This window comes from Castor canadensis, chromosome 5 (genome assembly GCF_047511655.1).
Source record: "Castor canadensis chromosome 5, mCasCan1.hap1v2, whole genome shotgun sequence".
In the NCBI taxonomy this organism is placed as follows: Eukaryota; Metazoa; Chordata; class Mammalia; order Rodentia; family Castoridae; genus Castor; species Castor canadensis.
In genome coordinates, this window is record NC_133390.1 from 93,127,605 (window position 1) to 93,188,552 (window position 60,948).

General features: G+C 33.8%; 1 long non-coding RNA gene across 1 annotated transcript; it reads left to right on the forward strand.

The window, feature by feature from the left end:
- Positions 1-28,734: 28,734 nt before the first annotated feature.
- LOC141423088 (uncharacterized) lies at positions 28,735-47,196 on the forward strand. Its single transcript, XR_012447743.1, has 3 exons — positions 28,735-28,930; positions 32,786-32,894; positions 47,111-47,196. It is a non-coding gene; the product is annotated as an uncharacterized lncRNA (long non-coding RNA).
- The last annotated feature ends 13,752 nt before the right edge of the window (positions 47,197-60,948 follow it).

Sequence of the window (60,948 nt, forward strand, 5' to 3'; positions counted from 1 at the left end):
CAATCCCTCTTCATTCTTTTGGTGCACCTCAAAGGAGGATACCTCCTGTCTACTACACTACTCCGCTAATGTGACTATTGCCTCTAAGGAGTCCCTTGCCACTCTATCTAGCACTGTGTTTTGGTATCAGTCCATGTTATATAGTTGCATCAGTGCTAGTACCCAAGGTCCTTGAGTCCTAGTCTTTGCAGTGCCACAACTAACTCTTTACACTCATGCAGAATTTGCCATTCTGCTCCAACTCTCTCTCTTTCAACCTCCCCACCATTTATGGAGAGTAGCGTTTATCCCTGTTTTCATTGGGATCAGCCTTACTTCCTCGATTACAGCCTTGGGATTTTCTAGGGGTGCTCTGGGCCACAGCATCTCTCTCTCTCTCTCAATGACTGGGTGACCAACCTGCAGCCTCAATCGAAGCACCTTCAGCAGCCTTACATCTTCTCCAAGCCCAACTTCCCTCCCTTGCAGATGTCACTCTCCAAAATAGATGAACACTAGACCTGGTCACCTCAGAAAAGGGAGGTACATGTATGTTCCTCAGAGAGGAATGCTGCTACTATGTAAATCAGTCTAGACAGGTAGAAGAAAACATCAAAACTTTCCAAAAAATCACTTCCAACATTAGGCAACAATACCCCACCCAACACATGCTCACCCCTTTGGGTTTTGGTCCCCAGTGCTAACATGGATAATACCTCTACTGGGACCTCTAGCAGTCATCTTCTCTCTGGTCCTTATTATCCCTTGCCTTTTCAGATGCCTCCAGGATCACTTGGGAGAGCTCAGCAGACAGACTTTTTACTAGATGCTACTACAACCCTCTCCAGCCTACCAACAATTGGTCTTATCTTCAAATGAGGCCTAAGAGAAGCCACCTGCCTCCAGTCCTGGGAAATCTCATACATTCCAGCTGGACCCTCCCCAATGCCCACACTCAGCATGAAGTAGCCAGATTGATTGGGGCCCATATTAACAACAAAAGCCTGGAATGTTAGGTCCTTGGCCTCCCTGGGGTGGGTGGAAAGTCCCGAGACTATCATTGAAACCAGGTCCCCTGGTCCATAACTACTTGCAAAATCCCCCTGCTTGCAAAATCACAGAAAACTTCCTGTTTTTCAACTAGCTGTACATACTGAGCCATTTAACCTGGTGATCACTGACAAACAGGGCCTAATGATCCAGCTGTTCTCTGAAACAGAAACCCTCCCTTCTTTGATGGATGGTCCCACCTATAAAGCCCACAACCCAATCTACCCGGGCTACTGCACTCTGAACCCAACAGGGTCAGCCTGGCAGTCTGTGTCCTAATAAACTCTTCTTTTCTACATGTGGTATGGTCTCTGTTCAGCAGTTCCTTACATTCTCCAAGTATATAAGCCTTCTAAAATGTAACAATTGAAAAAAATGCTATATCAAGCTTATGTCCTCCAATTTAACACTTAATGATGGTAGGCTTTTACAGGTTTGTGAATATGTTTTCCCAATTGTGACAAAGAGAGCTTAATGGTGCTAATGTAATTCTGTCAATGATAATTATTATCCTAAAATGCTATATGAAATGGAAAAATGAAATTGTTGTCAATTGCCAATGACTAAAAAAATCCTAACAATGATTGTTCTAAGTGTTCTTGTCATCTGCAGCTTGGATCTTTCTCTAAGGCATTTCCATTCAAACTTGTGGAAAACATCTCTAGCAAGTACTTATTTTTCAAATGTTTGTTTCTTTAAATATTTGCTGTCATTGGTTTTGTTTTATGTTTTCCTTACAAAACTTTGTAACTCTTTTCTATTGACATTCTAGAGAAGTAAAACTTCTATCTGACAAAATAAACTAAGGGTGATTTTTTAAGATGGTCTGCACATTACCTACAAAGCAGACAAAATTAAATTTAATGTGTTTCAGGTAAGCCAATCCTAGGAGCAATTTTTCTAAACCTTTTGTTACTTAAATTTGACCTAAAGGGTCTTGTTGGCACTGACTTCCACTGACCTGCCTATAACTCTACACTAATATGGGACAAATAAAACCAACCAGGAAGTCTTACTCTAGCGAGGAGGAAAAACTTACTGGGACAAAGGTATCCCACCATTGAGGGACCATTCAAAAAGTTTAAAAGAAAACTGTTCAAACAGGAGGGAAAATTGTCAGATTCCAAATGGCGTCACTTATACCCTACCCATCCAAAAGCAAATAAAGCTTAAAGGTTGAAAAGGAGTTGTTCATAAGCATGATTACCTTATGTCCAGACCTGTCTACCTTCTTATGGACAGGAACTCCCCTTACTTTTTTATCACTCACATTTCTTAGCTTCAGGAGAAATCTAGAAACTCCTTATTAAATCTTATATAAATGCTTTAACCAAGTTTGTTCCCTCTTGTCTCCAAGCTATAAAAGTAAAAATCAAAAAAAACTCAATGGTCAATTCCACTAAACTCCGACCATGGCTCCTCCTCCTTCAAGTATCACTGGTTATGACCTCTAAAGGATATATCCCCATCTTCAGGATTATCCATGACCTGGGATTCCAGCTGTATCCATTGACAGAAAGTAAGTACAAGAGAATCGTGATGTAGGCCTATGCCCCACACTAGCAAGAAGTAGTCAAAGACTGACTATGACTTCTCATTCTCTGAAAGATTTCAGGGAGTGGGGAATGTTAGGTAACAGTTAGCCATGAGTGACAGAAGAAACAGGGAAAGTATGTTATTTTAACATATATATATGTATATATACACACAGATACATATAAGCCAGACTCAGACACTGAAACTAGCAAGTAAAAACTAAAAAGCCAGAGCAGCTAACCTCCTCCCACCTCCTTTTAGATGTTAAGTTGCAAACACAGGGAGACATAAAGGGGCTGACTGCATCTGCCTTCCTCTTTGAAATGTTAACAAGCTTGCAAGGCTCCTTGGGTGGGTGAAAAGACAGAAAGAATGAAAGCACAGAGAAGTTCTAAAGCACACATATTGTCCTGTGTTTTGGGTAGGCCTAGATGACATCTTGTTTAATACCAATGTTAGCCACCCAGATTCATTACCGTAATGGTTAGAGGTTGTTAAACATGACATGTGTGTTTTCCCCAGCTTTGAAAATATAAGACCACTGTTTTGAATCTTTACACCCATTTCCTGCATAGGGAGCAGGAAATGTTTCTCCCCTTTTTTCCCATTTCTCCCCACTTTTATCCTGTTATACTTGGTTCTTTTTTTAATAAACTTTATTATTACTTTTACTTTAAAAAACTAAAAAATAAAAATACACTCCACACCTACTTTGTGGTATATAACAGAACAGCAAAGCCAGAATGCTGATATTCTTAGAATCTACAGATCCAATTTTGGCCAATGCCCTGAATCAGTTTCCATGGCTGGAATAATAAATCCCATCCTGTCTTAGTTATGCAAGTTAGGTTTTATTGTGCTCCTGACCTGAAGTCTTTAGGTCCTACTCCTTATTCTTCTGTCTTTGCATGACATTAAAGATGTCAGAAAGCTTCAGATTTTCTTCTTGTGCTTGCTTTATTATAATAATGTGATTTCCTAAACCTTCTGCTGCTTAAGTACATAGATCTAGAAATAATCCTTTTTCCATTTTATGCTTTTGGTTAAGTCTGTGACTAAGTAAATTTAGAAACACAGTTAAGTCCAAAATGTAGTCACAGTAGCTGCTTGGTCAGTTTAAATGACCTAATGTTTTAATGATATATTAACAGAGCCTAAGTGTGTTAAAATATTATACATAACCATTATAAATCAGAATCCATTTTTTTTCCACTGATAGCTTGAGGTTTTTTAACTCCTGTATGATTTTGCTGATCATGAAACTTGTTTTATATATTTACTGTTTATCTAGCAGTTATGTCAGTTGGATTTGCATTGATCTCCCCAGGCATTAAATGTTGCGATAGATTTCTAAGCTATGGGTACAATGAACTGGTGTTTGCAGATGCAAAGTTCCTTTAGTGATATATTTGTGAATGGTTTGACTTCCTTGCAAATAATCTTTTGTTTTTATTTTTCATGCATCCAGAGGGTGCATTTCGTGAAGACCAATACAATTTTAAAGTGGTTTAATTGTAATTATTAAAATATTTCTTAACGGAAGGTCAACTGGATAGCTTAATTTCAAATGTATCTTCTCTCTGGGTTAGTTTTAATTACTTTATTGTGACTTTTGTTAAATTATGGGAAGTCATGAACTCCAAAGAACTTCTTGCCTATTGCTTTTAATTATGAATATCATTGTTATTCATACTAAACTGCAATAATCATTAAATACTTGAGAACAGAAAAAAGGGAGAAATTCTAAAGAACAGATTAGAACTCAAAGTACTCCAACTTCTATTGCGGTCATCTACAAATTCCCTGGCCACTGCTTCAAATATTTTAGCCACTTTGTTGATATTCTCAAAACTGTCATTCTTATAATTCTTAGTTACTTCAATATACATGTAGATCGTCTTCCTCAATAGTATTTTGGTCACTTCCTGGTTTCTTGACCTCCTCTTCACCTTGTGGCAGATCTCATCTGCCACAATCTTCAGTCTCCAACACTGTGGACAAATCTCAGGCACTGTCATTATCAACAGTGCATTTCTTCCATCATCTCCACTTCAACATCCCATCTTTTCATTATAGCCAATCCATCTTTATAAGTTACTCTCTCTTCTGCCTCAACTACTACAATTCTTTGATCTCTCTAGGACCTAAATGAAACTTTTGTTCTACAAGCTTGAAGCTAGCTATTCCTAACACTTCTATATCCTCTAAAACTTTGCATCCAACTTAGGTTCTCTAAAATCCATTCTTGCACTAATTCATTTGCATGTTCTTTCACCTGATATATCCATTTAGTTAAATCACATGCTTGGTCAAAACCAATTTTCTGTCTATTCTACATAAGCATTTTGGTACTTGATGTAGGTGAGGAAAATCACTAACTATACTGATCCTATGTGCTTAAAAATGTGAACAATTTCCTGATATTTAATGTTGCCTAGAAGTTCTTTATATTTTATTTATCTAAAAATGTTGCAACTTTCAAAGAAAACTATTTTATGACTTTTTCTTATATCTCTAATACTCCTCTTTTCTCCTTCTTGATGTCCTAGTTCACTAAGAAAATAAAAGGTATTAATAGTAAACTTTCTCATGCTGCCACTATCACACATTCACACCATATTAACCCATCTGTGTTTATATACAGGTACTTGTTACTATGAACATTTGTGTTCTTAACTACTGTCAGATCTGCTTATGTACCAGATTCCAAACTTCTATATTTCTTTGTCATCAAGATTTGCCTTCTTATTGGGTTAAATCAATCATTGTGCAAAAATGCTATATTATCTATCTTTTTAAAAAAGTGCATTTGGCATTGCCACACACATCTTGCTCCATTGTTAAACTTTCTGAGTGCTTAAAATGTGGTGTAGTGGAAGGAGGAATCAAAAACACCTGGCTTAATTTTTTGTCTTCTATCTATAGCTATGTGATGTTAAACAAGGGATTCAAATCTTTAAAATTCTGTTTCTCAGTCTTTTACCTGTCCAACATCCCTTTCCTGAAAGTCCAAAATCCAAAAGTTTTTGCTTGGTGATATGATGCATTCAATGGGAAATTTCATACTTACCTTCATGTGACAGGTAGCAGTCAAACTCCAAATGTATTAAAAATATCACATAAAATTACATTCAGACTATATGTGTAAAGTATATCTGAAATGTAGTGAATGTCATGTTTAGACTTGGGTATCACTCCCTAGGTAACTCATTATATGTGCACAAAAATAATAATTTTAAAAAATCCAAAATATGAATACATCTGCTCCCAAGGATTTCACGTAAGGAATACTTAGTCTTACCATAGACCCTTGTATCCAAAGGTGTGTAGTTCCAAGGAGAGAGTCATGGAGAAAAAAACAAAACACACATGCTCAGAATGCATAGTGGTCAGTGCTGTACTATAGATGTTTGATTAATTTTTCCCATGATTTTACCCATCTTCCCCCTGCCAAAGACATATAGTCACACAACAAATCTCAAATTTTTACCTGATTACTTCATGTAAGCACATTAACTTTTACCTTGCCTTCGGAGAACCATTTGTTTTTTAGGAGACAGATTTTCACAAAATCAGGGTCAAGGAAACAGTAGATCACAGAATGATTTAAGCACAACTGACAACACGAAACTGACTGAGAGCCTCTTCATATCAACTGAGTTGTGTAAATAGCACACCAGAATTTAAATTTTTTAGATTTTTGAAATTTCTTGAATTTTTTTTAACTGCACATGGTTAAAACTGAATGTAATAAATTCATGAATGAGGTAGGGTTAATGTAAATAAAAATTTAACATTACCTTTAAAGATACAAAGATAATTTGAGGCAATTTCTCAAAGTATCAAAGCACTTTATTTTTTTAACACTACTGGAGTTTGAACTCAGGCCCTCGTGCTTGCTAGGCAGATACTTACTTGAGCCACACCCCTACCCCTTTTTCATTTTAAATATTTTCCTAATAAGATCTAGTATTTGTCCTGGGCCTGGCCTTGGACTGCAATCTGATCCTCCTGCCCTCCTTCCTATGCCTCCCGTGTAGCTGGGATTACAGAAGCAAACCACCATGTCTATCTTGTTGCTTTAGATGGGATCTCTTGTTAACTTTGTCTGGAATGGTTTTGAACCATAATCCTCCCAGTCTCCTGAGTAGCTGGGATTGCAGATGTTCACCATTACACCCAACCTCAAAATAGTTTATGATAACATTCAATGTTAGTCATAAATCTAAAGTAAAATAAAAAATTTGCATTTCCTATTATTGTTCTCTATAGAAGATATCAAAGATGTGAGATTAAATTGAATAAAATAATTCATTAAGTACTGTACAAATCTGGCATGCTGGAACTGGGGAATGTTCTACTAGTGGAAAAAGATATTTTATATCCACCAAAATTCATTCTGCTCCTTTCAGCATTAATAGAATTGTTGGAGGCACACATCTCCCAAGAAACTTGTATTTCCTAACTTTTATTACCATTAGATTCCAATAAAATGTGAAAAACATCATGAGCTACTTCTTATAATCACCCTTAAGACAATGGAAATTTTATTATATTTTTGTATGCTGTCCCATCTTCCCAATGTCCTGTACCCAAAAGTGTTAGCAGCCTAGCTTTGGATGCATGGCTATAATGCTCTAGAGCAGGAGTCAGGGAGCCATAGCTTATAAGCCAAATATATCTCATCCCTGGTTTGGGTAAGTAAGTTCTACTGGAGCAGAGGAACATGTGTTTGTTTACATACTGCCTATGGCTGCTTTTACACTAACAGCAGAGCTGTCATTATTGATATGGTAGTAGTGTATTAGTATTCTTTCTCCTTAACCTCTTATTACAAAAATTCTGTCAAATTTTATTGTCCATAATTAAGTCAATTTAGTCTAAGAAAATAGGATAAATTCCCCTTGTCATTGTGAGTGACATCTTCTAGCATGTTAATTTTCTCATTAAAAATACTTTCTTTGCTTTACATAGATTTACAGTACACATGACTTTTCAGGAACTCGTTCATGTTGTACAAATGTATGTTATGGACTGCTACTTATCTCAACCTAGTTGGAAATAAAATGATTAGCTTTTTAATGCTTGATTTAAAAAACCTACTTATATAAAACAGTAAACACTGCCAGAGGCAAAGAAACCGATTCAATAGTTTATAGTCACTTTAGTTATATGTTTTTACATTATAGTCTGGAATCTATAACAAAAAGCTTATGCTTACAAAAAAGTACATACTCCTTCATCCTTACCATAGTCTTTGGACTTAGGAATTATTTTTCCTAATTTGCTATTTCTAAATGACTCTTTGGTTGAAACCACATAGCTAACAAAATGTTTTGGAATTATAATTTCTTCTAAGGTATGCTCTCCTCACAAGTGTGACCTTCCATAAAGTTATTCTGCCTCTTTACTGCCAAACTAACAACTATGTTTTTAAAATACAGTTTTTTTTTCCCGAGTGGAATTGATCTCATTATCATGGATAATCCTGAATATTTCTTAGCATATGCCTTAATTTGAATTTTTTTGCTGAAATATCACTGCTACTGAATTTTTATTGTGGCAAATATTTTCTTCTTTCCATTTACTCTTATTTTTACATTTTTTAAAATTGAAGCATAATTTACACATACAGAAGTATATATATCATAATCAAAATTTAATGTGAACACATTCATATAATGAGCACCCTGACCAAGAAATAGAGCATTAAAAGTATACATACATATACAATATATTTTCTTTTTTGCCTGACTTCTTTTCCTCAACATTGTTCATAAAATTCATTCATATTTATGTCAGCAATAGCTTTGTTCATGGTCATAACTGTATAATACCTCAATATAAAAATAAATCAAGTTATTCATTCTATTCTTGGTTGCTAGAGACTTTGAGCTATCATGAATGGTACTACTGTGTTCATTCTTGAATATCATTTTTGCATATATGAATGCAATACATGAAGGCATATGGTCCCAAGAGTGGAAATGTTGAGACGGTTGATTTGCTTTAGTAGAAACTGAGGATCACTTCTCTAAGTGTTGTATCATTTTATCTTCCCATCAGCATTGCATGTGTTTCATTTATTCATTAACACATGGAATTGTCTTGGAGGTGGTGATTGTATGATATTGTGCTTTAAGTTTTCATTTCCCTGTTACATAATGAATCTTTTCTTATTTTCATTGACCATTTGGATATTTTTGTATTATGAAGTCCCTGTTCAAATCTTCTGTCCATAATTTTGGTTGTGTCATCTTTCTTCTTGAAATCTTTATTTGTTCAAGTAAAGGAACTTTGCTGTGTATTCATATTACATACATTGTATTTTATTCTATGGTTTCACTTTCAAATATTAATGATGCCTTTGATAAACAAATGTCTTTAAACCTATTGTTGTCTAATTTATTTTTTATTTCTGTGTACTATTTTATGTCAAGAAGGTAAAAATATGGGCCCCACATTTTCATTTTACCAATAAATAGTTTTGAAATGTCCTTTGTAAAATCTCTAAACTTAATGATTGATCAACAAAACACTATATATAAACCCTATTTATATGTAAAGCTCAGTTATGTTATTAAAAACCTGCTTTGCTTTACACAGATTTACATTACCCATGAATTTCCAGTAATTCATTCATGTTATTGTGCAAGTACGCACAGAAAATACTAATTACCTCACCCCAATTTGAAGTAAAATAATTTTTTTCTAGTGCTTGGTTTTAAGAAACTACTTATATCAAATAATAAACATTACAAAAGGCAAGGAAACTGACTCAATAATATTTTTGCAGTTTTTTTATTCTTTATACATTTATTCATATGTGTATACATTGTTTGGGCCACCTCTCGCCCTTTGCAGTCATTTTAATTATAAATTTTTACATCATAATCTGGAACAGACAAAAAGTTTGTTTGTGACAAAGTAGGTACTCTCCAAACCTTACTATACTGTTTAGACCTAGGCATTATTTTCCCTATTTCATTAATGTCTTACATGATTCCTTGCTTAAAGCCATATAGCTAAACAAATGTTTTGGAATTAGGTTTCCTTCTTAGGTATGCTTTGCTCACAAGGTGTGACCTTCAATGAAGTTATTCTGCCTCGTTATTGCCAATCAACCTATGCACTGTGTTTAAAACAATAAACATTATTAAAATAAAAATATATTATGCCATAGAAGTATTATTATTAATATTTGTCTTTTATTAATTGCAAAACATCATTTTTTAAAAGTAGGCATTACTAAGGAATGCATAAAGGAAAGTAAATTATTGATCACTTTGAGGAAAGGATATCTTTCATACTTGAGAATACACTAAATTTCTCATCAGCAAAGCTGGCTACATTTTCTTGATTTAGCAGTTAATTACACTGGAGCTAATTATTAAATCTCATAATAAATGATGCAGCAAAAAGTACAGTATATGCCCTCTGAAAATGCAAGCAAGCAATAATCATTTTCTTTTAATTTACTTCTTTTTAAATTTTCACATGACAGCTGATTATCTGATCTCTGTTCATCATGTTTATTTATATAAGTAAACTGTAAGTAGAAATGAAATTTATTTTCATGAGCTGATTAAACATGGGGAATGCTTACAAAGACAGACACCATCAAACTTTCTGGAAAGTGCCTGACATGGCTTCAACCTCATTGTGAAGTAACAGCTCCGCTTCCAGAGTGTTCAGTCATTCTCAAAATGTGAACTGGTTTTGGACTTATGCTTGAAAAACTGTAAGTTGCTTCTGAAAAACACAATCAGAGAAAGCAGTGGCTACTGTGAGTTAACCAGATTTCATTGTATCCTTTGAATTTAAGACTGTATAATAGATTTAAAATAATTTATTCAAGTAAATGAGGTTGACTACAGTCTCTTTTAAAAAAGGCTGCATATTTTTGTATTTTTTTTTTTTTGGCTCATAGACTGTGGTATTTTATTTTCAAAGAATCTGGTTATTCCGTTATTTTAGTTTGAATATAGTTGTTATACCCTTTTCCCTTAAGATGATGTGTTAATATTCAATTTAAGTATCATAAAAATAAGTGTTTTGTTAACATATTGTTAAAAAACTAACATTTATTTTTGAATTTGTCACTTAGCCCTTTTTGAAGTGGATGCATTTGCTGTAGTATTCAGGATAATCGAATATTTACATTTCTTAATAATATTTCTTTCCAGGAGAATCATACTAGGATGAAATCTGTGGCCTGCCTTTATGATAATTTTTTATGTGGCTGGTGCTGCTGTTTTCATATTGCTTTCTCTGTCATTAGGAAGCATCAGAATCAGGAAGGAAATGGGATTTTATGACTGCACTCATGGCCGCTCTTGAGATACAATTGCATCCTTGTTCACATTTGTTGTCAATGAGGATGGCACTATCTTGCTGGTAAAGGGAATCAGAGATAAGTGAATTGAGAAGTTGGGAGGAAAATCAAAAAGGCTGGCTTTGGCAAACACTGTCCTGAAGCAGACATGAAAGGATCAAAGGAGTCTAAAGCCATGAGACCAGTTAGAGGACCAGAGAAACAATGTAGTCCTTCTCAGTGCCACATTAAGACAGGCAATAGGAAGGTAAAGAAAATGGTTGTGAATTACCATAGTCCTTGACAGAAATAACTGTCTTACCAGTTATTTACTTATTACATTTGGGATTTTGAACACATTTTGAACACCTGTGAGTACAATAATAACATCTACTGTTACATTAGAAGTTTGTTGCTAGGATTAGGGATAACAATTTGTGAATAATACTTAGCACAGTTCTTTGAATATGATGAGTATTCAATAATATTTACTCTTGCTAATATAAATCCACATCTATACTTACAAAAGTTCTTCATTTTATTCCTTATGTGATGTATTCTCCTTAAATATCTTTGTTTCTCAGTTGTTTTGATAATCCCTAAGTCCAATGAGATCAGAATTCAAACTCTCATAGTTTTCTTTTTTCCTCTTCTCGCTTCTCTCCTTTATTGTCTTACCTCCCTTCTACTTGTTTTACCTCTCCCATCACTCTACATGTTTTCTTATTTTTCTTTAAACATTTATTGATTGGTTGTGGTATATTCAGAATCATATAATTCAAATCATAGAGAAGTAACAGTTTAGTTGGTGGAAATAATGTGTAAAGAAATATTTATAACTCACAGGAATAGGTGGTAAATATTATCAGCTCTGAATAAATTTCATCTACTCAATTAAATAAGCTTAAGAGGTCTAAAAAATCCATAAGTTTATATTGTGTAGTCAGGAGGGTTATAGTAAGCAATTTCCACAGATTTCAAAGAATCATCAGAAAGCTTGCAGAATACAACATATTAGTTTCCTACATTTACTATAACAAAATATCACAAACTTAGTGGCTTACAACAATAAGAATTTATTCCCTTGCAATTCTGGGGCTTAGAAGTCTGAAATCATGTCAGTAGGACTTTTTTCTCTAAGGAATAATCCTTCCTTGCTTTTGTCTAGCACCTCGGATTGCTGAAGGTAGTTGATATTCACTAGCTTCCAGCTGCATCACTCTGTACTTTTGCCTCCATATTCACATGACTTTCTTCTCTATGTGTACTTTCCCCTTTCTATACCAAGAAAAATACTTGAAAAAAAATTTTATAATATAAAAAAAATAAAAAGAAAAAACACTGGATTTAAGGCCTTCCTTAATCCACTCTGATCTCATCCAAATCTAATTATGCCTGCAATGTTGCTATTTTCAATTAAGGTCACATTGGGTAGAAAATAATGGGGGGGGCACTGTTCAAATCATTACATACATTTGGGCACATTTCCTTATGCACACAAGAGGTTTTTCCAATCAAATCCACTGAATTACACCTTTGTAGAAAACACAAATGAGAAAAGACCTCTATCATTTATCAGATCAGGTAGGATGCTTATAAAGGACTTTTAAGTTCACTTTTCTTTTTCACCTTAGACTATATGTTTGTTTTTTTCCTAAAGGAAGTGGTATAATTTTAATGCCTTGAGACTAATAACTGTCTAAAGCCAAGATTGAAAGTTTATTTAAAGTGTTTGTTTTAATTCCTTACTTGTAGTTCTTAAGAGAAACAACTATTGTGTATAGCTAGGACTACTGACCCTTACAGGAAAATAGTTAGAAACTTATAAACATCCCCCCTTTAAAAATGCAAAGTGCAGTTAAATTTAGGGAAGAACAAAATAAATACAACGATTTCATTTTGGACTTAAGAGACATTAATGTGAATTTTTATTCAATAAATACAAAAAGTTCATTTTGAACCAACATCTGGTTGAAGAACAAAAAGGAAAATAAAAAAGATATTGGGAATAAAAGAAAGAATAGGAGAAAGAAAATAAAAGAGAGGGTTTTTAATTTTGAGACTTTGTCAATAACTTCAACATTCTTAAAATGTTTACCACTTAGCTCAGCTTTCTTCCACAACACTATGTGTCCTAGACAGCAGTGACGATGATGTCACAGTGACTTTCAACACCACTGGCACACCCAGCTTCTGGGTTGTACCCAGATTGTTTGCTTCACAGCAACTCCTATTCTCCAAGGATTCCTTTACTGGGTTCAGAGAATCTTTGAATCATTTAGCAAAAGCTGTTTTGGAGAGCTAGAATTCCCTCTGCTATGTTTGCAATCATCTCTACTGTTTTTCACCAGCAGAAGTACGGAATTCTAGGTGATGTATTTAGAAAATTTCCCTTGAGAAAAATTTAGTTTTCAGATTGTAGATATTCCTCTTTTGCAAAGCAACAGTGATTTCATCTCCAGTGAATTACATGTCTCCTTCTTTTTCAAAAGGCAAAGCTGTGCCTGTGCTACTAATTACTTAAGTCATCTCATTAGCTAAGTATTATCTCAATATTTATTGATCTCTACTTAGTACCAGACACTTCAGAAATATTACTTCTTCTCCTAACCTGTGTAACATACAAAAAGCAGATCTGTCGGCCAATTTTTTTTTTAATTGTATTATGATTCTTTGGTTAAAAGCCATGCCATCTGCATTCATGATTGTCTGATTTTATCAAGAAATTATACAATCTAATAAGATCTTTCATGGAGCTCAAGGGATAGATACAAAACAATATTGTCATTTTTCCTGAAGTTTAATGTAATCTTTAGACCAAGATACTTGTGTATCAACTCTGCTTTGCAAAATAGAGCATTTACACATTGATGCTGACTCTCAGACAAGCTAAACTCAAGGTTAAATAATATGCTGATGCTAAAGGGAGAGCAGGAATAGTTAAGGACTGCTGCTTGAAAAAAGTATGCTTCACAGGGAATGAACTGTTGACCCATGTTCTCATTGAGTCTAGAAGGAGATCAATTGCCAACTGCTAATTATGCTTCTCTGGGTGTTTTTGCATGAAAAGATAAATGATAACTGAAGTGATTAAAGTTCGGAAGAATAAAATATTTAGTATTGGCAACTCAGAAATTAAAAAATGTTTGGATCTTTGATATTAGTTAGAGCTCAGAAGTTTGAATGCAAGTAAAATCAGATGCTCCACATATACTGCTATGTAATTTCAAAAGCATCAGTGGAGATTAACCAAAGTAATAATGTAATATTTTTTAACATTAGTCACTGAAGTTCAAGGAAACACACCTGTGATGGATTACATGTTAGCATTTTTTTTAATATAAAGTGCTGTAACTAAGACTACAGATCAAAGGGGATTACTAAATTGGGTAATGTGTTTTTTTGGTGTCCCCCATTGTCCTTCATGGCCTTTATAATCTCTGGTCTAGCCCGTGAGCTATATGAACCCTTAATTAGGTCAGAGTTTGAGATTGCTTCCCTAGCACATGAATTTTCAATATCAGGACATTCATTAAATGTTATCACCTTTGTTTCCCTGTTTTCTTCTCTAAGCAAGAACAGTACCTACTAACCAAAGCTTCACCTTGTTATCACTATATCCTAATTCAAGGGCAGTATCTTTATATAGTAAGTACTCAATAAATGTTTTCTAGATGTAAACATACTTGTAAATATGGAAATAGTTACATAAAAAGGATTCCATCACTGTGTATTAAACCATTTTTTCTGTATACATAATTATTAAAACCTAGTTTTACCTCAGGTAACATTTTGCATATTGCTTTCATTGGAAATGCATTTAAAAATTTGCAATTTTTTTTTCACTGCCATAAAAGAAAACTACAAGAACAAGGAGGCAGCATAATGAGTGATCATACTTCTTAGATCTACCATTGAATGGAATCACCATCCTGTCTCACGAAAGTGTAAGGGAATCAGAAAGGGAGTGGATTATTCTTATCTCGTAAGAAACTAAAATTTTCTTTTCCAGTAGAAAAGTTTGGATTTTTGGACTATGATATTCAATTTTGTCTTTATACCAAATCAAAAACTAAAACAACTTTTTGATTCATAAACTGAGAAATGTTTAAAAGCATATTATAACTTTTGGCTCTGGTATAATCTCCTAATCATCTAGGACAGTTTTCCCACTCTTCCATGTTATTTTGGCTCACTTGAGTTCAATAAATTAGGATAAAATCCTTTCAATAAACACATGTCTAAAGATTTTCTTGGTTACTGTGGTACATAGCATTTTTTTCTTCTTTTCTTTTTGTAGGTGAGGATATGCACTCTGCCATTGTGCTATACCCTCTGCCCTCTGCCATGGATAGTCTTCTAAAATGGCTCTCAATGGATAAGTGTTATCTCCAGGTACCCATGCTTTTGTATAAACTCAAAGGAAAATGTACCCTTGAGTGTGTTTAGAAGCTATTACAATGATTCTAACAAGTAGAATACGATAAAAGTAATGGGATATCACTTTCAAGATTAGGTTATTGAGACAGACTTTGTCTTTCTCTCTCCACCTATCCTTCTCTCTCTCTCTGTCTCTTTCTCTCTTCCTCCCCTCACCTTCTCTCTCTCCATCTCACTCTATTGTCATATACTTGCTCTGAGTAAACAACCTGGTAAGAATAGGTGTTAAGGAACTGAAGAACCTCTGGTGCATTGCCACAGAGTAATAGAATCATACCAAAGATGATGTGTGTGAAATTAGGAGTGAGTCTTTCAATAGATAACAGCTCAGTCAACATCTAGATTGTAGCCTTGTGAGTGATCCTAATGCAGAAGACTCCACTTATCTAAACCAGAAACTTGTTTCACAAAAAATATTAGATAATAAACATATTTTTAAGCAGGTAAGTTTTTCATTAGGTTTTCACACAGCAGTATATAAGTAATTCGCCATATCTCGTAATTCATGCATAGGTGTCTATAATAAATGGAATCAGACCTAATTCTTAAGGGAGATTTTCATAAAACTTAGAAATTTCAAAATTACATTAAATTTCCATGACCTTACTTGCAAATTTTGTATCCTTGCCAACATAAGATCATCACTACCCACATACAGATTGGACCCAAATGGAATATTTGGTGGATGTGATGGTCAACTTAATTCTATTGAGAAATGCTTCAGAATTTCATAAAGCACATTTCTGTGTGTAACTTTGAGGATGTTTTCAGAGAGGATTAACTAAGAGGAGAAACTCCATCCTGAATGTGGATAGGACCATCCAATATACTTGGGCCCAGATGTTCTTTCTCTCTCTCTCTCTCTCTCTCTCTCTTCCTGTCTCTCTCCCTCTCTCTTCCTGTCTCTCTCCCTCTCCACCCCCCCCAATCTCTTTCTCTCTCTGCCTTTCAGCTACCATGATGTAAGCTGCCCTACTCTGCATGTCCTCCCTCTCATGATGGTCTTAAACCTCTGAAACTGTTGACCAAAACATATCTTTCTTGCTTAAATAGTTTTTCTCAGTTTTTTTGTTACAGTGACAAAAAACTAACACAGAAATTTGGAACAGGAGTAAGGTCATTGCTGTGACTAAACCTGACATTGCAGTTAAGTCTTTGGAAGTGGTTTGTAGAGAAACTTGGTTTCCAATATTAGAAAAATATTTCAGAAGCAGGCTATAAAAAGCTTAGGATGACATCAATGGAACTTAATGGATGATTCTGGTGGGATCTCAGAAGATCAGAATACTGATAAAAATGTGCACAGTAAAGACTGTTGATTATAGGATTTCAGGTGGAAATGAGGTCTCTGTTGAGAACTGAAATTGAGATTATGTGTGTTATATATTGTCAAAGAATTTGGCTATATTTTGTCCATGCCCAGAAACCCTAAAAGATGCTAAGTTTAAAGGTGATGGACTAACTAATCTAGCAGAGGAAATTTCAAGGGAGCTCAGCATTCAAGCAGTGGCACAGTTTTTAACAGACTGCTTTAACCAGCTTTACAGTGAGACTTGGTAGTAAAAAGTAGAGCAGAAAGGTTTGGAAGGCTTGCAGTTTGACAAGAAATGAAGTGAGCTTGAAGCTGGGGCCAAGGAGGGTGTGTAAGATCAGGGCCATTAAAAAGAAGCCAAGTACTTTTTTATCTGGTAAATAGGGACTATGCCTTGAAGCTATGTCAGGAATTGGCCAGACTTCACCCATGTCGGTCTCAAGGCTGTAAAGATTTTAACTCATTTTAAAGATTGTGCTTCAAGGGGAGTTTCAGGGCACTTTGCTCTATAGGGCTGCATAGGGAAATATATTTCTACATGCAGACTTCCTGGCCCTCAGATGCTACTACAGCCATGGTCTAAGTGGACCTAGCTATTGCTTGAGCTGGTGGCAGACCTTGGTATCATCCACATGATATTGGTTTTGCAGTCATACAGAATGCAGTAGTTGGGAGGTCATGGAGGCTTCCTGTAAGATTTCAAAGGAAGGCCTTCTAAATTAGAAATTATGTGGCAGGATTAGCTTCACTATAGGCAAACCATTAGAAGGGGATGCATGAAGTTACAAGGGTAAAGCAGAAGATGCAATGGGCCCCAGCAAGTTAAGAGATGCCAGAAATGTGGAATATTTGCTGAGGAAGCCTGTAGGTAGCAATAGAACTAACTCTAGACAGTCCTCATGCAGAACATGTGGACTGCAACTGACCAAGGGCATAAGGTCAGGGCTGCCCAAATTCTTTGTCGCTCACATCAGGCCACCATATGCCACAAATTCTGGATATGGAGCTGCAGAATGTAATGTTTTCCCTATTGGGTTTTGGTCTTGCTTTGGACCAATCCTCCCTTGGTATTCTTTTCCTCCCTTTTAGAATGGAAATGTGTATTCCGTGCCCCTGTGCCAGGGAAATATGTAACTTGCTTTCCATTATACAGTGGTTCACAGCTAAGGGTTAGCCTTGAGTTTCAGAGGAAACTTTGGACTTGAACTTTTGAACAATGCCTGAACTGTTAAAAGACTGGGAAATCTTGGAGGTAGACTGAATGCATTTTGCATTGTGAGATGGACAAGAGAACTTTGGGGGCAGGATGGAATGTTATATTTCAATGAAATGTGCTTGGGTGTCAAGTTGACAAGAAATAGGCTTGTGGTGGGTAATTTTGATTGAACATGATTGGATTGATTAGTAAGGCATACTTCTGGGTGTGTCTATGAGGGCATTTCCAGAGAGGATTAAACACAAGGGGAAGACCCACCTTGAATGTGGGCAGCTCTAAAACCATGAGCCAAAATAAGCCTTTCTCATCTTGAGTCATTCTTCTCAGGCATTGTCACAATGATGAAAAACTGACTCACACAATGAAGGAATGCATACTTGCTTCATATTTACCACGACCATTAAATATTTCCATTTTCTTCCTCCTGGGCTTCATGATAGAATTGTACTCCCAATTTAAGCAGTTAAATGTGTGCTGCTTCCTGAAAGAGGTTACTTTATTGCCAATATAAAACATTATTTCAGTCTCTTGAACCTGATTGTGTAGACATATTCTAGATGGAATACTTGATAACCTGGCTGTCTGAGTGACTGCATTGGGTAGCAGCCATTGTCACAATGGATGTACTATGAAAGAAAAACATAAAATACTTTTGTGATAAAAAGTTGACATTTTGTGTTGTTACTATAGCATAATAAAATTTAACCTGACTGATTTATAACATTAAATATGTTCTCATGAATTCAAACATTAAGGCCTCTTTGACATTTTTTGGTTTCAGATTTTACTTTTTTTTTAACTCAGAACATAGCAAAGATTTTAGGAAGATAATTGGTCATTCAAAGTTATCTAGTCTGAAATTGCTTCTTAAGAAGCAATAGGAGTCTAAATAGAATCTGAAAAATTTCTAGTCTCCTCTGTATTCACTACTAATTTTATTTTACTACTAAACTATTATATGAGTAATATTATTACCCAAAATTTTGTAAATGATGAATACTAAAATATCCTATAATAAATTCTAATAATATCATAAGTGTATTTTATTAGCTATAGTATATTTTATTAGTATAGTGACTACATATCATGGCAATTTTATTATCCCAGAAATTGAATCACTCTATCAGACGTAGTATTCCAGCAATTTTCCTGTTTTTATGTACATCATCATTTTTCACTCTCTGCTAGACATGACCTTTGCAAACACATGCACAGTTGCATATCCCATTCTTGAACACAATAAAAATACAACCTCAACTGTATTCCCACATCCAGTTGTAGTTTCTTCTTTACCTTCTTAGCAAAACTCCTTGAAGAAGTAGTGTGAACTACTGTTCTAATTTCTCCTCATTTTATCTTTCTTGAACTTGATTGAACCTGCAAAATTACTGGGGTTTGAATTCAGGGCCTCATGGTTACTAAGCAGGTACTCTACCACTTAAGCCACTCTGCCAGCCCTTTTTATTTTTATTTATTTATTTATTTGCAGTGCTGGTGCTTGAATTCAAGGCCTATACCTTGAGCCACTCCACCAGCCCTTTTGTGTGGTGGGTTTTTTTGAGATAGGGTTTAATGAATATTTACCTGGGCTGGCTTTGAACCATGATCTTCCTGATCTCTGCTTCCTGAGTAGTTAGGATTACAGGTGTGAGCCACCAGCACCCACCTTTTTTATTTTTTTTTAATTTGTGAAATTGTTCTTGTTAATATGCCTGTTTTCCCCTACAGCCTGCTTCTTTCTCAATATTTTTCCTAAATTGATCTCCATTTTTTTCTTGATGGGGAGGCCAAAATTTCATGCCATGTTTGATTACTTATTTTGTGCATATCCACACCCAATCCATCAGATTGAGCCAACAGAATTTGTTAGCTCCATCTTTCAAATACATACAACATCCAATCATTTTTATGTTATTTCCCTTGTTGCTATTTCAGCCTGAACTATCTTTATCTCTTGCCTGGGGTTTGTCAATAGTCTCTTATTGGTATCCACAATTTTTGCCATGCATCTTACAATGTATTTGCAACCCAACAGCCAGAGTAACCTTGTCTAAAAATGAGTCTGAGCACATTAGACTTTTGTTGAAAACCCTCTTATGACTTTTCATATCTTTCACAGTGAAGTCTAAGTCTACAATGTCCTATAAGATGATATAGTTGGTAACTTTGTAGCTCTCTCATCATATCATCTGCTATTCTTTCCCTTATTTATTCGATGTTAGCCATTCTGGCCTCATTTCTGCTGCAAAAACATACCAGATTTGTTCTTGTATTAAGGTACTTGTGTTTGCTATTCTTTCCTTGTGGTGTGGCTTTCCTTAGTGTCTGCACTACTGCAATAATTTTATTTCTTTATGTTAAATTTTAGTGGGACTTCCCCTGCATACATTTTCATTTCCACATCAACAGTTTATATTCCTTTATTTAAATTTTATTTTTCTCCTTAGAACTTAGGACTTTGTATGGAGTCACTGCTAAATTCATATTACCTAAAATGCCAAAATATTGCAATGTTAAATTCTGAATACTTTTTAATAAAGGATTTATCCTGTATTTTCAAGTTAGGGAGAAGTTATTTATCTCTAAAGATGGTGATGCATACCTGCATTAGGACTATTTTTTTTAGTTTTGTTTTGTCCTCTTTCCCTAGAAAAGTGGTTGTGATGACTACTTCTTCCAAAGTATTTGTTTATGAACTAAAGAAAAAAGAGCATTTATAGCCCAATCAGGGACCAGTGCTACTTTTCCTTCTCAACCATTAATTGCTTGTAATTTAAAGAATCAGGAATGATGATCAACATCAATCCTCTTCATTATAAAATATGTGAGTCAAGTTTTCACAAAGCACAGTTCACCAAGCCAGCTCATTCTTTCTTTGGTTAATATTATTTAATGTCACTGATGGGCCACACCACTAGTTCAAAATTTAAATGGATAAGTGGTAATGTGTTACTAAAATGCTAATAGTTCAAAGCTTTTACCCTTTGTCTCTGCTCTTTTCCTTCAATTAATATGCTCTTGTTGCTTTAGACTGGGAAGCATTATACCAGATTATAGAGAAATAAAGATGAGTGAGACAGAGATTACTCTCAGATGAACATTCATAGTGGAAGCAAATATGTGTGATTAAGTTTGGTAACTTGAGAGAAGAATCCCTAGGTCATTGGACAATTTTAGGCATAAAATGGTGGAAAGGAATCCATAGGTATCTATGAGTACGTGAATCACCATGTATAAACTAAAAGCCACAGAACATTTTCATTGAGGGAATTGGTTGCTTAGATTTATTTAGATACCACAGCAACTCATGATGGTTTTACATTTCATCTTTTTTTTTTTTGCACTGCATCAGTGTTGTTGTTGCATCATATTTGCAATGTGCTGGTTTTCTGATTCCTATTGCTCTGAGCCTCAAATGAAGATCTGCTAAATAATCTTCCTTATGTTTATTTGTCATGTAATATTTTTCTAACTTCCACCAAGAAGGTGAAAAACGTGCATAAGAGTTCTGGCCCTACAATACATATCATGAAACTCTTCTTTTTTCCCTACTCCTCAAAGAGGAATATGTGTATAGTATAGGAAGAAGTAGAGTAGAGGAATAAGACATTTGAGGTTTTTGAGGACAATCTCTTCAGAATTGAGATTTAAAAACGTTGTTACCAAAATTGAGTGCTTACTGGCTTTGCAGATCAGCCTCCATACAACTACATAACATAAGACACACTTACGACTTTCTGAGGTTATGCCATGAGAAAGACGTGGATAAGCGAATAGTTTTACTCAGAGTTACATATTCAGAAAAAAGGTAAAAGATATTAAACTCATTTTCAGAAATGAGAATAATAGGGAATAAAATGAGTACTGAATTGCTTCATTTCACAAACTAATAAATTGCAACAGTCTAGGCTGAGCACTGTTATCTGGGCTTAATGATTACATTGTCAGTATTAAAAAGTTTAATAGAGAAAGCAAGGCCTTTGGTCCATCTTCTGTTTTCTTTCCTAATCACGAAACTGTTAGAAAGTCCCAGAACTATTAATACTAAAAGTAGGCCTAATTTGACCAGATTAAAATTCTGGCACAAATTAATAAATGAAAAATCTTTGATACTAGAAGAATGTTATGCCAGAAAACTATGATTAATTTTGACTAATTTCAACCTCAAGGTCTTTTTTTCCTGACTCTGTTTGTGTTATAACTTCCAGACTAAATCTTTCAAAACATAATTCATATGTTTATTACCCTCTCAAAGTGTCTTCTAATTTTATAGCCAAAGACAGCAATCCAAGTACTGCCGTCACTCTCCTGATTCCCTCAGCTATTTCCCATCAGTTCTTCTTATAGCTCAGTATCTTCTGGCCTATCCTAAAACATAAACTTTCAAAACAATAATAATCTTATTACTATAAAAAAACCTCATGTTGGATCTTCTCAAGGTGCTCTTTGGTAAAATATAACACACTTTCATTTATATTTTTTCTCTGTGCTTATAAAATTCATTGCAATGGGTTTTATACCCACTTGAAGAAAACACTCAAAGAACTATTCTCCAGTGATTTCTAACTTTCTTTTACTCTATGTAATGTTTATTGACTGGCATATGCTACTCATCTCTGTGAGCCTACAGTACAGTAAATTTACATTATCAATAAACTAAACCAGACATTAATGGTAAAATTATTTTGACTCAGATTACAATGCTTCTCACATACCTCTGATTTGCTATTATCATGAAACTCATTTATGAGGATTATAAAAGTGGTTTTCGTGATGAATTATGTAATACTTTACTTACCAGTTAAGAAAAAAGCCTCTCATATTCATTCTATTTGTTCCCTTCAGTTGAAATTATCCTTTCAAATGTTGTTATTGAATTCTATACAATATTTGTTAAAATCCACATTTTGGTATATATGCATGTATGTTATATAATTTTCTTATTGCCTTTAGGGACTTTAAGATTTGACTTTTGCAGTATATTTTTTAAATATTCCCCTAACATTTTTTTGGCACCTTCAAAAAAACACTAACAGATTTTTACGGTGTTGTTATTCTGTGGTTGCTGCTCTTTTTCTGTCCTCACTTGCCTTAAAAAGAATGACTATATAATACAGAAACATGTCGGATTGCTCTTCTAAGAACTCAATGAGACATTCTCAGAACACATTCCTTTCATACTTTGTAGGGTTATTTTACTGGATAACTTTCACCAAAGTCATACTAATTCACCCCAAGATGTTTCAGGATGAATTTTCTGTTTTTTTTTTTTTTTTTTTCTTTTTAGCCAGAACTGCAGATTGGCCTCAGTTCATGCCATCTGTAGGCAGATGAAATAAAATTGACATTCTCCTAGATAGAAGAAGGTCTCTCACTAGATACAAATACAAGGTTCAATATAAGAACCTGTTCTGGGAAATTCACAGAAGCTACAGGTAATGTATCATTTCTATAGGAACATCTAAAAAGCATTATGGCAATTAATGGGCAATTAATACATGTTGCAAGGTCAAAGAAAGCACAAATAGTTTTCTTTGATGATCAAATAATCTCCATCTTGAGGATCATACACAAACATAAAAATTTGTATAAAAGAAAACTAACCTCACCTAAAGTAGAATGAGTTCAATTCTAGCAGTTCAAAGTTAATTGGGAAAATCAGTTTAATGATTGGTATTCATATTCTTAACAAATTTATTGCAATTCAGGACTAAATAAATAAATCTGTTCTGCTTGTCATGCTTTGGCAATTTTATTTTGATCATCTTATTCATGCTATCCATTATATTAGGTGTTTGGACATATGTTAAACAAACAAAATAAACTGACAACAAAAACCTGGGAAAGTTTAAAAACATAGCAAAAAGAGATCCAAATGTAACTTTTCTGGAAAATCACTTAAGAGTTACATTTGAGAAAATTGGAGGTATAATGTAATAAGTGAAAACGTTTGAAATTTGATAGCTGCCTTCGGGTACGTAACATGCTATTACCTGGAAGAAGGGTAGACATTTTGCACTATAGGACAAATCTCTCTCTGAACAGTTTTCTCTTCCAATTCTCCTATTGACAGCATATGAGTAGGTCTAAGCTTTGGTGTGGGACAAAATCATTCAGATCCTTTTGGACACCTTGAATTGATAAAGCATAGGTGAAAAACCAGAGACAGGAAGATGTCAAGATTTCGAAGATCAAATATCAAAAGAGAGAACTACAAAGAAAAAGAATGCTGGTGGCCTTCAGAAGATTTCATAATATTCCATAGAGTACTGATTACTACACATGCAGGAGGAAACTTCCCAAGGGCAAGCGAAGACCCAGATGAGAGAACTGCAGGGTAGGTCACCCAAGTTCCCAGTGCTAAGAACATTGCGTCCTCCAGCCAGGCTCACTGGAAAACCTGGCCATTTCTGAAGCATTGAGTGAAACACTCAGGAATGCCTTGCTCAATAGCGGGTGGTAATTACCCTAAACACTGCTTCTAACCTGCCAAACTGAAAACTAAGCACTATCTAAAAGTACCTAACTGCCTGCCAGGCATCAAAGTAAAGATTAGGAGGTATGCAAAGAAGCAGCAACGCACAGTTCGGGAGGAACAGGGTCATCAGTTATGTGAGAGCTGACGGAGATGTTAGAATTAGGACAAGGACGTTATTATGATTACGTTAAATGTATTCCATATGTTCAAAAAGTGAAGTAAATAATGAAGTCTGTAAAAAAAATCCAGTCTGAACTCCTAGAAATGAACTTTATGCTTACAGTTGGATACACTGATGATATTAATGACAGATAAGACATTGCAGAAGAAAATATTAATTAAGTTGAAGACATAGTAAGAGAAATATATAAAATTGTAACACATATAGAAAAAAAGAATAAAATGAAAATAAAGAGTTTGAGTGTACTCTGAGAAAGCTTCAACAGCCTAATGTATATGCAACTGGAGACCCTGAAAATAGGAATATAGTACATACTTTTTAAAAAAAATTACTAATATTTGCTTAATGTAATAGAAAATATAAAATCATAGTTCCAAAACCACCAATGAACCCAAAGCAAAAGAAAAATAAAGAAACTACCCAAGGCTCAGTATACTCTCATTGTTCAAAACAAGTGATAAAGAAATAATTTCAAAAGCAGCAAGAAAAGAAAATAAAGAGGAAAGGATCTTATCACAAACTGGTTGAACTAGCAAAATTAAGAATTTTTGTTCTTTGAGTCTTTTTTTTTTTTGTAGTGTGTATCCTCAATTTATTTACAACTGATTTGGGAAGAAAAAAATATTCTATAAACATCATTTGTAAGTTTTCTATACATTTGAAATTATTTTATTTAAGAATTCAAAAAAGACATAAAATGGGTGAAAGAAAACTTCAGTATGTAATTCCTATCTGTATGTTTAGATCACTAACATCACAGTGATGCCATGACTTACAATCAGTGATCTCACAAAGGACCCACCAATAACCACACTCACTTAGCTGTTTCCTTTTGTATTAATTCACTCATATGGTTAGGCTCCTAATTACTTTTCCAATTTCTTTACATAAAGTAATCCCTTAGGGAATAATACACTAATTAAGAATTTCCATTAACTTTTAACACTAAGTTACCCAAAATATCATTGTGAATTGTTTTCCTTTCTTTAATTTTTTTTTTAGTATTACAGTTTCCTTGTGTGATCCAGGATACATAGACAAAGTGGTACACAATTCCTCTTTAGAAAAGTTTACTGAACATTATTCCTGCATCACACTTTCCAAAAGATAAACTTAATTTTCCCTGAAGGCACCCTTCATAATATATGATCTGTAACGTTTTTTGTAGTAAAAATACAATTAAATATGAAATCAGTAAAATGCAGCATATAAAATTTCATGCTGAGCAAAAATACAATCCAAAAAAAGGTTATACATATCCATAGAACAGTTCCATGGCACATGTGTCCTACATAAATCATATTTAAATGCAGTTTTTAGAACCATATTTAAATATATTTTGTGATGGTTAACTGTAGGCCTTCTATTTCTCTTTCACCACATGATCTGATGTTTGGGTTATGTTGGCAACATCTGCAAGGATCCACAGAATGTAGCAAAAAAAACAAAAACAACCAAACAAAAAACCCCCCAGCAGTTATTTCTCAAGGTTTGAGAAATTTGGTCACCTTTTGTGTAGTTCCCTGAGATTTCTGCTCCACTGAAGTCCAAACCAGGATTTTCTTTCTGAAATCTCTCTAACGTTAGCTTTCTTTGCATTTGGTCTTGTACCCAAGAGTCAGCTGCATATTCCGATTCTGGATGGGAAGTCCAGCAATTTGCTGCATCTCTCTTTGTCTTTGTAAGAACAACACGGACCATTTTTCTGCTCTCCAAAGTCAACGTTCCCTCATCAGCTATTGTACAATGAAAGAGGATTTCTCCGCCATCCACAGCCATTGCAGCCCGCAGGCTCTGCAGCCGCACTGGATGCCCTGGAAGTGCCCTTGCACTGCAATGAACTCCTCCTCATAGGTCTGGTACCACTGTCCCCACCACCCCCTGCGCTCCTCAAAAGGGGTTGACATGCCTCTTTGATTCTTTTCAGAAGGTGAAAATACACGTCCCAGGGTGAGAGAAAATATTTTTTAATCATCTGATAAAAGTTCTTATATCAGGGACATATAAAGTACTCTGAAAGAGTAATAATAAAATACACAACACAATATAAAGTGAACAAAAAGTTTGAAAGCATATCACTACAGAGGAAATATAGAGAAAGAAGTAAAAGCCATGCAAAGATGATTAACATTGGTATTCAGTAGAGAAATGCAAAATAAAGTGGCAAGGAGATAACACTACACATGTATTAGCCTAAAGTAAAAATATTTAAAAACTCAGTAGATAAAACAGGTGTTGCCATGGTGCAACTGAAATTCTCAGACTCTGCTGGTGGGGATATAAAAATGTAACAATTGCATAGTAAAATAGATTGGTAAATTTTTACCAAGTTAAACACACAATATAACTCAATTATTCTACATCTAAATAGTCACACAAAAGAAATGAAAGAGCATGTGTCTAAAGAGTCAGTCAAAGATTATGGGTTTAGCTTGGTGTCGAAAGAAAACATAAACCGTAGTTCGTATTAGTGTAATGTTAGAGAAAATATAAATTATTTATATACATAGATAACAGATCAAGTGGCTGTGTGAGGGCTAGGGCAAAGAGAGGCAGGAGTGAGAGTCCTTGAAGAGCTACAAGAAGACTTTAGACATTCTGGATATGCTAAATATATTGATTACATTTATGGCTTCACACATCCTTACTTAATCATATCTTGTCATATTTCACACTTTAAATATGTGCAATAAGTTTTATTTCAATTATGCCTCAATACAGCTGTTAAAAAAGAGTTCACAGTCTATTTCCTATTAGTTTTTATAAGCTCAAAATGATATCTTATTGAAATATTTTAAATTCTACCAAAGCACACTTAATATAAATCGTAATGAATTTTTTTTCTGTGTAGATTCCCATACTCTCAATTAATTCCAATTTTATTGATGAATCTGCATACACACATTATTATTCAGGTGTAATTTTCAAAAAGAAAAGGACATACAACTTACTAATTTTCGTTTTGCTCAGGATCTTCATAAACTTATTTCTTGGCAAACAGAAGTGTCATTCTTCCTTCCTAACAGTCTGGTTTCCTTTCAAATATTTTTCTGTTTTTGTTGGATGACAGCAAGGAAATCTCTTTCTAATGAAAGTTCCTGTTCATATTGTGCCTGCATCTGGGCCACACTAACGCATTTGGTGGGTTTGAATTTTTCCCTGAACACATCACTAACAAAGCAGATTAGTTTTTATGACTGAAATATTGCCCATACTAAGTATCTCTTTAGTCTTCCTGCAAGTCTGGCACAAAGGAAAAGAGAATTTAATGTTTTCATGTGTTTTATTTTAATTGAATCTGCAGCAAGAACAAAATTCTTCTTCTTTTTAGACTGAGAGAGAATTGCTGCCTTGGTTCCAAGTCACTGCTTGGTAACCAAATAGCTCTTCTTAGCCTAGATTTATTATATTTTTACCTCCAGGTAGAAAAATTTTGCAGTCAGTATTGTTTGGGACATTAGGTAGTGAACTCTTTCAGTTTCTGACACTTTCCTCATTAGGTCACAAAGAAAATTAAACCAATTCTATCAGTCTCTTTCCTCTCACCCTGGTGATATTTAATGTACTTTATGCTGAGAGACAGGAAATTTAACTGTGATTCCTAAAAACTAATTTCTCATTAGGGTAAAAAATATTTTATGTTCCTTGTCAAGGTGGATGTGATAGAATGAGTGAGAAATTTTCTCATCACCTCTAAGCCAGAATAAATCATCAAACATGCCCCTAGAGTTGTTCCTAGAATAATGTCTGAGATATTTTGAAAGAAATGAAGAAGAAACAAATATTTCCTAACTTGGAGGCTATCATTTAACATTGTTGGGGTAATTTATGTCCTTGGGTCAGATTTTTCCTTGCCTGGGAGGAAGGGGCAATGGGGCAGGCTTTGAAGTCAGAAACATCATCAACACATCAGTTTGCCCCTTCATATTTGATCATGGGTGAAGTCTTTACTCTGAGTATTAGCTTACTCTTATGTGACACATAAGTGTTAGTAATTATTTCAGTGAGAGAATAAGCTAAACTTGGTCTGTTATCACAGAGTATTGCAAGGAAACATTGACTAAAAAGTAAGATTATTCTTTGGGCACTTAGTGTGTGCACAGGTGGTAGAGCATATGCCTAGCAAACACAAATCCAGAACCGCCAAAGAAAGAAAAAAAGTTTATTCTTTCATATGAAAACAATCCAGCATTGAGGAGACGAGGGCAGACGAGATGGTTTGTACGTTCATAATCTGGCTTCTAGTTCTGAAGAAAATTCTGAGGATCATTACTTCTGGCCAATAGAAGGTGAAATGAGGAAAAGAAGGGCAAGTTGATAGAATGTACAATCAACATGCCTGTGTTATCATCAACCTGCTTGGCTGCATGGGACCCTAAAATGTACCATCTCCACCTGGAAGACCAAGTGCCCAGCCAAATCTGGTAAGATCTCTTTGTGAAAGCAAGTTGAGAATGTGTTTTGGACAAAAACAATCAACCTATGCTATTAAGCCATTATTGAGAGGAATACCAGAGATAACATATAATATCAGATTGCCTGTAAGGTACATCTGGTCAATAAATGCTTATGCATTTTTATTAATGAAATAAATTATTAAGTCACTTCTTTTAAGTAGAAGATATAAAGAAGACCTCAGCTTCTTCATTTAAGTTTTCAAAAACTACAACCATGTGTTTATTTCTAAGTAAAATGGAAATATGAAAAAATGATGGGAATAAGTCCATTAAAGACATTATTTTTGGTTGTAAAATAGCAAAAGTCTAGTTTGAGACAGGATTATCTGTTATAACCATAAATTTTAGAATACTAAAATACTAGCTCTATTATTGCTACTTTATGGAGCTGTAATCTTGGGACAAGTATTTGTTTCTTTTAAAGACAGCTTTAATGTAGAAAACTGAGGGAACTACCCACTCTTTAAATCTATCTCTAATGACAATGACCACACTCTTATCCTATTTAAATTTGATCTTATTGAGCCTCTTGAACAAGTAAAAAAAGTCCAAATAAAATTGAAATTTATGTTGTACCGTCTTTGCAGCAAGAACTACTATTTGATACAACTGCTATTATGATTTGTATGTTTTATAATTATCAGTACATATACCTATGTATCTTTTATGTCATGTTTCTGTGCATATGTATACATGCATGTGTATATATTCTCTGCCACTGATTTTTTTCTGTTAATGTTATGTTGTCTTGAGATTTCCTCATGCGTTTCACATGAGCTCGTTTATTTTAATATAAAAAAGTATTATTTTTCATTTTTTTCTTCTATTGATCAGTATTTAGGTCATTTTTATTATTAAAATGCTTTATGAAATGTCTCGTACATGTGCACTTGCTCACATCAGCAGATACACAAGAATTTCAATTGGGCATGTACCTAGAAGTGGAATTGTTAGGCTGGAAGGTGAATATATTTTCAGCTTTCCTGGTATTGACAGATGGCTTTGTAGTCCATACTTCCAACAGCAGTGGATGAGAGTTAATAGTTGTTGTATAACATTACTATTTTGATTTGATCATACTTCTGTTCTTTTTAATTTTGAGGGATGTGAAACAGAACTACATTGCCTCCTTAATTTGTATTTTCTGATTACTCTAATGCAATCTTTTCCTACCTTTCTTTGACATTAATTTTTCCTTCTGTTTTTCTCTGTACATTGTTTTTATTTTGATGTGTAGGAATTAAACATGATCAGTGATGTAATCTGTTCTCTTTTTTAGGTGGTACAAGTATGTTTTGTCAGTCTGTTACTTGTAAGTTTTCTTCTAAGGTTTTGTCACATAGTTATTTTTATTTTTATTTGACATTAATGAAATCATTTTCTCTATGAATGTATATGTGCATTTATCTTTCAAATAAAATTTCTCCTCAGCTCTCAGAAGGCTAAGACAGGAAGATTATGAGTTTGAGGCCAGCTTGGGCTACATAGCAAGATCCTCCCTCAATTTTTTTCTACATTAAAGCTGCTCTTTTAGAGGTACTTTTAAAAGTTTTAAAGTTTCTTTTTACTCATTTAGATCTATACTCCATATGGAATTTATATTTTGTGTATGAGATGTGAAAAAGCAGTTTAAATATATTTTTCCATATGGGGAGCTATTTACTAGAAAACCATTTATTGACTAGATAATCTTTTTTTCTCAATTTTCTTCTTTCTCCTTCTCTTTTATATCCTGTTTTTCTCTTTTTTCTTCAACACACTTAACAATTTAATGAATAATTACAAATTGAAACCTTAGGCCAGGTCAAGCTCGTTACCTACCCCTTTTTTATTTTCTGTACTGAGGATTTAATTCAGGGTCTTTAAAGAATGTTAGGCAAGCATCTGCTACCAGAGCCATGTCCCCAGCCCTTCCACTTTATTCATTTATTTATTTATCTACTCATTTCTTCATTCATTCATGGGACATAGGGTGTCACTAACTTTGCCTGAGCTAACCTTAAGTTTGAGATGCTTCTACCTCTGCCTCCAGAGTGAATGGGTGGATTACAGGCAAGTGCCATCATGCTTGGTCAGTCCCTTGGTTTTTATATTTTCCATTCACATCTCCTGTGTGTCTATTCAATTGCTGACCCTCCTTTTTTACTTTCTTCTCATTATTTGTTTTTTTCCTCCTTCTTACTTATTTTCTGCTTCTTCTCTTCCTCGTTTTCATAATTGTTACAATCAAATTATTGCACTCACAAAGTTTAAAAAATTCAAGCATCAGGTGCCTAACCAAATACTAAGCAAGTTAATACTAATACTTCTTTCCAAAGTCACAGAGAAATATCCACTGTTGATCTTTCATTCAATAGGTATTGGAATCTTCTGTATTACATTGAAGACACTAAGAATTCAGAAGTGAATAATATAGAAAACATCTGCATAGATATGTAAATATCTATATATGTACTCAGTTATACATAATCTAACAAATTTAAATATATAAATGTAAATAAAAATGTGAAAAAACATGTAATTCAGTAATCTGGAATATAATGAAAAAATGCAAAAGTAAAAATGACAGTGGCATGTACTTGTAAACTTTAAAGTCCTTACTTCCTAATGTGAAATTTAAAATTCAGTCCAAATTGAAGCTCTTAATCTTCTAATAACGACTGATCACATTGCACTCTCATTCTGAGATGAGAGTGTATTGAGTATATTGAGTTTATTTCAAATTTTTAAAAATTATAATTTTCTTTGATGGAAATGTTATGTATCTGACCCAGAAACTGCTACTAAGACAGTTCTTTAGTTTCCATAATGAACCACCATGAATATTAACCAAATAAACCAAGATCTGATTTTAATTCCCTGAGAATTAAGACAGCTTTGGTGTGGTGGACTCACCATCCTTCTGCTATGCTCTTGGCAAATCCTCATATCTCCCTTATCCATAACATGACATTCATTTTTCATCTAAAAAATATTTTGGTATATTTTTCTTAAGACTGTATCTACACAATAATAATTTAGATATTTTTAATAGTGAAAAAAGGAAAAATAAGGTTTGATTAAACTACCAATCTTGTAATTTTCTGTGAGATTAAGAAAAAAAGAGGATACAAGTTACAAACTTTATTGAGAGTGCATCTTAGTTTTGCCCTTTAGATATTTTTATATTGTTAGGTGACTAAGAAGAAATGTTAGTATTATTGTATTGACATTGACCAAATTCTGTACTCTGAAGATATTGTGTGTACTCTGTAAACCAGTTTGGCCGCTTGGTGAGTCTCACTTGAATTTTTCAGTGAAAAGAAATAGAACAAAAGAAAAGCTAAATATTTTTCTAGACCATCCATCTTTAAAGCTTCTCAACTTACCTAATAAATAATTTAAACCTGTTTATTAAATAACTATGTATTAATTGTACATTGTCAAATTTTATATTTTGTTCAAATAAATCAGAAATACTTGATTCAGATGAGTAAAAGAATCTTTGATCAGCCTTTAACAACTTTAACTAGAAAGAAAATGAACTTAAAAGAGTACTAGCAGTAATTATAAGATACATTGTACTATTAGTTTATTTGATAAGTATATGATTTAGATACACAAATCTACATGAGAAAATTAGAGAAAGTGACTGTAGAGCTATTGCTGTAGACAGAATCTTTGTGTCCCCTCAAAATATACTGAAACCTACTACTCAAGGGAATGGTGTTTTGAGTTGGCAATTTAGGAAGATGAGGATTTTTAGACCATGAAGGTATAACCATTATGAATGAGGTTAGTGCTCTTATGAAGGGTACCTCAAAGATTCTCTCACCCTTCCAGCTATGTGAAGATTCAGCAGAAAGTTGCCATCTGAGAAACAAGAAGTGGGCCCTTGCCAGAAAACAAATCTACTAGCACCTTGATTTTGGACTTACCATCCTCCAGAAATGTGAGAAATTACATTCTTTTGTTTACAATCTACTCAATCTATGGTATTCTCATATAGCACCCAGAATGAACTAAAACATCTATGTTCTGAAAGATGACTTAATTTTCATTGGAGACAAATTTATTTTAGAGTAGAAATGAGATTAGATATGTGCCACCTGTGATTTTGTTATAGACCTACCAAAATTGTGTAGTCTGTATCTGAACATTAGACATGAGGTTAAATCGAATTGAGGGACACTGTACAATATTACTGCTTATAAGTAAGTGTCAAAAGCATGAAACTCTAGGAAGATTAAAGTAACAAGACAATTGTGTGCAACATGTTTGACTGGATGTATCCTTTTGCAAGAAAGAAACTTGAGTTTCTGGTCTAGAGTCTAAGTGAATATGCTTTGCTATTATTCTTCCATCATTTCTGTAAACTTTAATTTGTTGCAAAAAGAAGCACTAAAGGCACATAGTCATTGTTACATGGTCCTAAGATGCACAAGGAAAGTGCTATCACATGGAAACCTGTGTACCTCTTGTTAAGGAGAGGAGTACACTGAGAATGTACTAACATGTTTGTGACAGTGTTAAATTGTTGGAATGGTTCTAAATAATTCCTCTCATGTACTTGTCTTCTCATGAACTGGAAGCAACCATTTTATGGACTGACATGTGTGTAACAGGGACCACAGCTAGAGTGGAAATGAATTAGAAGAGAGACACCATAACTAAGAACATGGCCTTTAACAATTCCTGAGTCACAGTGCCTAAGGTGATTCTTTCTCTGGAAAGGCTACAGAAGTGGGAAAAACACAGAACGGACACATTTGTGTTGGTTCTTCTTCCAACATGCTCCCTGTTTTATTGTATTGAAAATGATAAATGTGAAGAGCGACTACTTATCTATGAGTTTTGTTATAAATTTCAATGGTATTCTTAAGCAAATGCAGAAGAAGCACAGCATTTTTAATAGGGAAATATATAAAAGATAAATCCTTGTCATCATTTTAATATTTAAACAAATGATGTGATCTTTTAGTTCTATGACAATGTTAATTCCTATAAAATATGTGGGTTTTTTTGTAGAAAGTTCTTAACATTCTGATGAAAAGTATTTTTAACTTAAAACTTAAAATGCTTAGACTTTTACAAAAACCTAGAGAACACTTTGGAAAACCAAACGTGATATAATTTTTGGATCACCATTTTGTGTTAATATTCTTTTAAGATTTATAATTAAAGAAGACTTAGGAACAACACTTATTATTTATACATTGTGCTAGCACTTTAAAAACAATTTCCTTATTTAGTCACTGTAATGACCATATGAGGTAAATTCTGTCTTTGCTGTTTCCATTCTGTAGATGGAAACAAAAGCTTAGTGAACTTAGCTAATTCACCAGAGCCACACAGTTGATAAAGAAAGAATTTGGATTTGCAATTAATATTTTTAATTACTAAACAATTAAGAATTTTTTATTCCCAGAATATAAAGTTTAATAACTAAAATATTAAGAACATATATTTTCTCTTTTTTTTCTATTAACAAAGAATGAGAGTGTACATAAGAAGTTTTATGCTGTGCTTACAAAGCAGCCAAAGACATAACTTATTATATGTGAATACTTTTGATGTCTTCTGATTTGGAAGTGAAAAAGATATGACTTACTTAGAATTTCTATTGTAGTGACAAAATGATATTTCATTATTCTCAGATAATTATTGGAACTTGATGCTTCTCTCTATGTGACATGAATGATCTGGATTTGTTTTCTACTTGTTGCTTTCTCTTTTCAGAGAAAAGAGAAAATTATTGTTATAATTTCTTATAACAGTATAATCTGGCTACAATAAATAATATATTGAATTTCTATAAAACTTTTAATTCTACTTTCATATCTATTTTTGCTCTTTGAAGTTTTATTTATTCACCAATCAATTCAGTATGCTTTTGTATCATCAATCAATCATAATATTTTTTCAATAGATTGTTTCTTTAAATATTTTAAGCAATAAATTTTAATATACAAAAGTTAGAAATTATTTTTAAATTTTCAAATACTTTTTATATTTCATTGGACTGAAATTTGACAAAAATACAAATCTAAGTAAAAGGTATCTGAGTCTCAATTACTTTTTTAGAAAAAAAAACATAGGGCTTTTAAAGTTATATTTAAATTTTAAAAATTTCTGAACATTTAAAAAATATTAGAGAAGAGCTTAACTGGTATAAATCTAATCCTGTTCTCTCTTGAGTTATGCTCCTGTATTTTTTTCTTTTGAACTATATATTCTCATACTCTCAGCTAGAGTTTCCTTTTGAAAAATGTAGATCAAGCTCATCACTAGGAAGCACTTTTCAGTGGCTTTCCAGTCACGAGGGGAGTTGTTTTAAAGATCCTGCAGAATTCCATTCTTGTTCATTTTCTAACTCAGTCTTACCTCATCTCCCCTTGCTCTTAGCCTTATTCACTTTGCACACCCCCAGGAACCCTATTGCTAAGATTTTACCCACCTTTTAATAAATAAAAACTTCCTTTCTCCATCTCCCACCTCCTTGCCTCCTATATGCATCAGAACTGAACCTTTCCTCCTTAATTCAATAAAAATATTGAGACATCTTAATTCATTTGTCTTTACTAGAACATTTAATATTACTGTTCTTTCCAGGAATGCTGGGCCTATTATTTTTTTCTTTCCTATGGGGCCCCTTAGTTATCCTTTGCTCCTAGAAGATTAAACTTTACTTCTGTTGTTAGACATGTTCTTTTCATATATCTCCCTTCTTCAAGAAAGCTTGAAAAATTATAAACTAATAAAGACTTATGTTATCATTCACTGGTAAATGGATGGAATTGGAGAACATCATTCTGAGTGAGGTTAGCCTGGCCCAAAAGACCAAAAATTGTATGTTCTCCCTCATATGTGGACATTAGATCAAGGGCAAACACAACAAAGGGATTGGACTTTGAGCACATGATAAAAGCTTTAGCACACAAGGGAGGGGTGAGGATAGGTAAGACACCTAAAAAATTAGTTAGCATTTGTTGCCCTTAACACAGAGAAACTAAAGCAGACACCTTAAAAGCAACTGAGGCCAATAGGAAAAGGGGAACAGGTACTAGAGAAAAGGTGAGATCAAAAAGAATTAACCTAGAAGGTAACACCCACGCACAGGAAATCAATGTGAGTCAATGCCCTGTATAGCTATCCTTATCTCAACCAGAAAAAACCCTTGTTCCTTCCTATTATGGCTTATACTCTCTCTACAACAAAATTAGAAATAAGGGCAAAATAGTTTCTGCTGGGTATTGGGGGGGGAGAAGGAGGGGGCGGAGTGGGTGGTAAGGGAAGGGGTGGGGGCAGGGGGGAGAAATGAACCAAGCCTTGTATGCACATATGAATAATAAAAGAAAAAGGAAAAAAAAAAAGACTTATGAAGTCCATGGAAAAGAGATGGGGAACTGGGTGATAGACTAAAGAAGTCTATATATTATTAAGATCCTAGTGTTGCGAATCCATCAATATCATGCTGCATCAGTATATTTTCTGGTGAATTGAAAAGTCAGGGTAATACATATTCCAACCATTTATCTTCATTGTTCATAGCTTATATATTTTCCATTCAAAGAAAATTATATTTATATAGCAAATATCTGCACAAAAATCAAATTTATACCACTTTGTCTTTAATAATTCTGCAACTTAAAAGATACTGTCACTACAGAAGAACGCATTAATTGAACAGATAAAGACAGTAATTTGTATTTGATGTTTTGTTTGGAAAGCTTGAAAACTCCATTTGACCATTCAAAAACACTTTCTAATACTTGCAAAAATAGATTAGTCATATTTACATGTAAGCAGAGGTGTGAGAATTAAATAATTATAACACTGCAAATAGAGTTGTTTGGTCTATGAACAGTATTTCTCAAAATAAAACTGAAGAAGAGAATCTAAGATCTCAAGTACTAAGTGATTTTTTAAATATGTTTATTAAGACTGTCAAAAGCTGATTATGTTTTAGAGTTACTAGAACTCTGATGAAAATCTTGACAATTTCATCTTTTTAATATTTTTATCTTAAAAAATTTTTAAATGTATTTAGATGGATAATAGGGATAAATTGCACACAATGGAGTTTTAGCTGATTTTTAGTTTCACTTTGGCTAAAAAGACATGTGTTCCACAGGACAATTATATTCCAAGTAAATCACATATCTGAGTAGATGCCTTATTTGGGCAGGTCACTGGAGAATCTACTGTTATTTTGAATGATTATGTTTTTAAAAAGAAACTGAACCAGAATCATAGAAGCCTCCATATGTCAGCTTCTTATTAAAACATGCCAAGGTAAGCAACTAGTCACAGTTAAAAGACTCTTATTATTGAAACCAAAGAGTATACTCAACACTTGAAGTTTAACACAAGAAAATCTCACTAGGAAAACAAATGGGACATTTACTACTGGTGCAGGAGAAGCTTTATTCCTTAGTCTGATGATGAAGAAATAAAAACTGATTAGCTAAATATTTTAAAAATGAGAATAAAATTGTTTCACTAGGAAGAAACTAATTTTATTATAGTCAAAACTGTATGAATATTTCCAAACTATGTAACTATGTAATAGATTAACCATATCATCATCAGATCTATTTGTAATTAGTGTTACATAGTTCCTTTACCATCTCAGTTAAGATTCTTATTCCACTGTAACCAAAGTATAAGTGGATTAAATAAGAATGAGTTAATTTTTTTCCTATGAATCTGAAGTAACCAAGGAAATATTCATGCATCTGTGAGCTGCACTCCAATATTACTGGATTACCAATGCTGCAATGAAATGCTAATTTTATGGCCCAGTTCTGATTCACTCATGCATGTATTCAATAACTAATTACCAAGGGCCTGTTATCAGGCAGACCCTGGGTTTAGCAATCAAACAGTGTGAGGTGACAAGAACGGAGTACCTTGTATATATACATATAAGGACAGAATAATGAAACTCACTAAATACTGTTTGAAAGAAGAGGAAAGAGGGAGAGGGGAATGGAATATAATAGGAGAAAGTGAACTTGTTTAAGGTATACTCTATGCATGTATGGGATTATCACAATGATATCCCCTCATATTATTCATGCATGATAAATCAAAACTTAAAAACTCAAAAAAAAAACAATCCAACTGTGTGGGAATTAAAAACAACTGACAACATCTGGGCTGTCTGTACTCATGTTCTATTTATGGTATTATAACCTTGTAGTGGAGACAGAGGAGCTAAAATTCAGGAAAATAAATGTGTAATATAAATATTAGTGCTTTGAAGAAAAATTCTAGCACTATAAGAAACTGTTTGATAGATTCAAACAATTCATGCTCTTGTGACATGACATTGCAAATTCACCCATCAATATTTGAAGTCTAACTTATGTGGATCAGGTACATCAAAATCTAATGGAGTATATAAGGGAGACTTAAATTAGTTGTGGAATCCTGGAAAACTCTTCTAAGGAAGTATCTAAAGGCTGAATCTAAGAGTCAATCAAAGAAACAGCATGAGAAATATATTCTGAGAGAAGAAATAAAAATGATATTTAAAGGTTTTGAGCAAGGGCAGGCTTGCCATACCTGAGAGCATAGATCAACTCAATTATCTTTATGAGTTCTTCCTTGTTTAGAATCCCAGTATCTTTCTTTCTCACTCTGCCCCACACACAATCTCAGACTTCAGACTTGGATTTCTACCTAATTGCTTATATTTAGTAAACAAAAACAGAAAGACCTTCTACTACTACATGGGCACTTTTAAAATTCTTACCACACTCCCTGTGCTTGAGCTTTCTGGTTAGGGTCTTAATATCTGCTGACAAACTTTTGTAATGTGCATTTATTTTTCATTTTCAGTTTTGAGAATCAGGATTTCTACATTCCTGATCTATTGTTTCTTACTGCATTTCACTGTAAATTATGGATGAGAAGAGTAATTAAGAAAGATGTCATGCAGATAGAAAGTAGATGATAGATAGATGGTACAAACATATGTAAATATGGATGTATACTAGATTGACAAATACATAGGTAGATAAACATATATTTATAACACTTAAGTTAAAAAAGCATCAGAGGAACATCTATAATGTAATTCCATTTTTATAAAATTGTATTTGCACACAGTACAGGGACAATAACAATACCAAGAGTAATGATGAGAAGACAGAAAAAACAGGGAAACCAGTTTCCCTACAGCAAAAAATTAGTACAGGAACCAGAGGGAAATGAACAAAACAGATACTAGAACCAGACTCCAACAAAATGATGATAAACTATGCCAAGGAACCCAATGAAGCCCACAAGAATAATCTGAAAGAAGAAATCCTACAAGTAATCAATGAGAATTCTATAGAGATGATACTGGATATAGTCAACCAAAATGTACAGGAGACACTCAAGAAATTCCAAGACAACAAAAATAGAGAATTTGAGAAAGCACAAGAAGAAATAAAAGAAACCGAAGCACTGTATAAACACCAAAGTGAAACAAAAAACATGATTAATAAAGAGATAAATGAACTCAGGACAAAAATAGACAACATTAAAGAGGAAACCACCCAGGATATGGAAAACCTCAGAAAAAAAAAAATGAAACAGAAATGCAAAACAAACTGGAAGGCCAATCCAGCAGAATAGAACAAACAGAAGACAGAATCTCAGAACTCAAAGATGAAATGGTAATTAAAGGAAAAAACCAAAGAACTATTAGTTAAACAACTCAAGACCTGTGAAAAGAAAATGCAAGAACTCACTGACTCCATCAAAAGACCAAACCTGAGAATCATGGGCATTGAAGAAAGAGAAGAGGTACAAGCAAAGGGAATGCATAATATATTCAACAAAATAGTAACAGAAAATTTCCCAAATCTAGAGAAATCTATTCCCATAGAGATGCAAGAGGCCTCCAGAACACCAAACAGACCAGAACAAAAGAAATCTACCCCATGACATATTATCATTAAAACAACAAGTACAGAGACTAGAGAAAGAATATTGAAGCCTGTAAGACAGAAAAAACAAATAACATACAATGGTAAACCCATCAAAATCACAGCAGACTTCTCAACAGAAGCATTAAAAGCAAGAAGAGCTTGGGGTGAGAACTTCCAGACACTGAATGAAAATAACTTCAACCCTAGGATATTCTAACCAGCAAAACTATCATTCAAAATAGATGCAGCAATAAAAGTCTTCCATGATAAGCAGAAACTAAAACAATATGTGACCACAAAACCACCACTACAAAAGATTCTTCAAGGGATTCTGCACACAGAAAGTGAAACCCAACATAACCATAAAAGGGCAGGCAGCATCGAACTATAGGAAAAGAAAAAGCAAGAAAGTAGAGAGTAACCTCGATTCAGGTACACACAATCAAACCTTCAAATGACTAAGACAAATAAATGACAGGAATCACCACATACCTATCAGTACTAACACTTAATGTTAATGGACTTAATTCTCCCATCAAAAGGCACCATTTGATGAACTGGATTAAAGCAATTTGTTGCTTACAGGAGACCCATCTCACCGACAGCAATAAGCATAGGCTTAGGATGAAAGGCTGGAAGAAGATTTACCAAGCCAATGCCCCCCCCAAACAGGCAGGAGTACCAATACTTATCTCTGACAAAGTAGACTTCAAATCTACATTGATCAAATGAGATAAAGAAGGACATTCCATACTAATAAAAGGGGAAATAGACCAAAAGAAAATAACAATTATCAACCTATATGCAGCCAATGTCAACACACCCAATTTCATCAAACATACCCTGAAGGACCTAAAATCATATATTAACTCTAATACAGTGGTCGTGTGAGACTTTAACACCCCATTATCATCAATAGATAGTTCATCCAAACACAAAATCAATAAAGAAATCCTAGATCTAAAATATACCTTAGATCAAATGGACCTAGTTGATGTCTACAGAATATTTCATCCAACTTCTACACAATATACATTCTTCTCTTCAGCCCACAGAACCCTCTCCACAATAGATCATATCTTAGGGCATAAAGCAAGCCTCAGCAAATATAAGAAAATAGAAATTATACCATGCATTCTATCTGATCACAAAGCAGTAAAACTAGAACTCAACAACAAAAATAAAGATAAAAAACATGAAAACACCTGGAAACTGAATAACTCATTGATTAATGAACAATGAGTCATTAATGAAATAAAAGAGGAAATTAAAAAGTTCCAGGAAGTCAAAGAAAATGAAAACACAACCTACCAGAATCTATGGAACACAGCAAAGGCAGTCCTGAGAGGAAAGTTTATAGCCATGAGTGTATATATTAAAAAGACTGAAAGATCCCAAATCAATGACCTAATGATACATCTCAAACTCCTTGAAAAACAAGAACAAGCAAATCCCAAAACAAATAGAAGGAGAGAAATAATAAAAAATAGAAACCAAAAAAAACATGCAAAGAATTAATGAAACAAAAAGTTGGGTCTTTGAAAAAATGAACAAGATCGACAGACCCCTGGCAAACCTGACTAAAATGAAGAGAGAAAAAACCCAAATTAGTAGAATCAGGAATGCAAAAGGGGAGATAACAACAAACATCATGGAAGTCCAGAAAATCATTAGAGACTACTTCAAGAACCTATATTCAAATAAATTTGAAAATCTTAAAGAAATGGACAGATTACTAGATACACATGATCATCCAAAACTGAACCAAGAGGACATTAATCACCTGAATAGATTTATAACACAAAATGAAATTGCAGCAGCAATCAAGAGTCTCCCCAAAAAGAAAAATCCAGGATCTGATGAATTCTCTGCTGAATTCTATCAGACTTTTAAAGAAGAACTGATTCCAACCCTCCTTAAACTGTTCCACAAAATAGAAAGGGAAGGAAAACTGCCTAACACATTCTACGAAGCCAGCATTACACTTATCCCAAAACCAGGCAAAGACACCTCCAAAAAGGAGAACTATAGGCCAATCTCCTTAATGAACATTGATGCAAAAATCCTCAATAAAATAATGGCAAACCGAATTCAACAACACATCAAAAAGATCATTCACCACAACGAAGTAAGCTTCATCTGAGGAATCAACATATGAAAATCAATAAACGTAATAAACCACATTAACAGAAGCAAAGACAAAAACCACTTGATCATCTCAATAGATGCAGAAAATGCCTTTGATAAGACCCAACACCATTTCATGATAAAAGCTCTAAGAAAACTAGGAATAGAAGGAAAGTACCTCAACATTATAAAAACTATATATGACAAACCTACAGCCAGCATTATACTTAACAGAGAAAAACTGAAACCATTCCCTCTAAAATCAGGAACTAGACAAAGATGTCCACTATCTCCACTCCTATTCAACATAGTACTGGAATTCCTAGCCAGAGCAATTAGGCAAGCAGCAGAAATAAAAGGAATACGAATAGGTAAAGAAACTGTCAAAATATCCCTATTTGCAGACAATATGATCCTATACCTTAAAGACCCAAAAAGCTCTACTCAGAAGCTTCTAGACATCATCAATAGCTATAGCAAGATAGCAGGATATAAAAGCAACATAGAAAAATCATTACCATTTCTATACACTAATAATGAACAAACTGAGAAAGAATATATGAAAACAATTCCATTTATAATATCCTTAAAAAAAAATCAAATACCTAGGTGTAAACTTAACAAAGGATGTGAACGACCTCTACAAAGAAAACTATAAACTTCTGAAGAAAGAGATTGAGGAAGACTTAGAAAGTGGAGAGATCTCCCATGCTCATGGATTGGTAGAATCAACATAGTAAAAATGTCTATACTCCTAAAAGTAATCTACATGTTTAATGAAATTCCCACCAAAATCCCAATGACATTCATTAAAGAGACTGAAAAATCTACTGTGAAATTTATATGGAAACACAAAAGGCCACGAATAGCCAAGGCAATACTCAGTCAAAAGAACAATGCAGGAGGTATCACAATACCTGACTTCAAACTATATTACAAAGCAATAACGATAAAAACATCATGGTACTGGCACAAAAACAGACATGAAGACCAGTGGAACAGAATAGAGGACCCAGCTATGAAGTCACACAACTATAACCAACTTGTCTTTGACAAAGGCGCTAAAAATATACGATGGAGAAAAGACAGCCTCTTCAATAAAAACTGCTAAGAAAACTGGTTAGCAGTCTGCAAAAAACTGAAACTAGATCCATGTATATCACCCTATACCAATATTAACTGAAAATGGATCAAGGATCTAAATATCAGACCCCAAACTCTAAAGTTGGTAAAGGAAAGAGTAGGAAATACTCTGAAATTAATAGGTATAGGCAAGAATTTTCTCAGTGGAACCCCAGCAGTACAGCAACCTAAGAGATAGCACAGATAAATGGGACTTCATAAAACTAAAAAGCTTCTGCTCAACAAAAGAAATGGTCTCTAAATTGAAGAGAACACCACAGAGTAGGAGAAAATATTTGCCAGCTACACATCAGACAAAGGACTGATAACCAGAATACATAGGGAACTTAAAAAACTAAATTCTCCCAAAATTAATGAACCAGTAAAGAAATGGGCAAGTGAACTAACCAGAACTTTCTCAAAAAAAGAAATTCAAATGGCCAAAAAACACATGAAAAAATGCTCACCATCTCTATCATTAAAGGAAATGCAAATTAAGACCACACTAAGATTCCACCTCACCCCTGTTAGAATAGCCAGCATTAGCAACACCAACAACAAGTGTTGGTGTGGATGCGGGGGAAAAAGGAACCCTCTTACACTGCTGGTGGGATTGTAAACTAGTACAACCACTCTGGAAAAAAATTTGGAGGCTCCTTAAAAATCTAAACATTGACCTACCATGTGATCCAGCAATACCACTCTTGGGGATATACCCAAAAGAATGGGACACAAGTTACTCCAGAGGCACCTGCACACCCATGTTTATTGCAGCACTATTCACAATAGCCAAGTTATGGCAACAGCCAAGATGCCCCACTATTGACAAATGAATTAAGAAAATGTGATATCTGTACACAATGGAATTTTATGCAGCCATGAAGAAGAACGAAATGTTATCATTCACTAGTAAATGGATGGAATTCGAGAACATCATTCTGAGTGGGGTTAGCCTGGCCCAAAAGACCAAAAATTGTATGTTCTCCCTCATATGTGGATATTAGATAAAGGGCAAACACAACAAGAGGATTGGACTTTGATCACACGATAAAGCAAGAGCACACAAGAGAGGTATGAGGATAGGTAAGACACTCAAAATAGATAGCATTTGTTGCCCACAACACAGAGAAACTAAAGCAGATACTTTAAAGCAACTGAGGCCAAATGGAGAAGGGGACCAGGAACTAGAGAAAAGGTTAGTTCGAGAAAAATTAACTTAGAATTTAACACACATGTACAGGAAATCAATGCGAGTCAACTCCCTATATAGCCATCCTATCTCAATTAGCAAAAAACCTTGTTCCTTCCTATTATTGCTTATACTCTCTCTTCAACAAAATTAGATATAAGGGCAGAATAGATTCTGCTGGGCAGCAAGGGGTAAGGGGGGGTAATTGAGGGAGTGGGAGGAAGGGGGGAGAAATGACCCAAACATTGTATGCACATATGAATAAAAAAAATTGTGAAGGATGTCATGAAGATACAAAGCAGATGATAAATGGATAGATAATACACACATAGGTATTTATGAATATTAAATAATAACATATACATGATAGATAAGCATATAGTTATATACAGTTAAATGAAAAAAGCAAGTTGCAGAGAAATATTTGTAATATAATTCCATTCTTGCAAAACGAAAATAGTACATTATTATATTTATTATATACTAGTCACCCATAAACACAAATACCTCTACATACAGGCATCAAACATAAAGAGTGTTTTTTTCTGCATCCACAAGTCCTAGGATTACTTTTTTTCCTTTGTTTTGTCTCCTATGTTGTTTGAATGCACTGGATTAAATATCCTAAGCAAGACTCACCCAGTAAACATATATTAAGTTACTACTGAGATACGCCAAAACTTTCAATTTACTTTGGTCAGTTAATAATGATTGTGTCTGACACTTTTACACATGGCTAAGGATGGGAAAGCAAACAGGAGTTGGGGTTCCAAATTTAAGTGAATAAACTTCGAGAGAGACAGCTAAATAAAACCTGTATCTAATATTTACATAGTTTGCAATATACCATGACAGAAGCCATAATAATATCATTGGGTTATAATGTTTTACAATATAAATCTGTGTCTACAAATTAGACATAGTTTTTCCCCAAAAGTAAGCATAATTCTAAATTTTTCTTTACAAAATGTTATTATAGTTTAAACCTCATGAAAAGAGAAAGCAGGTAAGGTAGATGCAGAAGTGGGTATTTCCCTTTTCCTTAAAGAGTCAAAGTTGATAAAATGAAAAAGGGCAGAATGATAGTTGCTCAACATCCTATTCTTTATATGCAAACGTGAGAAATCTGTCTAATAAACACTCACAGATCTGACTGAATTATAATTGCCTTGTGAGGTGTAAGGCAGGTATTATCCTCCTTGCCTTGATGGAAATGTATGATGAGGCTGAAAGTTAGAGGACTCGGCTAAGGTCACACACTGGAAGTAACTGAAGGGATTTTGGAAAGATAAAAAAAAAATTCTGTGGATAAGTTCAAATTATTCTCCCAGGGATAACATTTCAACTGATACTTATATTTCTTTTCATAAATACTTTCTTCAGAGGAGAGTTTAGTTTACGGGACAGTTTTATTACAAAGTATTTGGCCCAACTAAATTTGATTTTCTAGATGACTAAGTAGCTATCTAATGTAGGTAAAGATATTAGATAACATGAAAAGGTCAGTTAAAGCTGAAATATGTAAATTTCATGTCACCATTCATTTTAAATCAACTCTTTCTTCATTATGTAGAGAATTTGGATTTGATTTCTCTTTCATAACATTCAAGTAATATGAGAGTTTCATTTTGTGTTGATGAAATAAATAGAAATTCAGGCTTTCTTTACAGGAGGATATTCATTTTCAAGAATTTATGTAGCACTTCATATTTCTAAATGGCTTTACATTTTTTATATTACTCACACATTTCACCAACCTTGTGAGTATGTCAATAATATTAACTCAAAATGTAAATAGGAAAAAATGACCTATCAAGTTAAAATGAATTTTCCAGATACATAAAATATTATGTTCCTCACAGTCTCATTGAATTATTAGATTAAAATGATGCTGCTAACCTTCTATATTCTCTATTCATTTTTAAGTGTTCTGTGTGATTATAATACTAGAAAATGGAGGAACAAAAGTTTCTTTGCAAATCACAAAGATTACTTGTATCAGGTATTTTAGTTTTTAAGTAGATGAATGTGTAATAAATAGAACTACTCTGTTGTTATGTGAGAATTAGCTTTCATCAAATTCTATTTTATCTAACTTAAACACATTTATTTGTATGACATTGTATAAATATCTTACCTCTATGAACTGCTTAAGAATTAAAACAAATTACTAACAATAAAAATTCCCACTAAACCAGGTTCATCTAGATTGATCATTAAGAATTGTTTATTTAGATCATCTAGATCCATTTTTCCCAATAATCCTTCTTAGTAGGCACCACTATAATAACAGCAAAATAAGGTAATATTGAGAAAATAAGAGTATATATTCTAAATTCTAATAAAAATCTATGCTATCTAGTTTCCTTAAAAATGTAGTTCCTTCAAGTTAATAACAATAACTTGTTTCTGTCTACTATCATATACAATAAATCAAAAGGAAACATTAAACAAATGAGGCAGATACTTTTAGGTATCTTGATCAAATAATAAACTTCTAACCAGAAACAGAATGTGTTGGACAAGTGACTTCATGTTAGATTTGGATATGAAGTGTCCCCTGAAAAATCAATGTATTGAAGGCTTGGTCCCCAGCCAGTAGATTCATTCAATCATTGAGGAGTGACTGGCTCCTGATAGCTCTGATCCAATAAATTGATTAATTCCTTGATGTATTCATAATATGAGGAAGGCACTATTGGGAGGTGGGGTCAGTTTGGAGGAAGGAGGTCATTGTTGGTTTGCCCTGAAAAGTCCCTGCCTTGCCCTCATTCTCTGTTTCTCTCTCTGTTTCCTGGTGCCAAGAGGTGACCAACCACCATGATATTCTGCCTTGCCAGGGCCCAGAAACAACAGAGCCAGCTGTACATGGACTGAAACCTCTAAACTGTAAGCCAAAATAAACCTTTCTTCTTTGAGCTGTTTTTCCGAGGTATTTGTCATAGTTATTTAAAGCTAACACACTTTCAAACTATATATATCTACATGATTTGATGTTCACAGAAAAAAATGATACTGAGAGTACAATAACTGAGAGCAAGAACATACACAAGAAAAAGATTAAAGGAGAAGGGAGTTAAAAATGGGATGCCTAAGGAAAGCAGAACTCTTTCAAAAAGGATGAAGGAAGACAGCATCTTCTCTCCGTTTCTACCTAGAACTCAGGTGATAGGATGTGAAGACAGGAGAGAGATGATGGCAGCCTGGATCTGGTGGGGCACCTGGAGGACATTAGAAAGAACTGGAGCAAAATGCCTCCATCAAATAGTTTAAAATTAAGAAACTTCAACTACAAAGCTGAAACAGAAGAGCAGGCATATTTGCCTGTCATGTCATTTAACAAAAATATATTGAACATCACTTTCTATCAGGTATTGTGTTTGCTTCTAGATACACATGATATACTGCTTCTGTGGAGTTTTTGACATGATAGTGGAGAACATTTTTGCAGAGTCTAGTCTGTATTCTCTATGATACACCACTTAAAAGCAACCAAAACAAGCTCCTTTATGTTAATATTAGTTGTTTGTACCAAGAGAATTATATAGGTTTTCTGTTACCCCATACTTTCAATTTAAATTGATGATTCAGACTTCCCTAAAAAAATTTCAGGATTAATGGGTTAAATTCATGGCTCACAATCCAGTTTTCTTCACTTAATTCTAAAACCCTATTCCAAAGACCCTTCCCTTCAGTCCCCTCCCACTCTTTGCACATCTTTACCTGACCAGTTTCAATCCCTAGTTTCTTACTGAGTTTTCCTTCTGATGGCTGGTGATCACTATCAACAGTAAAGACCTTTAGCCAGACTTCTGAACCTTCCTCAAATTAATTCACTTAACTGAGATGAAGCTTTCTCAAATGAAGTCTGTTTCATTTTTTTTCACTCAAAGTCTCCATAATTTAGGGCCCAGCATTGGGACATAAATCCTCCTTGCTCTTTTATTCACTTCTCTCAAACAATTTCTTTCAGTTTTTTCTTCAGATCCCAGGCCTTTTGACAATTATTCCTTTCAACTTTATTATTTACTGCCTGCAATTTTTCACTACATTTTCACTGTTATATATAATTAACATACATTGTTTATAATCAACACAGATGATCCTTCCAGCTCTGATTTCTTGATTCCTTCATCTTTATCTTCCACATCATTTCAGTCACTCCACCATGAGTATTTCCATTAGTGACATAAAATTAAAACTTTCAGCTAGTTTCCTTCTAGCCATCTCACCACCTTCCTCACATACTCTAATGTGCCACCTGTGGTATTTCATAGATTTTATCATGGTGTGGTATGCGGCATAGAGAGCTCTCATGCATTGACCTGTCACGTTTTTATGTACAACAACAAAGTTGATGTCCTCTTATCCTTCCTTATAAACTTACAATGCATGACTTAAAAAAATTCTTCCAACGAAACCCATTACTTCCTTTGCTTTTCCTTTTATTGGACATGAGTAGCAAAGCCCCATTGTGTTAAACATAACCTATCTCTTTAGGTCTGAGTCTAAAATATTGAATAAATTTATAAAGAAAGAGTCAAATTTACTGACTTCCCACTTTAAATGCAGGACCAGGGATCTCAAACAGATGCTCAAAACTCTAAGCAACCTGATTGAATTTGCCTCCTATGTTCATTTTCCCATTTTCCTAAAGAGATTTTATCCTTCCTCCTCTCTCTCCATTTATCCCTTGTTTGCCTCACTTATACCTAATGACAAAGAAAATCCATGCAAGCAAACTTCCCTGATTTTTTTTATTCTCCAAAAAAAAAAAAAAAGAGAAAACCCTGTCTACCCACATCCATTCACTCATTGTTTTGTCTTTAACTATACATAAGCTTATATTGCTCCTTTCATGGACCAAACGTTCACTTTATCTTCATTGCTTCATCTAATCATCTCAAGATCTTTCCTTATGTTTCTCATTTATTTCTCAGTTTCTCATGTATTTCTCTTTTTTGCTAGCCTATTCCTCTCACATATATTTTCTACTATATCCTATCTAAAACAATAAGAAAGAATCCTTAGTGGACCCAAAATCTTATCCTAGCAAATTTTTATCCCTCTTATATTTCTGAATTCACTTACAGCCATATTTAGAGAATAGAGAATTACAGATTCCTTTTCTTCCTATCCTTACTTCAAATTCTCTCCTCAATTTACTTCAAGCCAGTTTCTGTTTCAGTGAATATACTAACATTTTTTTTCAGTGAAAGTTCAACCACAATGTGCAAATAGTCAAATCTAGTGGTCACTGATCCATGTATTTCCTTTCTTTCTCCTAGTTTCTTTGTCTAGTCCTCTCTGTCTGGTCTGTACCCAGGGAGGCTGATCTGTGTGGAATATATTTGGATTTCTTGCCTCATCACCTTCAGTCCTCTTCAGTCAGTGGGAAGCATCAGCAGACCAGAGGCTAACATGAGAATTAATGGTGGTATTCAATTCTTCACTTTCCCTTTCTCAAGGACCTACAAATTGATGGTGTTCCTTGACTGCTACCACTTCTTTTATAATAGTCTTCTCTATAGGAGGCTTCTTACCATTAACCACTTTATCCTCTAGTTGCTTTAGACCTAAAGATACTAAGGTGCTGTTACTATTTCTTTTGGTCCCCTTACATCTGGAAAATACCTTTGTAAAGAGTTCTATGAACACTTATTGAACCACCTTAATTTGTATTGCCGTCTGTCTCTTGCTGAGACTAGAACTGGTGTAACCACTTTCAATTCTTTTTTCCCCTTGAAATATTGACAACATTTGATACTTTTCCTTCTTGAAACCTTCTCCTTTATTGGCTGTCATGACATTGTACTTCTTTTCACTTTAATCCACTGATCTCTTCTAAATCTCCTTTTTGAGGTCTTCCTCTTCTTTTTAAGTTCCAAATATTGAAATCCACTGTGGCTCATTCTTGGGTCATTTTTGTTCTCTGAGTAAAACATTTGCCTATGAGATCTCATTTATTTTTACAACTTTTAATAATAACTATATGTTAATACCACATGATCTCCAGCCCTGACTGCTTTCTGGAACATAGATCTTGAATATCAGACTCCTAAAATGTAAGTTTTCCACATGGATTTCTAAACCATTGTTGTTTATTTCAAAATAAGCAACACAATCTTGCCTTATCTTCTCATTCCCTAATTGTTTCTATTTCATCTGCTCCATTGCTAAAACCAAATATCTATGAGTTAATCTTGAGTTTTCTATCATTTCCTATGTCAGTTTGAACAGTGAATCCTATGGAGTCTTTCTACAGAGCATATCTGAAGCAATATATTTCTCTTTATTCCTATTCCTAATCACTGAGGTCAAAAACCTGACCACCTCCCTTCTAAACTGCTCTTCTCATTTTAAAATTGATTTCCTAGATTCTAACTTAATTTTTTTTAAAAAATAAAAGTCAAACTGAGGCACTCCTGTGCTCAAATATCCTGTCATCACTCTTACAACGAAGTATAAACTTTTTATTCTGGTTTATAAACCTCTACATAACAGAGAATTCCCTTTATCTCCTCTCATTCCTTAGTCTACTCTTCTCTTAATGTGCCCCAGGCACCCTGGCCTGCTGTCTATTCTGATTTTCATCTCAAGTCCTTCTCACAAAAACCCACTCTGCCTGAAATGATGCTTTTACAATTTTACATCACTGTATTCTCTTGGGTTTCAATTTAAATATCAATGCTTTAAGATGCCTCTGTAATCATTAAAGCAAAATTAACTACCTGTCTATACAGTCCAGGATATCAAATTGCTTGAATTTTCATTATAATACTCATCTCTTCATATTATTTTCTTATTTATTATGTTGAGTTCTTTTAAATTCAAATTTTGTTTCTTTCTCACCTTCAAAAATGTGAGCTTCCAAACATGGAAGATCTTTTCTTAACTTTTCTTTACTATAGTATCCAAGTACCTTAATTGTACCTGGAATAGACTAGGTAATTAAAAATATTTATTGAATAAATAATTTCATTGATGAGGCCATAAAACATTTTGATCACATTATAAGAAAATGCTTACATTACTCTTCCCCAACTATCCTAAAATATTATAATAGGACTTAAATTATAGACTACAGGGACCCTTGGTGACTTTTAGCTCTATAAGAAAATTGTCCCATTTTCACTCTCTTTGTTCAACTTGCTTTTATGAAGCAAAAACACAAAGCAGAACCATCCCCACAGACTCACACACCTATAGCCCAAAACAGCCAATGGACTCATTTGAAGAACTGCAATAAGAAATGAAGCCATGTTAGCTGACCCACAGATGTGAACAAGGAATAAAGGCTTTTTTTCCTAGCCTACTGAGATTGTTTTCTGACGGATACTGGCATAATCAATTGATTAAAACATCACAATTCTTAAATGTGAAAGGGAGCTTAATCCCTCCAATTTGATGAAATTTCTTGTATTCATCAATATCTCAGACAGAAAGCCCATACTTCAATACAGGGTCTGAATAGTCTTAGGTATTCAGTAATTTATGGGCTCAGACTCAGGATTTTAGGATAGAACTGTGAATACCATTTTGAGTCCTTTGGCCTTTACTACATTTCTAAAGAGTTACACATTCCTGCTGATACTTCTTTTGTGGTGCTACTTAAAATCATTATATAAAATTTCAAATTAATTAAGAGTTTCCCCTTAGGAGTCTATTATATAATATGACTGTCTTTTTAAATCATATGCACAAGTGGAGTAAGCTTTTTCTCTTGCTCCCTCATTATTACTGACTGTAACTGGGCTTAAATGGGTGGTGATGGGAGATTCAGAAAAGACACAGGAGAGACAGACAGACAAAAAGTTGGGGCCAGATGTGTTGGGTACTCTGGTGGTGATGCACAACCCTCATTGCTTCTTTTCTCTATTATTCTCTTCATTTTACTCTGCTTCTTTTCTCTATTTTTATTCTTTAAGGCCTTACTCCTTTACAGTTCTTTAAAACCGTCCTTTTAAAGTCTTTCCTTAAAACCTTGCTTTTAAAGTCTTCTTTTCTGCTCTTTAAAGTCTCTTTCCTTAGTCTCATTCTGTCCCATGTTTTCTCTTAGCTGTTCTTTAGCATAATCTCTCTTAAAGTCTTTGCCCCAAGACTTGTACTGTCCCATGTTCTCTCTTTAGCTTTCTTAAAGCCTCAGTGCTTAGACTTGCACTGCTCCATGTTCTCTGTAGCTTTTCTTTAGCTTAGCTTTTCTAAAGCCTATGTATAAAGTTCTTGGTGCAGACTTTCTATCAACCCCTCTTTAGCAATTCCCCTTTAGCAATTCTTTTCCCTTCAGCAATCTCCCTCCAGCACTTTCCCTTCAGCAATTCATCTACCCTTCAACATTCCTTTTCCCTTCAGCAATTCATTTCCCCTTCAGCAATCCTTTTCCCTTCAGCAATTCTTTTTCCTTCCAAAAGCCTCCTACACTAAAGAGCCAAAAGTCCAAAAGCCAAAAGCCAAAAACAAAAGCCTCAAAGCAAAAGCCCCCAAAGCAAAAGCCCCATGTCCTCTTTCAGTGGTATCATCACATTTATATCCAGTGGTAAACAGGGTGGAGCAGTGGTTCTCGGGGAGGAGTGTGACTTTGTTACAGGAGAAGCCTGCTTTCCTGCTTCTCTGAGTGTAAACAACTTAGGAGAAGCAGTTGTTTTGCATTTTCCTCTTCTGTGGCCAGGGCTGTGTCAATCTCAGCCTACAGATAAACATCTTAGGAAAAGCAACTGAGCTGCATCTCACCTTGTTCATAGGCTTCTCATAATCCACTCTCCACACACAAGTTTCATTCTCTCAAAGCTATCCAGTTTCCTGTGTACTACATTGTAGATCTTATTTTTAATTTTCCTCTTCCCAAACCCCAATCATTTTAAACTTTTATTTAGTTTCCTTTAACAATTAGATTATAACTCAGCTCTTTCAAAACAAAGCCATATTTTTAAATTGTTTCTGTGTCTCACACAATAAATTAATAGACATGTAAAGTATATCTGCTATGTGGAAGATTCTATGCTAATTGTTTAGGAGAATCAAGATATATAAGATACCATTATTATCAGTTAGGAGTTTACATTTCAGTAGCAGAGACATTTAACAACAATACCATAAAGTAGTGTAAGATAGGTGCTCCATGAATGGGATGGCTAAGTGGTACCACTGTGCTGTGACCATTCATATGGATTATGTTGCAGCCACTTTCAATTATTCAAGGTTCTTGCAAATATGAAGTAAATGCTGAAATGCAAGACACAATTGTTTATATTAATTCTATTCTATCAAAAAAAGATTAGCCCCAAAAATAAGGGAATCTTTGTCCTTCACCCACACATAAGTAACAGGTATTTCTAGAAATATGGACTTTTTAATATATGTAGTATGTGTGTGCTAAAAGGAAATAATGAAATTCACTCTCTGTATTGGCAGGGTTTTTAAAGGAATGTAATATTTATAAAGTAATTTAATAAAAAATAAGTCAATTACTGCTGTAAATAATTGCTAGCTAAAGGCTTTGATTATGGATCTTTATTAAAACATTATTTTAGTGACACTTTCAGTGACTCTTATAATTAATGAGTGGTCCTTTTAATTATGACTAGTATTCTTTGTGGTGAGTGGGCAGAATTCCACATTATATCACATCATTCTTTTTTTATTGTTTGGCATAGTCACTTTACTTTGCCTAACATTTGTGTACATAACTAAGCAGCCCAATGAGCCAGGACAGATTTTAAGACCTTGCTGCCCCTTCAACTGAGAAATCAATGTTTCACTGTTTCCTTAAGGAAATAATCAACAGATTTGCAAAACAACAGACGGCATCAAGTTTTATTGCTGGTCCCTGAATTACAATATTAAATTATGTATTAAAACAGTATTAGGCACACGGTGTTCTGGAATAATCATCACCATTACATCATATTGCATTCTATTTGAATTAACATATAAATGAATAAAGATAGCCAACCACAAATCAGAGATGAGATTTGCCATCTTAAGCATTTTGTTGCCTTAGAAGCAGATTGAATAAAATGCAAGTTATGAAAAATTTGCTTGTTTGGGAATTTAGAATTTTGGAGGTAGTCTTAGGATATCATCAAAAGATGCCAGGGAACTAAGTGGGTAGAGAGGGTGGGCATTCTTGGTTCAGTGGAAAAATGCCCAGAGGTATGAAATAACATGGTACATTAAAGTAGCTGTAATTAGCTAGGCTTGCTGCCAGTTATAGGTATGTGAAAAAGAAAGACATGGCAAAATAAAAGGCAAGAATTATTGATGTGATGTTCCATAGACAATAGGAGCCATTATACATTTTCAGTAACAGCATCCATGTAATCAGATCTGCGTTATCAAGAAGATCAGCAGAAGTATACAGACTTAGAGGAAGCAAGGGGATGAGGTAAATTAGGAGATCAGATCAATAATCTTAATGAGAGATCATTCATGTTGTAACCCAAACACCAACAGTAGAAACAGAAAGGGAAGAATCTTCCACAAACATGTCATGATTAGAATTTATAGGCTTCATAATTGGATGGAATATGGGGTTAAATGAAGAAGACAGTAAATTCAAGACAGACACATTCCTAACTTAGAAACATAGGGAGCTTATGGTAAGGAATAAAGGAGAGAATCAGCATAATTGGAGAACTGTTCTTTCTGACTTGCTTAGGGATCATGCAGATGGCAACATTTAATGAGTAGCTCTTCACAGAGCCCTGCACTCCAAGTCTGGACTCATTGGCTTGGTCTCCATCATTGCATAGTGATTGCAATCAAAGTGTGGTTGCCTTCATCAAAGATTGTGCAAAGCCACAGCAAAAGAGACTAAGGATAAGATCCTTTGTTCCATCAACATTTAAGGAGCTGGAAAAAGTAAGTCCATAAAAGTGACTTAGAAGCAATCGATTAGAGAAGCTAATTCAAAAACTAGGAAAGGGTTTCAGAGGAAGGAATGGTCATTAATGTCAAGGCCATCAAATCTAAATGAAGTGAGAATAGAAGCATTACACTGGATTAATTAATTAAGAAGTCATTGATGAACTTTGCTATAGGTGTTATAATCAATAGGCAGAGGAAGGAACCTAGTTTCAGTGTGTTAAAGCATAAGAAGAGTGACAGGAAGAGTGATGTTTGTATTTTATAAGCCTGATTATAAAAGAAGAAAAAAATATGAGCTAGTTTGTTAAAAGGTCATAAGGAACTTTTTTCTTCTTTCTATTTCCATTTGGCAGAATACCTGAATGTGCTTTTTAAGCTGAGATAAAGAAACAAAGAAATAAGAATGAAAATATAGTGGCAGTAGGATAGGGAATAATAAGTCACAAAATCCCTTGATAAAATAAGACATGATTAAAAAAGGACAAATATATATATATATATGTATTTTCATTTTTGATGTTTTGAAACTAGTAAAAATACAAAGAGGTGTAGTTTTCTGTTATAAAGAATAATATTTTCCCTTCTTTAGATCTTTAACCCAATCCCCCAACATTAATTTGCCATTTCTAGCCCAAACCACCTATAGCCTGACTTTCTCTATACACTGCCACCAATTTTCTATATTCATTGAATTTATTTTCTGTACTTTGATAGCACTCTTCAACACATTTATACTTTAACAAAGTATAAATCATTGTATACATGTGATTTTTCAGCTTATGCTAACAAAAGAATATATTGATACCTTTTCAGGTGAGTATTTATCTGTATCATTTTCCTTTTGATAGTTGCTTTCCAATGGCTATTTAGTAAGGATGTATTTTATTGACCATTCTCATAATAATGAATATTTAGATTGCTTCCAATATTTGATTTAAGAAGAGTTTAAGAGGATGCCAATTTCAAATAAATTATCTATTAATGTGTATGAGATACGTCTACACACACTTTTTTTATTTGACAATATACTGTTAACTTTCAAAAAGCTTTTAACTCATATGCTCTATCTATACACAAGAGTGAAAAATATAATGGGTTTTCTAAAATCGAGTATGTTTAATGGACAACGTTCAGGTCAAGAAATTCAGTATTACCAGATCTCCAGAAGTATGAGTGTGCTCCTTAACCTAAAGGTAACCAATATCCTAATTTCAATAATTAGGATCATCTTGCTTCTTTTTGAGTCCTGCAAAAAATGGAATTAAATAGGATGTGTTATTGTGCATCTGGTTTCTTCTCAGCATTTTGATTATGATATCCATTCATATTTGTGTGAGCTGTTGTAGAGCAGAGTATCCCAGAGTGCAAATATAGCACAATTTATTTATTTATCACTGTTGACTAGAATTTCAGTAAATTCTAGCCTTTGGGAAAATAGTACCATTGTGAACATGATCTTATATCTTTGTGGTGTATACATTCTTGGATTTTTCTTGAATACCTACTTAAGAAAAACATTGCTGTGCCCATTGTGTTTTTAGGTCCTTCTTTGTATTGATGAACAAACCTATTATGCTGAGAATATCCGCAAGGACCAATACACATTAACCAAGAGGTCTATATGAGAAGAAATGTACTTCTTGGAGAGAGATGATATAGGGTGGTTAAGCTATTCAACTCTGGAATGAGACTGGTTATAAACATTCTGATATTTTTCAATTGTGGAGAAAGATGTTACACAATCTCACTCACCCTCTGTTTCATCATGTGTTAAATATGGATAATACAATACATATACTTCTTATTTAATATATCTTATGCCTAATGAACATTTGATGATAAAATAGTCAGTTACTATTATTATACTTATTTTTATTAAAGTCAGTCTAACCTAGGCCTTTCAATCTTTCTTTGCTATAATTGCCACTCAGTCTTTGCTACATGCCATCTTTCTTTTGCACAAGTTTAGACACAAAAAGATCAGGAATTAAAAGGATTTGGGAAATATAATCCTCTGCAATCTGACACCTGTGATACCAAATGTCATAAAAATTAGAGAACTCAAGATGTAAGCAACAGCTTCAGTGGTACAATCTTTCTTTAGAATCTATCAGTTGTTTGGAGCAGATATCTGATACAGCAGATATGTAATACTGAGAGAGACCACTTCATTTTACCAGTTATTTCTTCTCACACCATTGTTTTCCTCTCCTTTTTAGATCTGTTCTGTTTCTCTTTTAATTCAATATGGCACTCATCTAAATGATTTAGCTTAAAATATTACTGAAATTTGCACTAAAGTCTACCCATGAAGAATTCTTTCCGCATGCCTCTTAAAATTCTAAGTCAATATGTAGATTCCTGTAGATACATTACTTTAGTAATTTTAATACAGAAAGTTGGTATATAAGCATTTCAGTTTTCCCCCTCATATCATTCTAGATTGCAAATGAGAAGAGTATCCTTTTAACCCATGAAAGTCTTTTCATTGAATCCTGATGCAAGGAAAAGACACAAGTCATTTCATTATCTAGACTCATTGGTGGACCTCCACAAAGACCTGAGTGGGATTGTGGTCCTCCAGAATTTTTATAAGAGTATCTTCTTATTTCAAAGCCTTTAGGTCCTAGAGTGTCACGTGTAGATTCCAGAGAGGATTTATTTCCTTGTTCTTCTGTCCTGGCTTTGCTCACATGCATTTATTCAAGTCTACCCATTCCTTTTCCTGCAAGAGAGAATTTTCAGTGATGATTCCTTCCTCTAGCCTTTGATCTGTTTTGCATTTTAAGATATCATTTCTTATGCTACTTTTAAAGTGATCTCACTAGTGGCATGACATTTGGAGGGCTCATATAGAAGAAATCAAACTGTTTCTACTGATTTTATTTTCCATTTACTTGAGCTGATATTTAAGCAATCAGCCACATTCTGTCAAACAACTGTGCGACAGAATTCCAGTGAATTAGGTGACAATAGAATTCCAAGTGCCATAATTTTCTAAATCTATTTTTAATGAGATTATTTTGAGAGTAGACAGTCATAAAAAAATGATTACTTAGAAAGCAAAGGAAACATTTCAATGATTTCAAAAGCATCAAAATATGGCAAAACTCTATCAAAATTTTAAGGACCCTTTTCATGCATCAATAAAATTAATTAAAACTTAAATACTAAAAGGGAAGAAAATTTCATTTTTCCAATAATGAGTATATTCATATCAGAAGTACGTAATTTCTTATCTTTATGTCTAATTACATATATTGTTGCCTACTTTGTATATTGAAAAGGCCTTTTTTTCTGATTTTAACACTGTTCTTGATCTCCTTCTCATGAGCAAGGCTAACACCTTTTTTCAACAGAGTGACCCAGAAACAATGAAATAATATCAAGAAGCACAGCATAAGATAGAAAATGAGCATTAAAGTATGACTGACTAACAGGGCCAGGACATTTATATTACTTCCTCTTTTCCTACTTAACTGGCTCACAGTGGGAGCTTGGAATATTTTCCTAGATGAAGCAATGAACAAAAGATAAAACTGAAAAAACTTTGTCTGTATGTTTTAACCTATAAAATGAGGATTATGCAAAAATCTTTTTGTCTGAAGTTTATTATATGAGTTCTAGCAGATGGAGTGTTGAATGGAGAAGTAAAATGGTTTATGAAAATATTTAATTAAATGTTTCTTTTTTGAGAAAACTGAGTATCCATATGAAAAAGAATGAAGTTGGAACTTCTTGTACTGTATACAAAGTTAACTCAAAATGGATAAAGAAAGTTTCATAACTAAATTCAGCAATGATTTCTTGGTCAGTGTTTTTTTTTCCTAGAAGAATCTAACATCTGGATTTTAAAAACTCCATGAAAAACAAAAAGTCTAGGAAAGTCAAATGGCAGATATATCCTAAACATATTAAAGTTTTTTTTAATGAGACAATTAATTCTAAAAACATAAGAAAGAAAAGAAAGGAAAGACCATAAATGCATTGTTCTAAAAATAATTAGGAATCAAATTAGGAAAGATTTTTGTCAAAGTTGTTAAGGAAAATACTTTTCAGTTTTATTTGATAAATACTTGAACTCAGTTTTCTCTCTGTTCACTTCCAATTTTTAGGCATTTACCAATTTTCCTTTTTGGTTTATTTTAAATTATATAAAGCACTAGCATTGTTCCAGAGTCAAATTCGTAGAAGTGTCTTTTTGAATCCTGCTTTCTTCTTATACAGTTATACATGTACTGGATTTTTGGTTACACTATCACCACTTATCTTAGGAAATATATTCCAAAACATGCATATGCACACATACCAAATACATACATATATAAATATGTTCTTCTTTCAAACAAGAAAGATATTTTGGTATAAATCAGACCATAAACATGGTTTTTCATTTTACTTTTTTTATACTTAATAAATACTCTAGTGATAATTCCATGGCAACATATAAAGACTTTCTTCATTCCTTTTTATATGTAAATAATAATCCACTTGCAGATATGCCAGTTTTTATTTCATCAACCCATGTTGATAAAATTCATTATATTTTCAGTTTTAAATTAACATATCTAAAATATGCACAATTAATATTTTGTGCATATATCATTCTGTTTTCTAGCATATCTTAAATATATATTGCTAGAAGTAGAACGAGATATATGTATATGCAGTTTTGATAAAATACTGTGTCTCCACAGGTACTATTCCAAAATTATTGGTACTCTCTTGAAATGGATTTTTTGTTGTAAGTTTGACATTTCTTAATATCATGAGCTTAATTTTGTGGGGATTCTGAGGGTATAAAATGTCTTCTAGTAAAGAATTTGTTTTTCCTTGAGCCATCAGCTACTCTTGCCTGCTGGCCACCTTCAAAGTTGAAGTATTAAGGACACTGGGATTCAACCCTGACATCTTTTTAAGGGCACAGGGCATAGATTCTATTTTCCTTCTGATGTAGACATTTGCCCAAATGACAAACCCACCTTTCAAGTTAGATTACTTCTCAGTATTTCTTGTTTCATTTACAGCTTCATATTCTTTGGGGGTGAATAATGTTTCTATTACTTTTCTAGGAAATCTAAAAGAATATATTTTGCTACATTTTATTGAGGATCTAGAGGTATTTTGCAGAAGGACCACTAAGGTTATCAGAGCTGCTGTAGTACCAGAAGAAGAAATCATGCATTTTGGGATGTTTTTCATTGTTTATTTGTAGTTTTAAACTCTCATTCTTAGTATGGTGGTTTTTATTGATTAGTCTTGGTAGAGGTGTGTGTATGTAGAGAGAGAGATTTATATTAGCTATTTCAAAGCTCCTAGATGTATTTACTAATTTTATTTTTTGCTAATCCATCAAGTTCCTGAATATTAGTAATACCTTTCTTTGTAATTCAGCCTATCAATTTTTCTAACATTATTTATGGTTATTATAAATATTACATTTATTCAGCTTAATACACATTGATTTAATTTTTAGTAGGTAAAATATTTTAAGCTCATTATTTATTCTGATTATACATTTATCTGTTTCCCATAGATCATTATATATAATGCTTTTTATTGAATTTAACTAACATAACTTCGCAAGAGTACTTTTAATTTATGAATTACTATGCTTCAAATCTTTGTGCTACTAATTTTTTATTTTATTATAGTTTGGTAAAAATATGCAACTTATAGTATTTATTATTCATATGCTTTGAGATTTTGGATACGGGGGATAAGTGTAATGTAAATTTGCTAATGTGTCAATGCTAATAAAAATTATTTTCTGTTAT